This window comes from Acomys russatus, chromosome 11 (assembly GCF_903995435.1).
Source record: "Acomys russatus chromosome 11, mAcoRus1.1, whole genome shotgun sequence".
Lineage (NCBI taxonomy): Eukaryota > Metazoa > Chordata > Mammalia > Rodentia > Muridae > Acomys > Acomys russatus.
Window position 1 is genome coordinate 59,819,378 of NC_067147.1, and position 71,037 is coordinate 59,890,414.

The 71,037-nt window shown below is 53.5% G+C and overlaps 1 pseudogene; it reads left to right on the top strand.

Moving 5' to 3' along the window:
- Positions 1-7,695: 7,695 nt before the first annotated feature.
- Positions 7,696-59,086, top strand: LOC127195072 (coiled-coil domain-containing protein 150-like; annotated as a pseudogene).
- The last annotated feature ends 11,951 nt before the right edge of the window (positions 59,087-71,037 follow it).

A 71,037-nucleotide genomic window follows, 5' to 3' on the forward strand; every position in this document is an offset into this window, starting at 1 on the left:
GAAGAGCAAGGCAGACATGGCGCTGGAGGAGCCGGAGTTCCACATCCTGATCTGCAGGCAGCAGAAGGCGACCTCAGGCAGCCAGGAAGAGAATGTCTCCCACACTGGGTATAGCTCAGGCATAGGTGATCTCAAAGCCCGCCCCCACAGTGACACACTTCCTCCAACAAGGCCACACCTCCTAATAGTGCCACTCTCCATGGGCCAAGCATTCACACATGAGTCTGTGGGGGCCCAACCTATTCAAACCACACCTCGTCTCCCTGACTGTGGTAGGCTGCTCCCAAGACCTCTCAGATTAGGTTTTGCTCAGCATTGTGCGGGAACTAGGCTCAGTCAGGCAAGGCTAGAGCAGTGGGTCAGAGATTGCTGGAAGTCTCCAGGGGAGCAAATGTGTGTGTGAAGATTGAATTCAAGGGGAGACAGGCATCTTCTAGGGCATTCCTAAGCACTCCAGCCTGCGCACTTTGCCCCTCCCTCGCTCTGAGGCTCAAAGCTTCCCAGGTAGAAGGCTTGGCCCAGAGTTTTAATGCCCACCGTGTGGTGACCTCACCTGTGTCCTAGGTGGACTCATGACCCAATGGGGCCCTGCCTCTGTTCCTCTCACATTTAGGGGGGATGGTGGGAGGAGCCAACGTCAGCCCTCAGTCTTCCCCTCCACATGCAGGTGCAAGCTGAGAAACCACCGCCCCCCTTCCCACTCACCCCCTGCCAGGGAGCCGCCCTCAGGAAGCCATACTAACTGACATGTTGACTCCCGAGGAACGATGCTAGCCACAGAATGTTAAGTCGGGAAGCCTTGAGCTGCATACCTGGAATCCAGAGTGTGGGTACTGAAAAGTGGGGCCCATGGGCCTGAGACTGGCAGGAATGACCCGCAAGCCAGGGCTGGCGGCCAAGCTCTATGGGAAAGTAGGGCCGGGTCCTGTATTCACTGCCTGGAAGATAGTCAGGGGATGGCTGGAAGCGCTGTTGTGAGTGGCTCTGAGAAGGTGACAGGACCCTCTTTCTGGGCCAGCACGCAGCTCCCATCCTAAACTACAAATCCACTTTTATTATTACTCCCTACTGCTGTAGTGGGGATGGTTTCTCAGGTTTTTTGCCCACTAGACAGGTGCTCGACCACTGGGCTGCACTCAGCCACCTTCTTGTTTTTATTTTCTCTTCTGGGACAGGCTTTCTCTATATTGAACTTTCAGTTCAGCTGCCCCAGCCTTCGTGGGTAGCTGGAATAACAGGCCAGGTACCACCCCCTCCAGCCACGTGGACAGGTCTGCACCCCACCCCCTAGCTCATGAGGGACACCTGAGCTACCCAGACAGGTGCTGGAGATGCCCAGGGTTTGATATTTCAGGCTGGGATGATGGAATTGCTGTAGGGCCTGGACCATTGCCCTGGGGGCTCAGTCTGGACGAGGGTAAGTGGAGACCCGTCCCCAGCACAGCCAAGGCACTCTCCAGCCATAGATGTGCGCCAGCCCAGGGATGGCTGAGGTGCTGTGGGTTGGTCGTGGACCAGGCCTTAGGGTTGGTGAAGCCAGGGACCAGCAGTGTCCACCTTCAAGTTTGCCTGTGGTTCACAACAAGAAGACAGCTGCTCCTGCCTGCACCAGGGCCAAGAGCTGCCAGGTGAGATGGACAGACAGGTGCCACCTTCCCCTCCCTCTCCAGGGACAATTGTGCTGAATGCCTGAAGTCTGTCCTTCCAGCCTTTTCTCAGCCCTTGAAATTGGAGGTAAGAAGGCCTGGACCCAGCTCTAGGACAGAGGGGACACCAATTAGCATCGTGCCAGCTGTTTCTTAACCACCTCTGCCCACAGGCCCAAGAAAGAATCTAGGGAACACCAAGGACGCACTAGCCTGAAGGAATCTGGAGGCAGGGCCTGAGCTGCTTTGTTAGCGTCTCCGGAAGGCCCCAAGCTTCTCTGCTTCCTCTCTTAGAGGCCAGATATCCACCGGGCATCCAGGGTAGACTCAGGGCTCCCTTGGCTTCCCTCAGACCCTCTGTACTACCCTGGCCATCCCTCAAGCCTCAGCCCCAAAGCCTTGGCTCTGGCCCTCCGAGCGTCACCGGACCTTTTCCCCGACAGCACTGTGTGCTGAACAACACAGTGCCGGGATCTCACTTCAGTTGGCACCAGTAGCAATTAGCGTCTAATGAGCCTTCTTGCTTTATTTTTAGGTAACCTCTGAGGCCCTGCCTGTGGAATTCAGCCCGCCATTGCTGGCACATAATTAAAGCATGTCACCATAATTTGCCTTTTTTTTTCCTTACAAAGCCCATAATTATGTTTTTATTGCAAGTGAAGGGGGGAAAGAAGGGGAAAAGGAAACAGAGAGAGGCGGGGTTGGGGCAGGAACCAGGGCTGGGCTTCCTTAGCCAGGGTCCCTCCTGCCTTCTGGGCGCCACTTCCCCCAGAACACCCTGCGCTTTCCTGGGAACTCCCTGTAGCCCTTCCTAATGGCCTGCCCGGGGAGAGCATGCCCGCCCGGGGAGAGCATGCTCGGGGAGAGCTGTGTCCGGACTGAGGGTTCTTGAGTTGGGAGAACACATGTGGGAGTTCCTGCCACAGTTCTTCAGCAGATCTTGGAAATTTTCCATAATAAAAAAGTTAAATGAAGCTGTGCTCTCAGGGAGGAGCCAGCTGACTGAGCGCGGCTTGCTGGCTCTAACTCTGTGGTGAGGGGCTGTCTACACAGCGTTTCCATTGTTACTTAGCGCTGCCAAGTCTGGGTGGATCTCTCTTCCTAATGGGGCTGCTTGAAACCAGTTGCTCCCATCCCTCACCCCCAAACAACATCTCAGGTGCTGGCTTTGGTGACCCCGACTCTGAAGCCCATTCACCCAAGTCATTCTGATTATCCAGCAAGGAGCCAGCAGCCATGCTGGTGAGGGACAAAGGGTGTTCTGGGACATTCCTCCCTCCTAAGGGTTCCTGTACGGTGGAGGGCAGCAGCACCCCTGCCCGCTCCCCTCGGGATGATTGGCACCATGCACTGGGAATCAGGAGACCTGATTCCAGCTAAGGCTCTACACTGACTTTGCTGTGTGTCCTTGGCCAAGTTGATTTCCCTTTCTGGGTTGGCGTCTTCGTCCTTAAACTGAGGTAAGTTCCAGCTCAGCACTGAGGAGGGTATAGGAGAAAGAAAATGAAGAGGCTTTTGGGGGGCAGTTGCTATGGCAACTGTGCCCCTGCTGAGGGGCATGAGCGAAGCCTGAGTATGCAGATTAGACCACCCTCCTGCCTCCCCTCCCTGGCTTTGGTGGGCTGGCCGAGGCAGGAAGAGGCCATTTTAGTGGGAGGGAGGAAGCCGAAGAAGAGAGTGAAGAAGAAGGAGACAGATTAGCTTCATGAGGCTCCGAGGCGATGCTTCCCAGCTGTGGAAGAACCCTCACACACAGGAGTAGGACTGGGGCTCCCAGACTTTGTTTTTAAATCTTCCTTTCACACTTATCTACTATGGTTGTATGCATGCCATAGCATATGTATGGCGGTCTAAGGACAACTTGTGGGGATTGGTCCTTCCATCATGTGGGTTCTGGGGATTGAACCCAGGGCCTCAAGCTTGGCAGCAAGCTCCTTTACCTGCTGGGCCATCTTGGCAGCCCCTGTGGCAAGCCTTTACTTCACTCTGCACGGAACTCCCTAGCCGTGTATGGTAGTGTCTTCACGAAGCATCCTGCTTTCTGCTTGTCTGTATTCACCGGCCGTGTGCTTCTCACCTCTGGCGCTGTCCCTTCTAGTTTTGAAGAGTTTGGTGGGGTGCCATGGCAGCATCTTTCATGTTTGTATTTGCTGGGCTTCCTAGATGTTTTAAAAGAAATTTCATTGTGTGTGTGCGCACCACATGTGCGGAGGCCAGAGGACAACTTTATGAAGTTGGGTTTTTTTTCCCCCTCCATCTACCTTTACGTGGTCCTTGGATCAAACTCAGGTGGCTGGCCTGCGTGAGAGCTCCTTTACCCCATAAGCTGGCTTGCCAGCCCAGTCTCTGGGGTGTTATAGCTGCCGTTGTGCCTGAAAAGTCTGGGGCCATTATTTCTTCAAAAGCAGTTTTAGTTGCCTCTTTCATGTCCTCTGTTCTGGAGAGTTCTGTCACATACATACCCCAGGCTATGATTGTCCCCTAGCTCCATGGTGCTTCTTTATTCTTTTAAATTTTTTACTTTTTATTTTTTGGGGTTTCTTGTGAAGATAAAAGACAACCTGTGGTGAATCTGTCCTGTACTTCTATGTGGGTTCCAGGAAACTAATTCAGGCGCTTAAGCAAGAACTTTACCCACCAAGAGCCACCCTGATCGCCCCACCCCCACCCCGGCACAGTCTCATTTAGCCCAGGCTGGACTCCTGCTCACTATGTAGCCAAGGCTGACCTTGAACTCCTCATCCTTTGACAAGTATCGCCCTGGCTGGGTTCCTTTTGTCCTTCCTGTTGCTGCCTTGAGTTCACTAACCTTTCTAGTTTGCCTCCCAGTCTGCCACGGATCACATCTGGTGTGTTAACAGCTTCTCCACCCAGGAGCTTGGTGGGTCCTCTCAGTGTCTTGCACGGCTCTGGTTATTAATTCATCTCTCTGACCTTGAACATGTGTGTGTGACGATCAGAATGCTTGGATACTGTTGACTATCTCTGCTGTCAGGTCACTCCTGGCTGCTCTCCCAGATGATGCCCTCTCATCATGGCCAAAGCTTCCTCCCTTTGTCCCCCTGGGCCAGACTCCAGACACAGTGAATCGCCTCCTCCCGTGCCAGGTATTTCTGTCTACAAAGAAGTCACCTGACTTTATGGGAATGCGCTGTTACTTGGAAACAGCCAGATGCTTTCAAGTCTGGCTTCAGAGCTCCAGGAGATGCTGGGAGCGGCAGTTGGCCCAGGGTCCTGAGCACCCAAGAGGGAGGTCAGGTCTCTTGCATGCTGGGACAGATGTGAGGGCCCATGTGGGCTACAGGTAGTGTTGAACCCAAGATCCTCATCTTGAGGGAGCCCAGATGCTTTCCGCTTCACTGACCCCTCTCTGCACCCTGACTTTGTGTCTGCCCCAGGACTGTGGGTTCACTGGGCTCCAGCAGGGTTTCTGGGGCCTGGAGGTGCTGAGCATTCCATGGGACCACCGTACACTCTGCACCTTTGTCCCATCCTAGGCTGCCTGGTGTGTGTGGCTAGAGTCTTAGGGGCTGTGGCTTCATGTATTTCATGATCCCCACATTTAGTTATTTCAGAAAGGGAATCTGGAATCTGGTTCCTTGCTAGGCATTAAATATGTGTCTAGATCCAGGGGTTCAAGACCAGCCTCTGACAGATAGTGTGTTTGAGGCCAGCCATAGCTACATGAGACATATCTCAAAAAACTGGAACCAAGGGCCTGGAGAAATGGCTTGACAATTAAGAGCCCAGGGCCTGCGCCAGGTGGGTAACAACTGCCTGTCAATCAGCCTCAGGGATCTGAGGTCCCCTTCTGACTTACCCAGGCACCCTACACACACACAGACACACACACACGCGCGCGCGCACGCACACGCACACAAATAAAAATAAAATAAATCTTTTTTTTTTTTTTTTTTTTTTTAATTTTTAAAGAAGGAATGGGGGCTGGAGAAATGGCTCAGCAGTTAAGAGTACTTTCTGCTCTTCCAGGGAACCCAGGTTTGGTTCTCAGCACCCACATGGCAAGTCACAACCATCTGTAACTCCAGTTACCTGGGATCTGGTGCCCTCTTCTGGCCTCAGAGGGTACCAGGTACACAAGTGGTGCACAGATATATGTGCAGCTAAAACATCCATTCACATAAAATCATAAAATATATTTTTTTCATTTAAAAAAAAAGGAAGGAATCCCAGCACTCAGCAGGCAGAGGCAGATGAATCTTTGTGAATTCAAGGCCAGCCTGGACAGCCAAGGCTACACAGAGAGAGACTCTGTCTCGAAAAACAAAAACAAAACAAAACAAAACAAAACAAAAAAATAATAAAAATTAAAATTAAAAAAAAGAAGAAGGAAGGAAGATTTATTTACAGGTTCACACCATGTGCATATTTACTTAAAATGCCATGTTTAAAGCTCAAATAAGGCTGCTAAAAGGATAATTGGGTGTGTTAATTACTTTTCTTATTGCTCTGATAAAATAACCGACTGTCTTAGTTACTACTCTCTTGCTAAGAAGAGACACCATGACCGAGGCAACTCTTAAAAAGAAAGCATTTAGTTGTGGGCTTGCTTACAGTATCAGAGGGTCAGTCTGTGGTCACATGACAGGAAGCAGACAAGCATGGCACTGGAGCAGTGGCCTTGAACTTTACAACCCAGTCCCCAGGCAGCAGGCAGAGAGGGGCAGGGAGAGACTCCAAGCCAACCCTCAGCAACCTGCCTCCTCCAACAAGGCCACACCTCCTAATCCTTCCCAAACAGTTCAGCTGGGGCCAGGCATTCAAACTTGTGAGCCTATGAGGGCTGTTTCCATTCAAAGCACCACACTGACCACAGGTACTTACGGAAGGAATATTTATTTTGTTCTTGTTTTGTTTTGTTTATTTCCTGGCTCACGGTTTAGGGTGGAGGTGTCATGGCGGTGGGAGTGTAAGGCTGCTGGTCATACCACACCCCTGTCAGGAAGCAGAGACAAATGAACGTTGCTGCTCACCTCGCTTAATACTTTTCTTGCTCTGTTCAGACCCTGGCCCCTAGGGGAGCGCTGCCCACAGTCAGGGTGGGCCTTCTCAGTTAAACCTCTCTGGAGATGCTTTCACAGATAAACTCAGAGGTGGGTCTCCCACGTAATTCCAAAGCCCACCAAGGTTGGTGAAGGAAACCAAAGGGTTAGACCACATGTCAGATACAGCTGAAGAAATGGCTGCTGAACTGGAAAATAGGTCTGAAGAAGTCATTAGTCATAACAGAGCACACAGAGAGCGGAAACCAGGGGGAGGCGTGGGGCAGAGGATGGGTTCTAAAGGGCCCTCACGGGAGTCGGGAGGTAATATTAGATGATATATATTGACAAGAAATATTTTAGAAGTGATTTTTAAAAAAGAACACTGAGAAGGAGGCAGAGGGATTCCTGGAGTAAATAAAAGAAACCCAGAGCAAAGATCATCACTGTCAGCTACAGAAACCCAAGAAGATGCTTACACACTCTCTTCTTAATTCTTGATTCATTTGATCAAGTGTGTGTGTGCCTGCGTGCACACATGCCCCACAGTGTGCGTGTAGAGATGAGAGGGCAGCCAGCAGAGCCGATTTCACGCTGTGGGTCCTAGGGGCTGAACTCAGGTGGTTAGACTTAGCAGCAAGCCTCTCTACCTACCAAGCCATCTCACTGGCCCCCAAGAAGGGGGTTTTTAAAAAAAGATTTATTGATTTGTTTATTATGTATACAGTGTTCTGCCTGCTCGCCAGGATAGGGCACCAAATCACATTACAGATGGTTGTGAGCCACCATGTGGTTGCTGGGAATTGAACTCAGGACCTTTGGAAGAGCAGACAATGCTCTCAACCTCTGAGCCATCTCTCCAGACCTAGAAGAGGTTCTTTAAAGCACCTGGGTAGAAACAGAGTCAGATCAACCAGGCATGAAGCACACCTGCCATTCTGGTAGGCTGGGAGGAAAGGCAGGAAGACCAGAAATGGAAGTTCATCCGTGGCTACTGGTCTCCAATTAGTGCGCAAGGCACATCACTGTGTGCAGAGGCGGTCCCCATGCAGCAGTGCCATGCCGCTCTGGGCACACTGTGGGCTCTGGGGGACAGGGAGCCTCTGCTGTCCGGGGACTCTGAAGATGGTGGCGCTGTCCGCATGAGTCTCAAAGGCGCCAAGGAGAGGAGTGGTGAGTGGGGTGGTGGTGAGTGGGGTGGAGGCGAGTGGGGCGGGGTGGGGGTAGAAGAGAGGCCAAGAGGGGAACATAGGGACAGTCCCTTAGTTCTGGGACTCACACACACACGCACACACATACTCTCAAGCACACACTCATACACACATGTACTGACAATTTTGGAATTTCATTTTCTTTAAAAAACATAGGAATATTATAAAAATGTGTTTTTGTTTTGCTCCCAGGTGTGGGGACTAGGGGGCTGCTGTCTGCAGCAGCTGCTTTGCCTCGTGCTCTAGCAGAAGGGTGGTTTTGCCAGCTGCAGATAGTTTCTGCGATTGTGCGACATTTGGAATTCTGGGAACTTTTCAGAGGGTATATAAATGCTAGGGCCCCGCGAGGCCGGGTTGTCGGTTGCAGTTTGTTAGTAGTTGTGCTCAAAGAGGAAATAAAAGGAAAGAAATTAGATTCAGGGATCTCTCTCTCACTCTCTTCCCCCCCCCCCCCTTTTCTCTTGTTTAGTGGAAGGGGGTTGGGGGTGGGGGAGAACTCACCGCGAAGCAAAGACCAGCCACACCGAGGCATATTCCCCTCACGCACTCCACCCCCCTCTCCATCCTTGCTATGAGTTTCTCACCAAACAAGCTCCATTAATCGTCTAATAACCGGATTAATTAAGGACGCTGAAAGTAAACAGCAAGAAGGTAATTTGCTCCTGATTACTGTGTAATTGCGGGAGGATGAACTCATTTGCATATGCAAAGAAGGCTGCAGGCGGAGCGTGACAATGGAGGGAAGGAAGTGTCCATCTGACCTCACTCCCCGCGCTGCCTTGCTGCCTAGCCGGGCCTCAGCCTCCTCCTCCTGGACAGCTGAGAGGCTGTCCCCCTTGTTTCCCCATGGCCAGCTGTTAGCTCCTCCAGAAGAGGGCGGGTCTCAAAACACGGACTGGGGAGTCTGGCTTCTCCGTGTCTGGTGGACCCTGGGTAACAGGTGGCCCAAACACAGGCTGACTGCCACCAGGGCCTGACTACACATCTGCCGAGGACTGAACTCGGGGTGCCTTCCGCAGCTGCGAACAAGTAGAGAAGGGGGTCACTTCCTGAAGTCTTTCAGGCATTGCCAGCTCCGGGACGCCTTCCAGAACTGCAGCCTTAGCTTTGTCCCAGGAGCCTGCTTTCTTTTGGGTGGGGAGCTTGCTCATTTCTGCAGCAGAGCCACCCACAACTCTGCTACACTGTCCCCGAGGATTCGGGGAACAATGTGGCCTAATGGCGGCTCTCCTTGTCCCCTCACAAGGAGAGGCTCAGGCTTGCGGGCTGTTGCCCACGCTGGATGACCTGGCCCACTGGGCCTTTCGACGCCAAATTGTTTTCTGATGGCGGCGTCTGTCTTCTCTTGAACTCAATTTGCGTTTTCAAAGCAGCTAATAGACGCATTAAGAAATCCATTTTTGCTTGGGATTGAATCTGACTGAGCTAGATCAATGCGCAGACTCTCCTACCGCCCTTGCACGTAGCCATGGAGACGGCGACGCCCCTCGCCCAAGCCCACTGCAGACCTTGGGGGGCGAGGTTCAACCCAGGGAGGACCCCACTCGGCCCTCAACACAGTGCCCCTCATGCATCCATCCCCGTGGCTTGCCTCATCTACATCCCACGTGTATCTGCTTCCAGGCGTTCATGAGCCTCAAGGCTCCCAAGGTAGGTGCGTCGTCGTTGTCGTAGTGCGGCTTAAGATCGACTTGATGTGGCTCCGCGCATGCTCAGCCGATGCATATACTTGGCCATTGTATTGAGTGGGAGCATATGTCCAGGGTTCGAATCCTCGGGGCAACATCTTTGTAGCCGGGCTCTGTAACCAAATTACTGACACCTCCTCGCATGCAGGGGTGAGTGAGGCTGGGAGGTCCCCTTTGGGTTGGCAGAGACCCATACACCATCTCTGGCTTCTCTAGGAAGACGAGCTTGAAATGAGGTCCCTCCACGCATGTCAGTGGCTCCCCCATCTCTCAACCGTGGGAGCCCCCTACGCTGAGAGCTAGGTGACAGGCGGTTTGCCTGTCTCCACTGTGAGAAGGATTGCAGCCAGAGACCCCTGGGCCAGTAGTCAGGGATGAGAGAGGCCGCTGCGGGGGCCCGAACCCCTTCTATACAACTTGCTACTGTGGTTCAGGTGTGAGTGAACTCAGCAGGCAGATGGACCTGGGAGTGTCAATCATGGGGCTCTGGCCTGTGGCCTAGAGTCAGAAAGAAGCTGGGGTGACAGGGGCTGGACAGTGGGGTGTCAGAAAAGTCAGGGCTGTCCCGGAAATAGAAGATAAATACGCGGTGAAGGGTTTGTTTATTGATAGGCTCTCAGGTACCTCAGGCTGGCCCCAAACTCTCTGTATGTAGCCAAGGATGACTTAGGATTTAGGATTTTCCTGCTGCTACCCCCGAGCCTGGGATTACAGGCCTGCACCTCTGTGCTTCTCTGTGGTGCTGGGGATGGAAGCCGAGGCTCTGCTGGCCTTTCTGTGGTTGTTCTGACTCTGAGGCCCCCACTTCACGGTGTGTTTCAGGAGCCCCGCCCCGCCCGGCCCGCCCTGCTAATCGCTTCCTCTTTGCCCACACAGCCCAGTTAGACACAGGATGCTGATGGTGTTTTAGCTCAGAAGGTGCAAACTCTGCAGACATTTTAGTTTTTCTGTTTAGGTTTTTGTGGCCCCGCGTCTTATTGCTTAGCCTTGGCTGGCCTTGCCTCAGCTCCCAGAGTCCTGCGGTCCCAGGAGGGCATACCACACCTGGACCTGGCTACAGATCAGTTTGGAGAGAGCTGACACCCTATCACCAGGGACTCCTGGCCTGGGGCCAGCGCTCTGCTCTCCCTTTCCCCTTTTTCCCTCCATCCCTTCTCCCGTGTTTTGTTGGACACTGAATCTCACCTCGTCCCCCAAGCTTGCCTGCTGGAATTTTGAACGTGCACTACCATAATTAACATTAAAAAATTTTTTTTGGTTGTTTTTTTTCGAGACAGGGTCTCTCTGTGTTAGCCTTGCCTATGCTGGACTTGCTTTGTAGACCAGGCTGGCCTCAAACTCACAGTGATCTGCCTGCCTCTGCCTCCCAAGTGCTGGGATTAAAAGACATGCGCCACCACCACCTGGCTATAACTAACATTTTTTTTTTTAAGTTTTAAACCATTTGTATTTATTTTGTGTTTGTAGTGGGTGGACATAGATGTGTCCTGCAGCAGCACAAACGTGGAGGTCAGAGGGGAGCTTGCGGGAGCTGGCTCTTTCCTCCTGTCATGTGGTACCTAGGTCTAGAAATCACTTCATCAGTATCTGAGCCGGCTCACCAGGCCCCGCCTCCACCCTTTCCTTCGGATTCTTTTAGGCAGCTTCTTGCCATGTAGCCCAAGCTAGTCTAGAGTTCATTATGTAGTCCACGCCTCAAACTCCCATAATTCTCTTGCCTGTGCCTCCTGAGCTGTGGGATGACAGGTGTGAGCCCCTGTGACTTTAAACCACTCCTGCTGTCACTTACCCTTTATCCAGTGGCATCTTCTCTACCCTTTTTGCTTCCTGACCTTGGTCACTTGTGCCTGAAACTGTGTCAAGTCAGATGCCAACAGACGTCTCCCACCCCTGCCCCACCCAACTGCCTCAGCCTGAGAGGACCAGGCCTGGAGTGGGGTGCCCCCAATTAGAACCAGCTGCTCAGGCTTCTTGGCTGTGCTAATTAAACCCTTGGCCACTCCAGCTTTGTCTCCCAATCTTCAGCTTGGTGCTGACAGAAGTGGTTTCTTCTCAGTCATTCTTAAAGGGGGCAGGCCCTTTCCTCGGGAACATTTTAAATACAATTACATGGATGACAGTGATTCTAAAATACACTTTACTAAGCACTTTCCTTTTTATTTAAAAACACTGGGATGATGCTTGTCAGGGGCTAGGCACCTTGCAGATCTCATTTAATTCTCACACTAACCAGGTCACTATCACTACGGGCGCATGGGTGACGGGCCCTCAGAAGTGACTGAGCGTGGCTTCTGGGCCTCGGGGCCCAGCTGAACAGCCTGGCTCTGCTGGTGGCCTGGGCTTCCCTGAGATGCTCACGTTTCAAATTCTCTGCAGGGCCCTCACTGGCCAGATGCGGGGCAGAGCCAGAGCATCTGGAGGGGGTAGGCAAGGCCCCCTCCTCCACTCCGGCAAAGGGCAACCCCAACCTCAGATCCGGGCTCTGGCAAGTCTGGCATTGTTTGGTTTTTGAGTCAGTAGTTTGGGGACTTGGTTATGGAATGCAATGATGTTCTGGGATCCTGGTTACCTGCCAGGTCTGGCATGGGGTATGTGCATGCATGCACATGCACGTGTGTGTGTGTGTGTGTGTGTGTGTCTGAGTGTCTGAGAGAGAGAGAGAGAGAGAGAGAGAGAGATAGCGCAGTTGGCAGCCTTCAAGAAGAGGTCCTAGGTACAGTCCCTGGAACTTGATCCAACGCAGTCCCTTTTCTATGGTGCTGGGAGAGAGTTGAAAAGAGAGGAAGGGAATGGGGGACCCTCTGCTCACCCTGTCCCTCCCTTCCAGCCTAAGACTAGCCTCCTCTCCTTTGCCTCCCCCTTCCAAGACAGCACAAACTCCCCAAGCCCCTGAACTCTGGTGACCTTAGTAGGCATGTGGAAATGTCACCTACCTGCTGCCCTTTGGTTTCCTGTGGCCTGCATCCATCCCACAGAGCAGCTGTGTGCGGAGTGCTTGCCAAGGGACTGGTGAGCGAGTGGCTCCAGGCCTGTGTGCTGTCCTGTCTCCATGGCTCCCTGGGGTCAACTCTGCTGTTGCCCTCATTAGCCTGAGGGGTTCCTTTCACCACTCTGCTGAGGGGGCCTCAACTCAGGAAAAACGGGACTCATGACTTTGATGCAGAGAAGAATTCCAGGCATATCCTGTTTGACGTAGAGTTGGAGGTTTCATTAAAGATAATAAAAATGGGGACCTCTCAGTTGCCTGCCCTCCTGCTAGCTGCTACCCAGGCTCCAGGGCTGGCACCATCCCCGCCTTTCAGAATCCAGTTTATCATTCAAAACACCACCAGGACCCCAGCAGAGCCTCAGTACCCTCTTCTGTAGAGAGCGGCTCACCACAGGGCCACGTGAAAGGTGGCCTGGGAGGTCCTGAGACCAGAGAAGTCAAAGGGAACAAAGATTGTGTGTGTGTGCACGTGCGCGCACGCATGCATGTGTGTGCATGCACGCTACTCTGTGTAGTTTGTCTTCATGGTCAATGTGGCTGGATTTAGAATCACTAGATAAGTGGCGAGTCACCTCTGGGTATGTGTGTCTGTGAGAGAGCTTCCACAGGATGATCTGAGTAGAAACACCCATCCTGATTGTGGGAGCAGCATCCATGAGATCAACTTAAATAGGGGCTCAAAGTTTGGAAAGTTTCAATTCAAAGTCTGCTGGTCCATCTGTGGCCAGGCAGCAGAGCATGCTGGGAGTTTGTGGAAGAAGAAGCTGCTTACTTTATGGCTGGCAGGAAGCAGAGCAAAGGAGGAAGGGTCATGGCCCCAATCTCCTCAAAGATGTCTGCCCACTCTAACCTCTCCCCACTGCCTCTCCCAACCACAGCAGGGGCACTGGGGGTTGGGGGGTGTTTGGGAATCGAACTCTTGCACACTTGATCTTGCTCATGGGCAGCTGAGTGTAGGAGAGAGGAGGGCAGAGGGCCACTCTCCGTGAAAAGACTGGGGTAGCTCCACTGCCGCAGCTCACTTGGTGGGGGAACAAACAGTGCATGGAGCACACAGTGCTCACGCAGGACAAAGATGGCACCTGCCAACGGGACACCAAAGGCTGGGAGGAGAACAGAGAGGAGACCAGGGGACAGATCTTTTCCAAACTCATTTACCACTCGTGATTTCAAGCATCCAAGGACGTTAAGAGAGCTGGCCAGAAAAGCCATCCTCTGGCCCCCAGGTCTTTCTGCTCTGGCATTTGATGAAGTTCACAGCGAGTCCAGACATCAGCGTGCGCATTGGCCTCCAGGACTCAGCATTTGCTTACGGCTCTCTGTGTTTATTTAGAGATGTGTTCATACATAGGGAAACGCACAGAACTTACTTGGATTGTTCTGAAAGCTCTGAGGAGTGATACATTTGTATAATCCAACCTCGATCAAAATGTAGAACATTACCCTCATTCTAGAAATTTCTTTCATGCCACTTGCTAAGGAATTGTACCTGTGCATTTTGTGTGTGTTTATGTACGTGTGTGTGCACACATGTGCACAAGTGCCATGGGGCACACACAGGGGTGAGAGGACAACTTGTGGGAGTCAGTTCAGTGCTGGTGACTGAGCTCAGGGAGGTCAGGCCTGACGGCAAGCACCTCCAGCCACTGAGCCATGTCAGAAGGTCAGGCTTGGTGGCAAGCACCTCCGCCCACTGAGCCATCTCCACAGCTTTATGTTGCCTCAGAGTTGGGATCTCACTGGACCCGAGCTTGCTGATTAGGCAAGACTTGCCTGCTGTCTAGGCTGATGACGAGGAGTCCAGTCCCTCAGACTCAACACGGAGGAAGGGGAGAACCTACTTCCACAGACTGTTCTCCAGTTTCCACATTCTTGCTGCAGCACCTGAGTGCGCGAGCATACATGCTCTCTAAATATGCTTTGAAAAGATTCCACACAAACATTATGCCTTTGTGGGGGCTTGGGCTTGCCGCTCCTGTCCAGTGGCTGGTAGCGCCATGGCGTGAACTGCTGGCTAGCACAGAGGGTCTGTGCCACAGTGACTGAAACATCTGTGGGGGCGAGGCCAGCCACATCACAGCTTGATCCCTCAGCTCCCTCAGACGCCACAGTTGCTGACTTTGAAGCAGGGCCTGGGCCTCACTTGACACTGATGGGGGCGGTGACAGCTTCCGGTCCATTCTGCGGGGACCGAGCTGTGAACACTAAGGGCATGGGGTTTCTCTTGCCCAAGACAGAGCTGTCCACACATGGTGGGCTCCCAGGACAGGAGCGCTCAGGGTTGGCCTGGGTCCCAGTTGTCATCCTTGTGCCCAGACAACTTCTTGCTGGGGCCCGGGGATTAGAAGACCTGGTCTTATCTAGGGCTGCAGCAGGTGACACATGGCCCTTTACTCTGTCAGTGAAATCACAACTTGACACTCCATGTCTTAATCCTCTTAGGCTGGACTCACTTTGTCAGAGTCTGTCACCGCCACCCCTGACTTATGACGCTGATCACAGATGTCACGTTTCCAGTCCGGTTCCAGCTCCCCAGCCGACTCACAGGAGTCTGAGCCTCTGTCCGTTGCTCAGGTCCTGTCCAGGGGTATCTGAATTCGGGGCTAGAGTTGGCGTCTTCTCCGTGCAGCAATCACTGCTGCGCAGACCTGCCTTCTGGCCACTTGCTGGGCGTCTTTACACTTCTCTGCGTCTGTTGATGCAGAAAACCACCTCTCAGCTATAGGGGAGCAAATGCCAGTTTATTCTGGAAGCTAACAAGAGTGACTGTGCCCAGCAGCAGAGATTCATGTTACCGTGAACACCACGTTCCAACGCAGAATAGCTACAAAGGAGAGTGAGAGTAAGAGACAGAATAAATGGGCTTAGGCTCTGGACTTGCAACATTCCAACTCTCTACAAGCACGATCTTGTAGAATCTTAGTACAGGTGTGGCCTGAGACCCTCACAGCCCAGTTGAGGCCTGACTCCTTCAGTGTTCTGCAACCATGTCACTCACATCCCTTCAAAGGCCAGGAGTTCAGTGGCCCAGCATGGCCGTGCCTGTTAGTAGCCATTGCTTCCTCACTCATGGGGACACATGGAGTCCTTTCTCACAGTGCTGTGACCTGTCCCTTCACTGCGTCCTGAGCCCTGAGGTAGAGCACCCCTTGGGTCCTGGCCTTGCCCCCGGGCCTCCAGGACCACGGACAGCACCAGCAAAGGTCGTTCACCACTCGCTTTGGAGAGACCTGAGCAGGAAAAAAAGGTCCAGGGTAGGTGGCCAAGGGGACGGCAGGTGAGAGTGTGGAGTGGGCTCTGGTCACAGGGCTTGGGGTAGAGTTGGGGGTGTTAGAGCAGGGTGGAGAGACTGGGACAGCAGAGAGAGGACCTGCAAGGCACAGTGTGCAATAAAAGACAAGACCCAGTGTGGTATCAGGATTTGAAACTGTAGGAATCCTGACAGAAGGTCTCCAGTGCCTACGGTCCCCACTGTACACCTCACAGCAGGCCTGCTCCTCTGGGCACTGGCTGAAGGCTGCCTCCCGGGGGTCTGGGTGGAGGCTCTTCTGCTCAGCAGGCTTCCCCGCCTGCTCCAGGCTGAGATATGAGGTGGAGAGTGGGGTCCAGGGAGACCAGAAGGAGAAAAAGGAATCCCACAGGAATGTGCTGTCTTCAGCCGCAGCCTGGGGCTGGGGCCACAGCAATTTCAGACAAGCTTCGGGCTGTTTACCCATGGGCTCTGCGCCTGATGACTATTTACTTTTCTGCAATGCTGGGAGGATAATGGAGCAGGGGCCTCCGCGTATGGAGGAGAATCACTGCTGTTGACTGATTTAGCCACTGGCTTGCATGGCAGGTGTGCACAAGGCTTGCTTACAACAGGAGAAAGAGTGGGGCTCTCAAGCACCGGGTGGAGAAGTCACACCCCTACGTGCCACCCCAGTGTCCAGCCCAGGCAGAGTGAGGCCCTTCCACAAGGCCCAAGGGCCAGTACCAGGACAAAAAGAGCACAGGGAAAGGAGTGACCGGGCCTAAAAGGTCCTGGGAGCTCAGGGCCAGGCTGAGCCATGCTGCTAGAGGTACTGGCTATTCCTCAATGCTCTGGAAGTTCTGGGGTCCAAGACTCAGTGGACCCTGGTTCACCCCTACTGTGTGCTTAACCTTTTGGGGTGTCAGTCTCTCTGACCACAGTGCAAGTGTCTTAATTTCTATTGCTGTTAAGAGATCCCATAACTGGTATGAGTTTATTTAGGGTTCATGATTTCAAAGGGTTGGAGTCCATGACTATCATAGCAGGCAGCAGGCAGGCAGGCAGGAAGCAGGCAGGAGGCAGGCAAGCAGGCAGCAGGCAGGAGGCAGGCAGGAAGCAAGCAGCAGGCAGGTGGCAGGAAGCAGGCAGGTAGGCAGCAGGCAGCAGGCAGGCAGCAGGCATGTCACTGGAGCAGTAGCCGAGAGCTCACACCTGATCCACTAGCACGAGGCAGAGAGAGCTAACTGGGAATGGCATGGGATTTTGAAACCTCAATGCCAGCCTCTCAGGGACACACCTCCTCCAACAAGGCCATGCCTCCTAATCCTTCCCAAACCCCACCACCTGGGGACCTAGTGTTCAACCGCATGAGGCCGGGCGTGGTGGCGCACGCCTTTAATCCCAGCACTCGGGAGGCAGAGGCAGGCGGATCGCTGTGAGTTCGAGGCCAGCCTGGTCTACAAAGTGAGTCCAGGATGGCCAAGGCTACACAGAGAAACCCTGTCTCGAAAAACCAAACCAAACCAAACAAAAACAAAAACAAAAACAAAAAAAACTAAACGCATGAGCCCATGGGGTCCGGTCTCATTTAAGCCCCCACAGGCTCGTGTCCTGGCAAACCCCTTAAGTTGGAGGCAGCCCCATTTCCTCCCATCCCTCTGCGGGTCAGCTGGGGGTGACTTTCCTTCGCAGAGGGTAGACGCTCTGGGGCCTCACCTGTGAACTGACTGGCCATAATGTACCCAGCCCAGACACAATCATAAAGGAGAACACGCTCTCAGCAGTGTCAGTAGCAGTGACCACACTACAGGCCTGTGTAACTCTATCTCTACCCCAAAAGCTAGTGGCTTGGCACAAAGCCAGTGGCGACGCGACGCAGGCAGTGCTGATGGCTATGCTGTCTCACCACTACACACAGCAAGGGAGAAAGGAGTCAGTCCTACAAAAGACATCTCTGTTGAGCTGGGCTGGCCTAAACACAGACTTGGCTACCCTCCTTCCTCAGTCATACGGCTGAGCAGGGAAGGTCTTGGAGCGCAGAGTTTGGGATGTGGCGCTCTGAGCTGGGATTGTTTTCCCTGTGGAACACCATTTTCACAGGGTGAGTGGCACTCACCGTAGGGCCTGCAAGGTGGCTCTGTAAGTAAGGGTACCTGTTGGCAAGCTTGAGGACCAGAGTTCAAGTCCCTGGAACCCATGTGGTGAGAGGAAAGAAACAACTCTAGCAAGTTGTCCTCTGACTTCTTCATGTGGCCTGTGCTCCCACACTCACACCCACACGCATGCCCCACAGACAAACCAGAGTTGCTCCATCTTCGGTGTTTGGCATCCCTGTTCCTGAAAGAAATGAGCAAGCATGTGTCTTTGAGGAAAACATTGCTAAGACTTGCTGCCAACGATAAAGTTTGAGTTTTCAAGCTATAATTTGAATTCAGGAAACAGCCGGGCCTTTCGGCTTCCCCGCCCTTGGAAGCCTTTCTCACAAGTGGCTGGGCGTGCATGCTTGCTATGGGAAGCTCTTCAGTGGGAGCTTCATGAGGACTCTAATGTCACGGAGTGTGGAGACGGTGGTTGCGTCTGTAAGATTTCAGGCTGTAAGCAGCCCTCCAGGACCTACCATGGTAAGGTTTGGCACTGAGTGCCCCCAGCCACTGACAGGCTCCAGATGGGGGAAGGGTTAGAATTTCTCAGTCGTCTTCAACCAGGACAACATTGTGGGAGAGTTGATGCACAAGTGAGTAAGCATGCAGCTGTCTGCTCTTAAGCTAGACGCCACAGAAACCATGCACGTAAAGCAATGGGAAGCATATTGGTTGGTTACTTTTCTCACTGCTGTCACAAAACGCCTGACAAGTTAAGAGAGGAGGGTTTGCCAGCCTGGCTCACAGTATGATGGAGTATAGCCCACCACAATGGGAAGGCGTGGGCAGGCGTGGACAGGCGTGGACAGGCGTGGGCAGGTGTGGCGGCGGGAGTGTGAGGCAGCTTTTCAGACACATGCACAGTTATGAGGAAGAGGTGAATGCTGGTGCTCAACTCATTTTTTCCTTTTTATCAGTCCAGGACCCCAGACATGGGATGGTGTCCTCAACCTCCTCAGTGAAACCCTTTTGGAAACACCCTCATAGATAAACCCAGAGGTGACAGGCGTTTCCAAGGTGACTCAAACTCCACTCAAGTTGATAATGGAGGTTAATTATCTCCCCCACTTCCCTCTTGCTTTTAAAATAATTATCTTTTACAAAATACATTACTTTATTAATATGAACGTAGATGATTTTTAATCTTAAATGTGTTAATTTATTGGAGAATTTAAACTTTTATTTATCGACCTCATGTGTTTGCCTGCATGTATGTCTGGAAACCATATGTGTGCCAGTGCCTACAGAGGCTAAAATTGGGCACTGGACCCCCGGGGACCTGAGTTACAGATGGTGGTGAGCCTCCATATGGGTTCTGGGATCCCAACTTGGGTCTTCTGGAAGGGCAGTATTCTTGCCTGGTGAGTCATCTTTTCAGCACTCTTGAATCAAGTATTTAAGAGTTTCTCAGCTTTTAGTTTGCTATAACAAATTCTGTCAAAACCACACAAATCAACACATTGGGTCTTCAGTGATTTTTACTTTTGAGGTAGGGTCCCTCTGTGTAGCCCTGGCTGACCTGGAACCAGGCTGACCTCCTACTCACAGAGATCCACCTGCCTCTGCCTCCCAACTTCTTCAGTCAAAAGGATGTGCTTCTGTACCCACTGGAATAAGCTCCCTGTTTGTTTTTGGACAAGGTCTCATGTGGCCCAGGCTTGACTCAAACCTCATTTTCAATAAAAAGATTGACCTTGGACTTGCGACCCTGCTGTGATAGCGTGCGTGTGCCACCATGCCCTCTTTATGAGTTGCTGGGGATGCAGTGCAGGGCTTTGTGTGTGTCAATACAAGCACACTGCCAACCATGTTACACGCCCAGCCCAGTTTGTAGGATCACAAATGGTGCTGGCGCTCTGCAGTCAGGGGCCTGGCTGTCTAGGCATGTTGGGAAGGAAGAAAACAGGTGTTGTGCAGCCTGGTAAAGGCAGCTGAGGGCCTAAGGCCAGTCAGGTGACACTGAGAAACATGATCGACAGGAGCTTGTCCCTATCACTGGGACTGAAAGACTGTCAGGGAAACCTCCACACAGCAGGGAGACCCCCACACAGCAGAGAGACCCCCACACAGCAGGGAGACCCCCACACAGCAGGGAGACCCCCACATAGCAGGGAGACCCCCCACACAGCAGGGAGACCTCTATACATCAGGAAGGCCCCCACATAGCAGGGAGGCCCCCACATAGAGGGCAGACCCCAGGAATCATAAGAGAGGCGGAGGACATGAGCACCTGGACAACACAGTGAGCTGCTTATAGACAAACCCTGAGCTCCAGGGCCATGTCCCCACGTGTCAAGTCCAGGGGCCCCAGCATGGTTAGTGCCCACAACTCTGCCTGCCCCTGATAGAATGGTGGTGGGCGAGCAGCCCTCCAGTGCAGACACCTCTTTCATTGGCTTGAGCCACCATGCTGGAGGTGGGAATGACATAACCCGTCTGGTCCCGGCTCGCCTTCTGGCCCCAGCTCACACCTGGCCGTTTCCAAGCCACCATGCCTGGTGTCTCAGTTGCCCGAGGTGCAGACAGCCACTCCGTGCACACTCCACCCTGTGCTTCTGCTATGGCTTTGGCCCACTGCTCCCAGTCCCCTGTCTTAGGGCAAGCCTGTGGCAACATCTCTGCCTCTGGCCTTACCCGTGCTGCCTGGCCCCATACTGGGCCCCATCTGTCTAAGACCCGCATTTATCTGATTTGCCTTGATCCCTTCCTGGCCACTTAGCAGTCAGGTATCCTGATCCTCTGGTCTCTGAACATCCAAGAGGGCCTGGTGCACATCCCGCCCACCTGCTCTGCCTTAGTCCAGTTGGCCACCCAGCTCCATTCTGGGCCTGCTGTCCCCACTCAGGTCACAAGTGACTAGCAAATACCTGCCTAGGTTCCATCACCAGGACCATGGACATAAGGTTGTTGTTGTTTAAAGATTTATTTATTTATTATTTATACAGTATTCTGCTGTCATGTAGGTCTGCAGGCCAGACACAGGAACCAGATCTCATTATAGATGGCCGTGAGCCACCATGTAGTTGCTGGGGATTGAACTTAGGACCTTTGGAAGAGCAGGCAGTGCTCTTGACCACTGAGCCATCTCTCCAGCCCGACCACACTTACTTTTAAGGGGGCTGGGGCAGGCTGGGGGCTGGGGCAGGCTCTTCTAATAACCTTTGCAACAGTCCTGTCTCTCAAAGGCCCCGCTCTCCCGAGAGGCACTTCAAGTACTCCCAGGCACACTACGGGCGACCTCTACCCTCTAGAGGCCAGGATGCCGCCGCTTGGGTCCCATCACCCACACACGAGGACAGCTCACCATGGTGTGCATGTCGGGTGGAGTAGCTCTGAGGCTTGTTTCTCGGCATCTGCACAGCCCACCTGTACTGCAAACATGAGGGGACAGGTGACTATAGAGAAAGTTGGCGATCTTACGCCACCTTCCTGCATGGGTGACAGCATTCCCTCGGACAGTGGCTTCTCGTGCACCATAGTTTGGGGTGCCCTGGGGCAGAGTCTGGGTTGAGAAAGAACTTGTTCTTTCTGAGATGAACCCCAGGAACAAGGGCAGGGCTGAGTGAGCTAGAAGAAGGGAAAGCCAGTCATGAGAGCTAAGCTAGCTGCTGTGGGCACTGCAGCTCTGCCTGCTGGGAGCCTAGAACCGCCCACCGTGGTCCACCAGCTTCATCCTCTACCGGCTGTGGGCAGCCAGGGCGTGGGCTGCCCAGGACTCCCTGGCTGCCCAGTGAAGGGCTGATTAGACACAAGTGCTGAGCCAGGAAGTGGAGCACAGATGGACATCACCCTTGACTCCTGTCCAGCTTTAGTTCCCAGTGGCAGCTGTTCAGGAGTGGCCGCTGTCTCTGTCTTTGGGGGAGAGCTTGCAGAGTTGAGGGGCTCCCCCCAGCTCCTGTCTCTTCTGCATTTACCAGAGCCCCTGTGTAGCAATCACCCCTCCACTCCCCCACACACCCTAACTTCTTTCAGAGGACTCTAGGCCGTGCAACCATAGTCAGGGTCCCACAGCTGTGCATGGCAGACCCGTGCGGCCTGCTGCTGCTCCCTTCCCAACACCCTACTCAGGGATTCGCATCCAGTCCTTTTCTGCCTTAAGAGTGAGGCCTTGAGAGCTGACTCCAGGGGCTGTCCAGGCCGCTTCTCCCCTGGCAGCCAGCTCAGGACAGGATCCAGTAAATAACATGCTAGCCATTGATCGGAGGTCACCAGGGCCAGTGGCAATCGATGGCTGCAGACAGCTGGGCAGGCGGGTAATGAAGTTCCAGGTCCTCAGCGGGGGTGCTCGCCAGCCTGGACTTAATACCCTCACCTCCTCCGCAAGGCTTTGTGACAGGAGGGCAGGAGGGAAGATGGATGGGTGAGGCTCCAAAGTGCGGGAGGGATGAGAAATAGGGAGTGTGGGAGACATTGGGTCCCACTCCTCTGCCCTTAGGGCTTTGGTCCAATTCTGCCTCCTCAGCAGGTCTCTCTGAGGGACCCAAGGACACGGCTCCCCTCCGCTCTGTCCACTAAGGCACAGTACATCCGCATGTCATGTTCAAATCTGTGGGCATGAACCCCTCTAAAACCTGTGGCAGGACAGAGCAGGGACAGGAACAGGGGACAGGACTGAGAACAGAGCTAAGGATAGGGCTGGGGACAGGGCTGAGGACAGAAACAGGGCACAGGACTGGGGACAGGGCAGGGGACAGGGCAGGGGACAGGGCTGAGGACAGGAACAGGGGACAGTGCTGGGGACAGGAACAGGGCACAGGACTGGGGACAGGGCAGGGGATAGGGCTGAGGACAGAAACAGGGGACAGTGCTGGGGACAGGGCTGAGGACAGGGCAAGGGACAGGGCTGAGGACAGGAACAGGGGACAGTGCTGGGGACAGGGCTGAGGATAGGGCAAGGGACAGGGCTGAGGACAGGAACAGGGGACAGGACTGGGGACAGGGCAGGGGACAGGGCTGAGGACAGGAACAGGGGACAAGACTGGGGACAGGGCAGGGGACAGCACTGGGGACAGTAGATACAAGGTAGCACCTACAGGTCTGAACATTGTTGAACACAGAAAGAGGTGCCAACTCAGCACTTGGGGAGGTGCACAGCTTTTTTTCAACTATTTATAACTTTTTAGATTTATTCAATGTGTATGAATGTTTCATCTGCATGTATGTCTGTGCACCACATGCATGCTCAGTACCCATGGAGGCCAGAAGATGGCAGCAGGTCCCTGGAACTGGAGTTACTGATGGTTGTGAGCACCACATGGGTGCTGGGAACCAAACACCGGTCCTCTGCAAGAGCAGCCATGCTCTTAACTGCTGAGCTAATCCCCAGGCTCTTCTTTGAACTCCTACGATGTAGCAGAGGGTGATCTTGAACTCTTGATTCTCCAACTCCCCCTTCTGGGTGCTGGGATTACAGGTTTGCCCCACTAGTCTTGTGCAGGTCTGGGGATTAGTCATTCATGGTAGGAAGCACCCTGCCTCCAGCTCTGCAGCTTGCCTTGGTCAACCTTATCAAGCCATCCCATAGCCAGGGTAAGCTACTGAGAGAAGCAATGCCTGGGCGTCACTCAGCAGTGGACAGGCCAGGTGGCCTCAGATGGTGGTTAGATCCCCACCACCCTGGGTATTCGAGCAGAGCCAAAGGGCTAGCGGGCAACAGGAAATGGAAGAATTCCTGCAGGTGAGCTTCGAACAGCATGGCCACAGGTACTTCTTCTGCGTCTATTGTAGTCTCCAGGGAGGCAGAAATAAGCCCCCAAAGATGCCAGGGTCCAGTCCTTAAGAGGAAATCACCAAGTGACATGTGGCTTCCCTGGGCCCCTCTGGTTGCAGCTCAGACTCTACACATTTGGCCCCAAGTTCATCGTCGCCACTGGTGTTTGAGACCAGCACAGCCTGAGGATGGCACAGTGCCTGGCCCACTGGGAACCAGGAGAGCCAGTGGGAGGGCCCCCGGCTAGGATTATCCTGTGGGTGACTTTTTGTTCTACAGTGCTGGGGATGTGCTGCGGGGGCGTGGGGGGAAGGGGGTGCCTCGGGGATGCTGAGCCAGGCCACCAGCCCACTGGGGCCTCTAGGCCAGAGCACTGCTGTAGAACTGCAGCCCAGCTCCTCCCTGGGGGACGCTAGGCAGATGCTCTACCGCTGAGCCACGCCCCCAACCCTACCCTGGTAGATTCTAGGCAGGCCCACCACTACTGAGGCACAACCCTAGCTCTCTTGCATCTGTGTTTGATTGGAAAGCACTGTAAGAAGGGACTGACAAAAGCGACGGAAAGCCCCTCTTTTAGCTTGCAAGCAGTTATCTATGTGAATAAACAGCAGCTCACAGCACAGAAGCGCTGGAGGCCACAGCCAACGCAGAGGGCGCTGTCACCGGTGAGCCTGTGTGTCTGTTTTACATTCTCTGAAGCAGCCTGCTCCCATCTTATCTGATGTGTTGGTAATTGCTCGCTCCCATTATGAGAAGAATGCGGCACACGTGTGAACATGCCAAGGGCATCTGTCCTCGAGGAGCGTGGCTCTGATTTGTGACACGTCTTACAAGCATCTCTGTTTGGATTTTATCTGAGAAAGGGCTCAAGTTTGAGAGTGCTAGCCTCCACCGTGGTGGGTGACCCAGGTCGCCACCCCTAGGACTCTTCTAAGTAAGGGGGTAGCAATAGTGGGAGATTGGGGTTCACAGCCCTGTGTCTTCTCACACTCAGTCCCAGCTGTGGGTCATAGCTGAAGAGGCCCAACTGTTCCCAGCAGAAACACAAGAGCTACGAGCTCTCACAAGCCACTCCGCCTCTGTGAGGGTTGGGGGTGGGTAACAGCAGTGCTGACGGGAAGGCTGGTGGCTTACCAAGGCCAGCTATAGCCCAGGCCCAGAAAGCCGTGTACCATAAGAGTGGTGGAGGCCCTGACATCACAGAGCTCATTTGGTCAACGCTGGGATTAATAGGCAGAAGGGCTAGTCCCCAAGATGGGACCATGGTCTTGTTCTATGTCCTGACAAAATGACCCGGAGGCTAAGTGTGACCTGGGCCTGAACCTCCCTACATCCAAGGCTGTGCTGTAAGGGTGTCCGTTAGCTTGACACTTAAAGGACCTGTCTGCTGCCGTCCTTACCCCCACAGCAAACCCAAGAGCCCTCCTCCAACAGGCCTGGGGCTGACCCTGCCTGGACCAAAGGGCTTCTGTCCCTCGGTCCACCTCTCACAGTCCTTAGGCCAGCTGGAAAAGCTGGCCCAAGACCTTTGCACATGATGCTAAGATCTTCTTTTGAATGTCCCTTCCAGTACAGTGGTGCCATCTCAGCCTCAGGTGTCACTTACCTGGGCTACCTCATCTGAGGAGTCAGCCTTGGCCAGTGACTCCCACTCCCTCCACTAGAGTTCTCCACTGCCTCATGCTGCCCACGATCACCCTGTTTGCCTCTTACTTGGTTCTTCACGTCAGAATGCCAGCTCCAGGGAAAGGGCCGTGTCTGTAGTTCTCTTTGCTGCGTCTGCTCTCTCTAGCGCCATACCTGCACTTAGTAGGGATTTAGCAGATATTAGGGGGGTCTGGGGGTTTGTTTGGAATTGTGTATGCCTTTCCAGGGTGTTCTGCTAAGAAATGGGCTGTCAGGGACACAGTGCAAGAATGGGGTCATGGGAGGGGACTTCTGAGTGGTTGTGAGGACACTAACAAAACAAGAGTCTTGTGACCTCAGTTTCTTCAAAACCATAGAACATTTGTCTTGGAATGTGCTTTCATGCCCTCCCAGGTGTGGCAGATAGGAGTGGGTTTACTTCAGCTTGTTCATTACAGCTGGATATTATTTGTTTATAAGCCTCTATGGAAAGCATGTTTTTGCCACGTGCTGCTTGCCCACCATGTGTGTCTTATCCTTGTGATTGGATGCTTTACTCATGTGACTCTTTGTTTTTGTTTTTTGAGACAGGGTTTCTCTGTGTAGCCCTGACTGCCCTGGACTTGCTTTGTAGACCAGGGTGGCCTCAAACTCACAGAGATCTGTCTGCCTCTGCCTCTCGAGTGCTGGGATTAAAAAATGTGCGCCACCACTCACGTAACTCTTAACCGGCAGTATAAATTGTCTGCCGCTCTGACTAAAGTTAGCTGTTGGGGGAGACTTTAGTCCACTCCATCTTCTTTAGGCTCCACACTCCCCGGTTCACACCACCAACTACAGTGGCAAACTTTGGGTAGCGTTAATTTTAAGTGCAGCATGGAGCCTGACCAGGAACACAGAGCGAGGCCGGAGGGAGGGGGAGGACAGAGAATCAGGCCAAACAGCCTAAGCATGATGGTGAGAGTCCTGAAGAATGGGGAGACTGGCTCTCCTTTTTCAGAAGCCAAACTGAAGGGGGTGGTGGGCACTCATGAGTGAAAACCAGAGGTGGGGAGAAGGCATGCCTGCTTTGCCCACTGCCTGCATGGTCCTGTCAGCCCTTCCCTGAAGGCGGTGGCTCCTGCTGAACTGGAGAGATGGACTAGACACTGTGGCAGAAAGGGGAAGTCTATGCAAGTTGCCATTTTAGGGCAGGGTAGCATACACCCACAATCCAGCGCTCAAAGGCAGGAGAATGGCTGCACACACAAGACCCTGCCTCAGCACAATGAAGGAGAAGCAATCTGAGCCACACTCAACCCCGCTCTTGTCAAATCTTCTGTTCGGGGACTGCTGGCCTAGGGAGGCGGGGCTGGCCCCGGGAGGCGGGGCTGGTGGAGGGAGGATGCAGAGGTCACTGGGAGCCTGGCCAGGTGGTGCCTGCTCAGGGCCTGTGCTTTCTCTGCCTTCCCCCCAGCTGGGTGACACCACCCCTGTCCTCTCTTCTCCCAGCTCCACCTGCCCACCTCCCCACTGTAATCTTGTTTGGCAGCAATTGCATTGTAAAGTTCCATCACCACAGTGCCAGCCCTTTCCCCAGACAGTATTATTTAGCACACTGGACCCAGTCTCCAGGGCCCTGCTTGAGGCCACAGACACACTGTGGTAGGAAATTAACGAATACCACCGCTCTCTGGTGGCCTCCACCTCCCGGGTCTCCTGCAGGACCAGAGGAGCGGCTGGCAGTAAGGCTGAAGAATCCTGGGACCTTGGCAGGGATCTGAGGCCCCCAGGTCTGAGAAGGGGCACCCTGGTAGCCTCTGTCCACCGGCCACCATGATGGGGTCAGGACAGAGTCACATGTGATACATGAAGGGACATGAAGTATGCAGCGTGCCCTCCTCTTCCCCACAAATAGTGTCACTTGTGTGCAGTTGTGCATGGCCCAGTGGTGACCAGGTGTGAGACATCAGCAAGAATCCTCAGGACCCATCACCAGGGCTGGTGCCACTGCCCCCCCCCCCCCCCCCCGCCCTTCAGCGTGTCACTTCGCATCCTGGCCCTTTCCCTCACCTGTAAAATGAAGATGGGGTAGCAGCTTTGGGACCGTTGTGAGATGGTCAGGTGACTCCGCCCAGCCCATGTCCCAGAAGTAAGTGCCACACCCCACACTCACCCCTGGAAATCACAGATCCGCTCTCAATAGCCTTTCAAATGCAGCAAGAATGAAACTGTGAAGTTGGAACCCTTTGAGATTGGCTCCTGCCACTTGGCACACCATGAGAACATAGAAATTGGCGCATGCGTCAGCAGCCCCCTTCCACGGCTAAGCGGTATTCCACAGCCTGTGTGGGCCTGTTAGTTTACTTAAATGTGGGTGGTTGTGGGGAGAGCTGCTGTAGACATCTTGGTCTGTAGGGTTTATTTTTAAAATTAATTTATTTTATGTATATGAGTACATTGTTTTCATGCACACCAGAAAAGGTGTCAGATCCTATTACATATGGTTGTGAGGCACCATGTGGTTGCTGGGAATTGAACTCAGGTCCTCTGGAAGAGCAACCAGTGCTCTTAACCACTGAGCCATCTTTCCAGCCCTGTAGAGTGTATTTTTTTTTTCTTTTTTTCAACCATGCAAAACATTGATTCTCTTTTCTCCAGGGTCAATGCCAGGAGTAGGATTGCGGACGCATGTATTTTACTTTATAAGGAACTGTGGAGCTGGGTATGGTGGCAAGTCCCTGTAATCCCAGCTCAGGAAGACCAGGCAGGTAGATCTCTGTGAGTTCCAGGCCAGCAGGAGCTGCAGGGTGGGAGAGGCCCTGTCTCAATAAACAAGCAAGAAAGTAAGCAAACAAACAAATAAAAAAAGCAACAAAACGGGGTTCTATCCCCAGAGGGTCTGCACAGCTTGCTTCCTAGTAGCTGTGTATGAACATCCAGTTTTACACCAAACCTGGAACCAGGCATTAACCTTTAAAAAAATATACCATTACCAAAAAACAAAACATTCATTTATTTTAGTTAGTTTCCTATCTATACGTGAACCACAGTGAGAGTGTGGAGGCCGGAGGGTTCCCTGTGGGAGTTGGCTCTCTCCCAGGGATTGAACTCAGTCGACAGCTTGGCAGTAAGCCCCTTTACCTATGGAGCCCCTTTGCCCGCCTGAGTTGAACAGTTTCAGAGCAGCGTGTTTACTGTGAGGAGTCTGTGTAAGGTGGGGGTGCGCTGAGGTGGCTTTGCAATGCTGCTGTCTGGGAAGATGAGCCTTTCCCCGTCACCTCCTTCTGTGCTGTGTCGGAGGACAATGGGCAGCGCATGCAAGAGAGGGTCCACTGTGGGTACTTTATTCTGCTCCACTGACCACACGTGCTCCTCTCTACCAGGGGCTCAGTCAGCCTTAGAACTGGGTACCATGAATCCTTCAAATTCAATTTGTCAGGCTAAGTTTTTGAGACAGGGTTCCCCCCTTTTATATATATATATATATATAATTTGAGACAGAGTCTCTCTGTGTAGCTTTGGCTGTCCTGGATTCCCTTTGTAGACCAGGCAGGCCTTGAACTCATAGTGATCTGCCTGCCTCTGCCTCCTGAGTGCTGGGATTAAAGGCATGCGCCACCACGCCCGGCTCAGGGTCCCATTCTGTAGTTGACCTGGAACTCACAGTGCTTCTCCCGCCTCAGCATCCTAGGTGCTAGATGACAAGCCTGAGCTACGATACTCAGGTCGCCTCTCCCTTCACAAAAGTGTTTTTGGTGTTCTTATCCTGTCATTTCTCCACACAGAGCATAGAATCACTTTGCATCAACATTAAGAGCTGCTGGGTTTTAGGGTGGTGGAGTGGGTTGAGTCTGCGCTGTCCACACTAAGAGCTGCTGGATTTTAGGGTGGTGGAGTGGGTTGAGTCTGCGCTCACCTGCGTGAGGCTTCTCCACTGTGCCAGTGGTGTGCCTCTCTGTCTGTTGGGTCTTTGCAATCTAGGAACACGCTCTGTTTCTCTGTCTTCTTGATCTTTGATTTCTTACACCAGCAGCCATTGTATTTTATTGAAACAAGGTCTCTCTGGGTAGCCCTGGATGGCCTGGAACTTACTGTGTAAAGTAGGCCTTGAACTCAGACATATGCCTGCCTTTGCCCCTGAGTGCTGGAGGTAAATATGTGCACACAACACAATACTGCTGTAGAATTCTCTGTCTCCGAGCACTCGTGCCTGTCTGTGGACATGGGTGGATTTCCGTGTGTGTTCTGTGATCCAGCTTGCTAACCTCCCTCACTGCTGTGTGGAGCGCTTAGAGGTAGGTTGTAAATATGTCACATGGATAATTGTGTAAAACAGTTTTCCTGCTTTATTGCTGTGGTGAGCATCTCCTGTAGCGCGCAGCAGGAGGAAGGAGCGCAAACATCCCTGCCCTGCTCCTGCTCTCAGAGGAAAGCGTTGCGGCCACTGCCTTCCTCCGTAAAGTGGCTACAGAGAGCATTTGCCTGACCTACTCAATGTAAAGTCCTTTCACCTTCCAGACAGTATGGCCGCTGCTCTGGCTCCCTTGAAGGTGAGCACAGCCCAGGTGGGCCTGCGGCTCCCCCTTCATAGGAAGCCTGGTTCTCCTCTGACGCCTGGGGACCAGCTACTCTTGCGTCAGCCAGGGTTCTGCTCTGGCTAGCCAGGCCTTTGTCTCCCCCTCACTGTCTCTTTTCTTTGTGATTTGACTCTCCCTAGGTTCTCTGTCACATAAAGACTAGTTTTTGGATTATCTCTTTCTTCAGCAGCTTTCTGAGAATTAGGAACTCCTTCACCCAGCTCCGAAGCAACTCGCTCCAGATGCTCAGGTGCAGCAACAGCTGATGCAGGGTCATCTGCCCTGTCGTCACTGTCACTGCCTGGTGGCCTTTGCTGTGCCCTCACCACCACAGATTCTGTCCCTTCTAGTGAAGCTTCTGCCCCGCTCCACCCCACCCCACCCATGCATCAGCAGCAGGCTCTGCCCCTAGCCCCACCTTCTCTGCTTCCAACACTCTCACTCCGTGTGCATCCCCTCCCTTGCTGGCCCTGCTGGGTGTCCTTGACATCACCCTCCATTTCCTTTCCTCTGACATCATTATCACGCCACCTCAGGTCCCACGGGATGCTGCTTCATGCCTGTCCCTGCCAAGAGCCGCCCTGTTCAGGGAGCTCACTAGGCATGTGGGCTGTCTAGGAGGTGATCTGGTGTTAGCAAGGCCTTATACCACGATGTACCCCAAAACTGCTTCCAGCCTCTGACATGCTGTCAGGAGCCATTGATTTGGGAAAGTCCAGGAGGCATGAGAGATCTCTGGAGGTGATCCGATATTTGCAAGGTCTGTATTGTGATGCACCCCAGAACTGCTTCCAACCTCTGACTACCCTGTCAATTGTGCACTGCTGCATCTCTCTGAAATCTGGCATTAGAGCCGGGCATGGTGGCGCACGCCTTTAATCCCAGCACCCAGGGAGGCAGAGGCAGGTGAATCACTGTGAGTCTAAGGCCAGCTTGGTCTACAAAGCGAGTCCAGGACAGCCAAGGCTACACAGAGAAACCCTGTCTCGAAAAACCAAAAGTAAATACATCTGGCATTGGTGTGAATTGTTAGCTTCTGGGCACTGACCAGCTCTGATTGAGCAAACTTCCTAGAGGATCTTATTGAAGATGTACTTTTTGTTTTCCAGATGAATTAATCCCTGATTATGGAATTCCTGATTTGGCTCAAATAGTTTTAAAAGTTAAAGTTAGTTTATGGCTGCAATAAATACCTTTGTGGACCTCCAGATGCCTCACTAGGATAGCCTACCAGCAGATTTGTGGCTTCAGATAAGCCTCCATCGCAGATGGCACCACGAATCCTGGTATTTGACCATAAATATAGCCAAATTTGTCTAAAGTTACCTAAAGATGTCTGAATTTACTCTGTTTCTTAGAATGAAAGACAGACAAAATTATTGTCCTGAGCTCATATGAACTAAGAGATAGCTGGATAATGTATAGTCAGGTCCGTCCTAACTGATAGGTTGTATACTCTTGTAAGGTTCAGACCCTGTTAACCTTAGACCCTGGCAACCTTCGTCATTTTGAACTCACCATGAACTTACGTAATGGATACATAGATAAGAAATGTTTAGATTTAAAGCATGTAACCTGTTGTATTTTAGAATTCATCTGCTTTTGTGATTAATTGTACTCTTCTGACTATGAGGTAATTCCCTTTTCTCAGAAGTATATATATGGGCTACAATAAACGTGAGCAGGAGAAAAGGAGAAAAGGAAGGAGAACGAGAGAGAAATGAAGGGGAACAAAGGATAAAATGAGGGAGAACAAACGAGAAAATGAAGGAGAACGAGAGAGAAATGAAGGAGAACAGAGGAGAAAAGATTGAGCAGCTTAACTTAAGTTCAAGTTAAAACGCCTGACTTCATCCACCTTTTTTCCTGGTCCTCTTCTCTTGAACATATGTGTGTGAGTGGTTTATTTTCTATTTCTCTCTCTTACTTCTTATTTCTCTATAGATTAGCAAATAAGTTAGCAGACTCAGGGGCATCAGCCTTCTATGGCTAATAAGCCTAAGTTTACACCAACTTATTGGAGATCTCCGCAAAGAGGCCTATCTACAGATCAAAGAGCCTCCTTTTACGACCCCTGTGCAGTTTCTAGCCAGAAGCCGCTTTTACAGCTTCAGCCATAGGAAAAAAGGTGGTCAGTTTAAGTTCTCCTCATCCGCAGTACAGCCAGTCCCTAGAGAAGAAACCTTGGGTTCTTTTTCCCTTTCTTTCCTTTTTCTTCTTTCAATCCTGATCAGTTGCCTGAGCCATCAGCTCTGGTCGCCCAAGAGATAAAGTAAACTAGAAGGGCATCCGCGATCCAATACCAGAGAATCTACCCTGGACCCTCTCCAGAGCACCAGCCGGGCACTAACATGTCCCCACCCCCTATTCCAAGAGACTCTCCAAGGACCAGTCCTTGCCAGCACTGTCCCAAGCCTGCTTAGGCCTATCTTTCCCCCCCTAAAATTTACTTTTCACTTTGTTTTATTTATTTTCTTACATGCGGGGTATTTTACCTGCATGTTAATCTGTGCCTCACGCATGCGCACTGCCTGAGGCGGCCAGAGGGAGTGTTAGAACCCTTGAGACTGCTCATGGCGGTCAAGTGGGCGCTGGGAATCTAACTTGAGCTGCCATCTTGCCAACCCCAGCCTGTCGTCTTAGCACATGTTGTCATCTGTATGCTCTGCTGTGATTGTTGGTCCCATGTTTCATGTCCCTTTCCCTGCCTCCCTGCTACAGTCATCCCTGTCACCCGTCACAGTCATCCAGTCACCCCTGTCACAGTCAACCTGTTACCCCTGTCACAGTCATCCTTGTCACCCCCGTCATAGTCATCCAGTCACCCCTGCCACAGTCACCCCTGTCACAGTCATCCAGTCATGTCTGTCACAGTCACCCCTGTCACCCCTGTCACAGTCATCCTGTCACCCCTGCCACAGTCATCCTGTCACCCCTGCCACAGTCATCCTGTCACCCCTGCCACAGTCATCCAGTCACCCCTGTCACAGTCATCCTGTCACCCCTGCCACAGTCATCCCTGTCACCCCTGTCACAGTCATCCTGTCACCTCTGCCACAGTCACCCCTGCCACAGTCATCCAGTCACTCCTCCCACAGTCATCCAGTCACCCCTGTCACAGTCATCCAGTCACCCCTGCCACAGTCATCCCTGCCACAGTCATCCAGTCACCCCTGCCACAGTCATCCTTGTCATCCCTGCCACAGTCATCCTTGTCACCCCCGTCATAGTCATCCAGTCACCCCTGCCACAGTCACCCCTATCACCACCGTCACAGTCATCCCTGTCACCCCTGTCACAGTCATCCAGTCACCCTGTCACAGTCATCCAGTCACCCCTGTTACAGTCATCCAGTCACCCCTGTCACAGTCATCCCTGTCACCCTGTCACAGTCATCCAGTCACCCCTGCCCCTACAACAAAGAATAGCTGTGCAGACAAGGTTTATATAGCCACAAGGCTGAGGTCTGAAGAAGGGACATAATTTTGGTGTCCCTGGGGTTCAGTGCACTCCTACCACCCAGGAAGCACAGTGCTATAAAGCACAGACCTAGTGACAGTCAGGCTAGGGACCTGGGAAGGGTCCCTGGGGAGCCATCGCACGAAGTCCCGGAGGAGCTTGGCGTGAGGATGAGGAGGCTGAAGCTACAGAGACCCTCACAGAGTCCTGCCTCTTCCCAGGAAGGACTGAGCAGCCAGGAGGATAGGCACTGCAAGAAAGCCATTTGTAGATAACACAGACACTTTATGCTTGGGGCCCCAGGGGCCTGGACTTGTGACTTAAGCCTCAGGGAGCCCCTGAAGTGTGACATGCAGGCATGGTCCGGTTCGTAATTGAGAAGACTCTCAGCAGCCACCACGCAGGGAGAGCCAGGAAGGAACCTGAGCAGAGCAGGATGTGGCCCTCAGTAGTTCAAACGGGGCTATGAGGAGGATTTAGGGGACGTTCTGTTGGGGTGTGGTGTGGGGAGCTCCTGTCTGAGCAGGTGAGGGCATCCAGGAGTTTGGGTGAAAGTTGGGTAGGTTGATGTCACAGAGGAGCTCTGACTCCCTTGTTGAAATTTCTTTTTACATTTATTTACTCACTCACTCACTCACTGTGTTTGACATGGCACGGATGCGTACGAGTGGAGGCCAGAGAACACCTTGGAGAAGTTTTCTTCTGTGAATTCCAGGGATCAGCTCAGGCCATCCAGGGTGGTGGCAAGCACCTTAACCCACTGAGCCATCTTACCAACCTCTTGCAGGACACTGAAGGGTTTTAAGGTGGCTGTATCTGAGCACAGTACCAGACATCAAATCACAAGGGGAGGGGACTTTGGTTTTTGCATCCACAGTTGGCAGAAGAGCCGAGGCTGGTTCAGGAGCTTGCTCAGACCTCAGCCCAGCAGAAATGCCCCCAGGACTTGCCGTCCCATCATGGTTTCCATTTCCCTTGACTTCACACCAAGGCTCCTGCTGCAAAGCGGCCTTGGTGAGGCTGGATTAGGGCAAGGTCAGGGGCAAAGGTCAGGGGCAAAGGTCAGGGGCAAAGGGAGGGATGTGTTAGGGTACAGGCGGTGGCCTGGGAAGCAGGAAGGGAGCGAGCGGGGGAGGTGCCTCACTGCAGAGAGGGTCCCACCTGGGCTCCAGGACCTGGCTAGTCCTGGGCGTGTCTGTGGGGGCATGGTCTTGGATAAGTTAATTAGGGCGTGAAGCCCCACACAATGTCCAGCCCCAGCTTGGACAATCAACAGTGGAGACAGCTGAGCACGGGTCTGTTTGTCGTCGCTGTCCTCGGCTTGACTGTGGGTGCAATGCTGCTTCAAGTCCTGCTCTCTGGCCTCCCAGTGGCCATGGTGACTTGGAACTGGGTCCACTCTTCCCTCTCTCCTGTTATGCTGCTTTTGTCCGGCTGTTTTATTCAAGCAACAGGAAATGGGGTAAAGACGCCTTATCCAGAACCATAAAGTCTAACCCTAACCAAACTACATCACAGCCTCTCTACTTACCCTGAGTCCTAACTCTAACACTAGCACAAACCCTGACCTTAGACCCTAACCCGGCCTAGAGCCACAGCCTAGACTCTAAGTCAAAGGTAGCCCATGGTCACCTCCTAACCCTGAACTAAAACTCTAACCCTCACCCCTCATGACCAACTAGTCCTGACCTACTCCTCACCACTACGCTTAACCCTAACTGAACCCTAATCGCCACCTAGCAGATGGCACGGCCATGTCATAACGATGCCTTTTACCATGGCTGCTTGCACAGGGTCTCATATTTATTCTATTTATTGTCATTTGATCTTCCTAGTGACCTTCTAAGGCCAGGCTGCTCCTCATCCATCCATGTTCCTCAATTCTCCTTCCTAGGTGTGTGACTGGCCCCATCTCCTGGCCTGCCTTGTGGGTTAAGTGTGTGAGTGTGTGTGTGTGTGTGTGTGTGTGTAAGTGTAGCCCCCTTGTCACCTATGGAAGCTGGCCAGGGGCATGGGGACCACTTCAAGCAGGGCCTTAAGAGTGTGGGCTGTGCTTCTTTCTTACCCCTCCCCTCTGCCAGTGGTACCAGAGGGGACTCTAGTGTTGGTGACACAGTGAGAGCCATGAAGACAATGGCTAAATAAGTGGAACAACAAGACAGTAAGAACCTGGGCCCTGAGTGACCGCACAGTAGGGACACACTAGCATAGCAGGCTGTAGCTTGGGGCTGCAGTGTGAGAAAGAGCTGACACCGAACTTATGCCATGACACTTTGGCTCTTTTATAGAGGCTGTTACTCTCCTAATGCAGCTGCAGGGAAACTGAGGCAGCAGCAGCCGAGTAACTGCCTAGGTCACACAGAAAGTAGGTGGCCAGGGGGCCAGAGGTGGCCAGGCTGCCATGCCCTTTGATCTAGGCAACATCTGATGGTGGTAGAAGCTGAGAGCCAGGCTGTTGGGATTTGCAGCTGGCCTGGGGTGGGAAGTGGGGGTGGGGTGGGGGAGAAGTTCTGCAGAGAGCTGAGAAATGGAAACAGGCTAGGCCAAGCTTGGGGGGCATCCTAGAGGGCAAAAGAAGAGGGTGGTGCTTAAGTAGTTGGGGGAAAGGCAGGAGGCAGATGGAGGGTTTGAAACAGACAAGGCAGCTGCTCCTGGGGTAGGCCATATGGAGCCAGCGGGTAGCACGTGTGGGAGTCATGAAAATGTGTTGCCTGGAGGCGTACGCTTGGTGACCCTGGTGGCCCAGCACAGTCTGGTTAAGCAGCTCGCTAGAAGTCCCAGCCAGTGCCTTCCCACTGTAATAGATGCGTTGTGAGGTAGGTAGCTCAGCCTGACCCACATCTGGAGCCTGGTCATCCCCAGGGCATCCTGTTCCCACAGCTGCCTCATACTGGGACTCTGTGCCGTTACTCCAGCCCTCACTCTCAGCGAGCTCCTGCCAGTACGTTAAAGACCGTGCTCATTAATTAACCAGGCGCTTCATTGAGAGTCAACGGCATAATTGCTCGCGGTGGATAAATACTAATTGAATATTAAGAGCATATCTGTGCAGCAGGAACTGCACTGGGAGAGAGTGAGCCGTGCCCTCCGTCAGCCAGATGTTTGGCTGGTTGCGGGTGGGGTTGAGTCATGAGTGAGCACCCTGGCATTGGGCCATGCTGTTTAGCGACTCAGAAGACAGGTGGGGGCAGCCTTGGGGAGGATCGGCTGCCAGGCCGGGGAGGGGGCATCTCCTGGGACAAGCAGCTGATAAGTGTGGGACAAACTTGGCAAAGCAAGGCCTGCAAGGCTCCTCTCCCTTGGAAACATTCACAGGGCTGCTTTAGTGCTGGCCAGTACAGGAGGTGAGTGACCTGGCCTCCCGTTTTATAGCAAGGCTCACTCAGTTCCCAGAAGGCCAGGTGATGTTCGCTTAGTATCTCTAACCCTGTCTCCACCTGTCACCGCCTCATCCTCCTGTGCAGGTGGCTTAGGCTTGGCTCCTAGACTCCTGGTCAGCTCAAAGGGGCAGCCATCTTCCCGTGGTTCTCTGGAGGCCTGGCTCACCCCTTCAGTTGGCCGGGAGTCCAGGAGCTTCCCTGGGCTGCAGATGGCACAGCTCTGCCAAGGCAAGACGGCTAGCAGTGCAGCCAGCATTCTTGGCTTTTGAGCTATGTGCTGAGGGACCATGAGTCTGAGGCTAGCCCGACTGCCTGTGTGCTGAGGGACCATGGGTCTGAGGCTAGCCCGACTGCCTGTGTGCTGCGGGACCATGGGTCTGAGGCTAGCCCGACTGCCTGTGTGCTGAGGGACCATGGGTCTGAGGCTAGCCCGACTGCCTGTGTGCTGAGGGACCATGGGTCTGAGGCTAGCCCGACTGCCTGTGTGCTGAGGGACCATGGGTCTGAGGCTAGCCCGACTGCCTGTGTGCTGAGGGACCATGGGTCTGAGGCTAGCCCGACTGCCTGTGTGCTGAGGGACCATGGGTCTGAGGCTAGCCCGACTGCCTCTGTCCTGAGGCACCACAGGTCTGAGATTAGGTCACTGCTAGTGTGTTGAGTGAGTGCTTCATAAGCCACCTGTGTGCACCCAGTGGTATGTATATGGCTTGGTGTCAGGAACATAGGCTGTCCTCTTACCTAGAGACTGATCATGGCAGCCCTGTCTATAGAGTTGGTACAAAATGCCTTAGTGATACCCCATGCTTGTTAGTGACTCCTTTAGTTTTCTATGTGATGCTGATGCTGCCCATGTGCTGCTGGCTGCCTCTCCTAGAAGCTGGCCTTAGGAGGTATCACGGCGGTCTGTGCCTGTCATCGTCCCAACACACTGGAGGCAGAGACAGGAAGATGGCCAGGTTGAGGCCAGTTTTCTTTTCTTTTTGAAGTTTTTATTTCTTTTTTTTTATTATGTGTACAGTGCTTTGCATGCATGTACACCTGCACACCAGAAGAGGGCATCAGATTATATTATCGATGGTTGTGAGCCACCATGTGGTTGCTGGGAATTGAACTCAGGACCTCTGGAAGAGCAGTCAGTGCTCTTAACCTCTGAGCCATCTCTGCAGCCCGAGGCCAGTTTTCTAGTTTTCTTTTCTTTTTTCTTCTTTTAAGGTTTTTTGAGACACGGTCTCTCTGTGTAATAGACCTGGCTGTCCTGGACTTGCTTTTGTAGACGAGGCTGGCCTCGAACTCACAGCTATCCACTTGCCTCTGCCTCCTGAGAGGCCAGTTTTCTTAAACAACAACAAAAAGAACCAAGCAAACCACACTGACAAGTGGAGAAGAGGACTCTTGCCCCAGATTAGAGGCAGTGAGGGTCTGTGAGCTTGCTGACATGGTATCTTCCTAGGGTTGGGCTTGTGGCTCTGTTGGTAGAATGCCGGCTCAGCATGCACAAAGCCTGGGTGGCAACACCCAGCACCACGTAAATGTATAATCCCAACATCCAAGAAGTGGAGCCCGGAATATTAGAAATTCAAGATCATATTGAGTGAGTCCGAGGCTAGCTTGGGCTACATGAAGCTGTATCTCAAAAAAATGAAATGAAAAATGAAAAAAAAAAGTTCCCCTCCTCAATTCAGGGAGTGGCAGAGGACCCTAAGTCCACTCTTCCAGCCCTGTCCTTGGTTGCCCCCCAGAATGCTGAGTGCCCATATGTGCCTCTGGGATCCTTCTGCGGAAAGGAGACCTGACTGTTTCCACAGCTCCAGTGCTGAGGACCACAGAACCAAACTGTCTCATCCCCCAGGCTTAGGAAGGGAGCAGAGGGAGCCATCTATCTGGCTCCTGCATGCTCTCTGCTTTCTTCTCCCCCTGGGTCCCCCAGAATCTATAGGGTGTGGGAGGTTCCTTTACACCTGCCTAGACCCTGAGCACGGTGGTCGGAGTGCTGCCTGGACAGTGCAGAGCTGTGGCACATGCCAGCAGCCTTGTCCGGCTTTGCTTTCTTCCTGGGACTCATCAAGGTCTGTCTCCCCAGGAGCTCCCACAACAGAGCCCCCAAGGGACATCCCCCAGCAGTCCTCGCTGTATGTGTTGGGGTGTGGAGCCTCCCAGGACCTACCTGGCGCTGGAGGCAGCTGTGCCTTCCACTTCCAGGATGGGATACTACACCCTAACACAGCTAGAACAACACAAGGACAAATGAAGCTTGGCCCAGAGGTCTGGACGGAAGTGAGAGTGTGTGTGGAGACCCCAGGCATGTCAAGGTGACCTCTTGTACCCCAGTCCCACAGCCTCAGGAAGCCACCCGCCTCAAGGTGACAGACACACTATTTGTGTGGAAGAGCGCAGGCAGCCTTGTCACATCTACTCTGAGCTGCCTCCGCTTCACCCGCCTGGCTCCTCCTTGTGGCTGCTGCAGCCTATATTAGGAGTGAGGCAGATGGAAGCGCAGGACCCTCCCCCAAGCTCAGGCGCTGGGCACGTGCCTCCTCCTCCCAGCCTGCAGGAGCCTGGCCCACCACCCTACCGGAGCTCCAAGGAGGCAGCTGGGGGACGCACAGAGGAGCGAGCGCTTGGGTGTGGGGTGATGGAGGAAGAGAGGGAGGAAGGCAGAGAGTGAGCAAAGCCCAGAGCCCTGGGGACTTTGGACCAGGAAGGGGAGGCCAGAGTGAGAGCAAGGTGTGGAGCAGAAGGGAGGAGCCTGGGGCCCCTGCTGGGAGCCTCAACAGAAGGAGGTGAGCCTCAAGAGGTTCCCTGCGTTAAGAAAAGGCTGCTGTCCATAGTAACTGTGCAAAAAATCCACCCTTCCTCCACATGACCTGGCCCCATACCAGCCCAGGTGGCTCTGAGGAGCGGACATGGCCTACTCCCATTCGTTGGCTGTTCTTGGAGCTGACAGCAGGGCAGACCTGGCCTGAGCCCTGTATGGTGTCTGGATGCTGAAGCTGGGCTGCCTCAGGCCTGGGGTGGGGGTGGGTTGGGGGCACGGGGCACCACCCAAGCGTCCAGCGGGGGGTCCGGGTCCAACTCTGTCCCTGCTAATCCCCGCCTCCCCTCCTGCTCCTGCCCCCCACCTCCCCTCCTGCTTCTGCCGCAGGGTCTCTGCCTTCCCTGGTCACCTTTCTTCTCAAGCCCTTTGAGGGGGGACTCTCCAGGCCCTGGGTGTTCTGGATGCCTCCTGCCTCGGTTCCAGGTGGTGTTCCCTAACTTGGGTGCTCAGAAGATGCCGGAGACTGAAGCATGATTTGCATTTTAATAAAGAAAGTTGGATTTCAGTCATTTGCATTTAAATAAGGTGCTGCTTCCTCCCCTGCTGTTGGCACCTTTGGGAGAAAGCTCCCAGGCCTCTTCACTGAGCCAGCTCCCGGGAAGGAGGGGGAGCAGGCAGCAGCACCCCACAATTGCATCTCTCTACAGAGCTGTCACCCAGGCACTCACACGCACACTCATACCCACGTACTCTGGCATGTACCCACACTCAACGCACAGGAGCACCTATGCACGCATACAAGCGTGCACTAGACATGCAGACATACATGCACCATCTGCAGACTTATGTGGCTATGTGCACAAAGGTGCAAGTAAACCTGTGGGCGCCAAGATGGCGAAATCCCAGGTACTTGACACAGCAATGACACCCCTGAGCCAGAGGCATCTATGGTCCCAGCTCCTTCCTCTGAAGCCAATGGAAGGAGTCAGGAGAGCTGATGTACTCCCCAGCCAGTGTAGCCCGCTCCTGTCCAGTGTGGCTGTGTGCGCCCGGTGGCCACTTGAGTGCCAGTTGCTGGCTTCCTGCTTTCTCTGTAGCAGGGTTTGCCAGCCTGACTTCCTGAAGTTCCTAAAGTGCTTGGTAAAGGGGTGTCCTTGAGGACCCCAGGATCTGGAGGCATTTATGGCAGTGATGGTGCCAGGAGGGAGCTTGGGACAGCTGACAGCAGGGGTCTGACATGGTTGCCCCCTTGCTTGTCTCAGCTCAGTGCTGTCTTCTGTAGCCGCAGCCCAACTTGCTCTCCCTGACCCTACCACGCTGCTTCCCGTGGTGCTGTGGGGCAGCTAGGGCCCTGTAGAGCAGGCCAGGCAGGACTCAGTCCTCACACTGACCCTTGGTCCCCTCATCTATATGTGGGTATCTGGGCCTTTCACAGGTGGAGACTCACAGGTCAGCGTCATACTTGGGGTGCAGTATGACTCTCTCAGGCTCACTGAGAGTCCCTGCAGAACCCCAAATCCACACCTGGTGGTCTCAGCAGGACCTCAGAGCCCACATGAGTTAGCTCCAGCAGACACTACAGGCCAAGGCTGAGGCTGGCATGAGAAGGGCAGACAAAGCTTGAGGTGACCTGGTGCTGAGCCAGCTGGCCCCCTGGAGCCCGGGACTCTTTGTCTCTACAATGAGTGTGACAGCATCAGCTGGGACCTGATATTTGGGGATCATGTGTGGGTGGCATCTCCTGGACCCAGAGGGCCTTGGCTTGATGGACCTTTGATCTAGGACAACAGGTGTGTCTTTCCCTAGCAGTCGGGTCGCTGGCAGAGCTGAGCGGGGCCTCAGTCTCAGGTCCCTGTCAATACCACACCTTGCCTGAGACTTGGAAAGAGATGGGCAGGTACCACTGTGGAAGACCCAGCGGGACAGATCGAGGTCACTGGGGTTTTCAAAGCTGCGCTCTTACTCTCACCTACTGAGCCAGCACTCAGGAAGTCCCTCACACACTGTCATGGATGTCCTCTGTACTCACCCCCAGGAGGCTCAGAAACATCCTTAGCAACCCATGACAACAGTTGCCACCTCCAGGGACAGTTCACAGAGCTCTGCCAGACCAGGAGCTTTGGTCTCAGACACAAGCCGCAACTGGAGGACCGAGCTTGTGGACAGAAGGAGGCTGGAAGGAGCAAAGGCCCGCAGCCTCCCTGCACCTGCCCCCTGTGTTTGCTTAGCCTTCAGGGGTGTTGAAATGTTTGCCATAAAGGCACAAGAGCCTGAGGAGTTTGGTGCCCAGCACCCACCCAAGCACAAGACAAGGAGGCAGAGGTGTTGTACTGCGCCGGTGAGAGGCCCAACTTAAGAAAACAAGCTAAGGTTGGATGTGGTGGCACATGTCCTTATTTCTACTTGAGAGGCAGAGGCAGGCAGATCTCTAAATTTAAGGCCAGCTTACTCTACAGCAAGCTCCAGGATGGCCAGGTCTACACAGAGAAACCCTGTCTAGAACAATCAACCAACCAACCAACCAACCAAAAACCATAGTGAGTCCCAGGCCAGCCAGGGCTACATAGTGAGATCCTATCTCAAAACTAACAAACACTAAGGAGAAAACCTACTGAGAAATGGCATGCCTACGCACACATGCACACACAACGCACGCATGCACACGCACACATACATACGCACGCACTCACGTAGGCACCTACTAACACAGGTGCACAAAACACAAAATCTTAAAGGCAAGAAATCCCAAGCAGCAGACACAGCCACCTCCAGGGAAGGGTCAGGGCTGTCCTGGGCACTGCTATTTGGCATGGTCTGGGCCTCCCACCCGGCCTCTCAGCTGTCCCTCCATCCCCTGGGGGCCACATACGTGCCTGGCCACCTGGGCTCTCTCCAGCACAGAACTCTACGGGGAACTTTCTTGGAAACGTGTATCCTAGGAGTGGTCTCTTCCAAAGCCCTGAAGGTTCCTCAGGCGCAGATCACACAGCTCAGCCACCCCTGACTCCAGTGTGTGCAGGTCTTGAGAATGGCACTTGCGTTTTTGAACGGGGGGGACAGAGAATTCCACTGAGTGTATCTATGACATGTGAAACCATATGAAACTTGGATCCATAAATAAAGTTTTATTGGCGCATGCTGTGCTTGTTCCGTGCCAGGCGTCTGCAGTTGCTCTCATGGCTCCTCAGCAGCATGGGGTTGGAGGGTGTGCGGCCTGAGGTGAGCTAGCCTCAGACACTCCCCGGTCTTCCCCAGACTTGAGTCTCAGGACTCCTGGCCTGGGACATTGTGGCCTTTGCAGTCAAGGTTCTAGAATCAAGGGCAGGTCCACTGTCTGCCTGCTGGTTATGGAAATAGGCCCTTCCTAGCATGTGTCTGTCTTTACATCGTGCCTCCTGCTAAGCCTACCCGAGGGTTTCAGGGGAGCAGTCTTGGCAACATGTGACATGTGTAGGGACATGGTGGTGCTTTTCAGTCCCTGGAAGTTGCCCTTCACAGACACTGTTACTCCAGGCAGCTGTGGCATCCTGTCACAAGGACCACAGTGGGTGAGGACAGAAGCCAGGCAAGGAAACAGTGTCACAATGTCTATTCTAAGAGGCATGGTGCTGGTGAAGACCTCTGACTTCACATCAGTGAACACTCAGCAGGCTGGGCTGCCATCTGCCCAGGGGCTGGCTGGGGAAGGGTGCCAACCACATGGCAAAGATCTCGCCAGGGGTCTGGTGCATCCTCAGGGACATCAAGGGAGCAGGTACAGCCCTCCTCGTGCCCTGCGGGTTCAGGTCTGCACTTGGATGAACCCCAGCTCTCCCACCCAGCACCCACTACTGACCACTCCCCTGCAGGCTGTCCTAGGAGCCAGCAATGTGCCCTGTGGGAAATGGCACCCTCCCTTTACCCCCCACTGTGGCTTTATTAATTGTTTATATTGCAGTGTGTTAATTGGCAATAACCAGCATGCTGAAGTGTCTTTTAATCACCCTCTCTCAGCCCCTGAGGCTGTGAGGGATTGGTGGATTCAATAAAGTGAGAAGGAATTAGCAGCACCCCCCCTTCATTATCACAGTTAGATAAACTGCCAACACCTGTCAGCAAAGGCGGAAGGAGCCAGCCCCTCCCGAGCACCCCCACCCCACCAGACAGGAGCCTCTGAGCAGGACTCAAGGCACACTACCCTGGGAAACAAGAAAGCCAAATGCATACCTGTGTGTGTGCAAGGTGCAAGTGCACACAGCTACACAAGAGCTCTCACAGGTACACACACAGGCTCATGAACACATGTGTGCCCACATGTGCACACTCAGTACACTTAGGGCCCCTGACCCTGTGCACTCTGGGGGTGCCATGCTGCTGTTCTGGAGCATGTACCCCATGTTCTGCCTGTTTTGGAAAAACTGCAGCCCCAGAAGGGACAGAGTAGACAGGACTGCACAGTCACAGCAGGACCGCGTCAGAGACCACTACAGTGGTTGTGGACACAGCTAGCCCAGGAAGGAGTGAGGATGCTGGGACCAGAGTTGGTTCTGGGCACCTGGCTGCCTCTCCCCGCACCCCCCCCCCAATGGCCCTGTTCTGGGGGTGCACCATGCAGCTCCTCGGAAGGGGCCCCCACCTACCCTTCTTTCTGGTCATATCACTTACCCGAGCATGTCTGCCCAAGCCAGGTACTGGGGACAAAGGCACCGGAGGGTGAGGGTGCAGGTGAGTTCGTATGCATGCTCCCTCCTAGGACAGAGGCTCTGTGCCTCCCCCTCCCTACCCTCAGAGCTCCAGCTCTTTCCTGGACAGGCAGGGCTGTTCTGCCACAGTGCTCCCGCTCCTTCCAGCCTGGAGCTCTGCAGGCCCTGCGCCCCTGACAGTTCACAGCTCCTCCCCGCCGCCCCCCAAGACCCTCACAACCATGACCCTGTTTCTTCGCCCCTTTGCTCTTTCCTTCATCAAACGTGTTCCTCTCTGGGGTAGGCCCTACCTTCTGGTCTCCTGTGGGGAACACCTCCCTGGCTTTCCTCGGAGACTCCACTTTCTCCTCAGGGTATGGAATCCAGGGGCGTTGACCTTACTCTTGGCTCTACATGGCCACCTGGCTTTAACTCCCTTCATCTGTCTACATGGCCTGTGAGAGAGGTGCCTTTCGGTGGCAGCTTTCCAGCTCATAGGAAGACTGCCTGGAGCTGCCAGCCTGAGAGGGAAACCGAGGCATGCTGAGGCAGACACCTGCATCTGCCATACCTCAAGCTTGAGCCAGGAAGTGCAGTGCTGCCCTCCTGTATATTTTTACTTCAAATTTGGTTAATATAGGGTTTGCAGTGTCACCAGTCAGTATCAAACTTAAAGGGGACACTGGGATAGAGGGAGACAGATTTAATCAAGTAACACACTGGATGGAAGGTGTTAGGTAGGACGCCTGGAGATCTCCACCCACCAGCTTAGTCCACCTTGGCCTCCAGGTCTGCTTTCCCTCCCCCACATCCCCTCTCTACCCTGAGCTACTTACTCCATCTGATTGTCCACTGGCATATGGGTGTCCACCCCAACATAGCCAGGAGCCTCCTTCCTCCCCAGCATGTGCTCAGGCAGGCCCTGAGTACCTTAGGGCATTTCAGTGTCACTCAGGAAGACCCTGAGTACCCCAGTACCTCAGTACCTCTCAGGCAGGCCCTGAGTACCTTAGTACCTCTCAGTACTGCTCAGGCAGGGCCTGAGTACTTTTCACGACCTCAGTACCGCTCAGGCAGGCCCTGAGTACTTCTCATGACCTCAGTACCTCTCAGTACCGCTCAGGCAGGCCCTGAGTACCTCTCAGTACTGCTCAGGCAGGCCCTGAGTACCTCTCAGTACCACTCAGGCAGGCCCTGAGTACCTCTCTGTACCTCTCAGTACTACTCAGGCAGGCCATGAGTACCTCAGTACCTCAGTACCGCTCAGGCAGGCCCTGAGTACCTTAGTACCTCTCAGTACCGCTCAGGCAGGCCCTGAGTACCTTAGTACCGCTCAGTACCGCTCAGGCAGGCCCTGAGTACTTCTCACGACCTCAGTACCTCTCAGTACTGCTCAGACAGGCCCTGAGTCTTGCCCTTCCTTGTGAGCCAGGGTCATTTTGCTCCCTTTGGTTCCATGCCGCCACACTTCTTTCTGTTGTCTCTGAGCCTAGCTGCCAGGACTCCTCAGTCTGGCAGACTGGCCAAGCCTCTGGCTGTGGTCTAGAATCATAAGACAGTTGCTTGGGCGAGGCCCGAGGGCCCAGGGTCCTGTGGGAGGCAGGGAAATGCAGTCTGCCTGGGAGGCCCCTGAGGGTGAAACATCCTGTCCTACGTACTGCAGCTTGACTGGACCAGGCCCTGCTTACCCCTCTTTCCTGAGGGGTCCCATGGGGAGGTGACAGAGGAACATGGATCCCCTCCTGACATTAGGCGTCAGTCAGGCCTGCTGGAGACAGCTGCCTCCTGGGAGCACATGCTCAATAAAGCCTGAGTATGCCCCTATTCCTCATCTGCCATCAATCCCTGAAAGTCCTGCCTGTAAATGAAAAGCCATAAGTGAAGAAATATTTTTCATTAATTTTAATGAAAAAATTACTGAGAATATTCAATCCCTGCCATGACAGCCAATTTCCCAGACACAGGAAAAACCCTGCCCCTGAATAAGGAAAACACATTTACTTAAGTAATCAATAGCTGCCTGAAGTTAAGGCCCTGGCCTTGGCATTGACATGGAACTGAGAGGCCAAGGTCTCTGTTCCAACAGATGAGGGCAGAACCACCAGCCCTGAGAACATCAGTTTCTAGGCAGGGCCTCTGGGAGCCTACCAGGCCTTGCCCTCAAAAAATAGAATTATAGCAGAGAGCAAGACCTTTGGGGCAAAATGAAAGGAGAGATGGGGTGGGGGCGTGGGCGTGGAAATCTCACAGACCTATGATCCAGCTGAACTTGCTGTGTCTGCAGAGGACCTGGGTTCAGGTCCCAGCACCTGCATGGCGGCTCACAACTGCCTGTAACTCTAGTCCCAGGGGATCTGCTGCCGTCTTCTGGCCTCCATGGGTACCAAATGCACATGGTGTGCATACATACAAATAGGGGAAACACCCATATACAGTCTTCAAATAAATCAATACTTTTTTCAAAGAGGAGGAAGCACCTCCCTCTCTGCACCTGGCGGCAAGGCTCTGTAGTTTGGTCTGTTCAGGTCTGGCAGGATTCAGACCAAGGCACGGGGTGGGAGGTCACCACTGAGCCTGCCTGTTTTCCTCTGAAATCTATATGCAGAAACAACTCAGAATATCTTTAATAGGTGGATTAATATCAAATCCACTAATATTAATAACTAGAGAACAGGTGTGGCAGATGTGGCATGTGGCTCAGTGGGCAGACTGCTTGTCTTGGTGTATGTGACCTGCTTCTGCTCCTGCATAAAACAGGTGTGGAGGTGCAGCCTAAAAGCCCAGGACTCAGAAAGCAGGAGCAAAGTGTCAGAAGTTCAAGGTCATCCTCAGCTATATAGAGAGTACAAGGCCAGCCCAGGACACACTAGACCCTGCCTTAAAATAAAAAAGAAAATATTTCATAGGATAGACTCTGTTTCCAGTAGGTTTTAACTGAGGCGGCAAGACACATCTGAATATGGGCAGAGCCAGCCATGAGGCCTGGACCAAAGAAAGGGAGAAAGGGGTCTGCGTACCCCGTCATCTGTCTTTGCTGCCTGGGAGTGTCATGTGACCAGCTGCCCCTGGGTGTCATGTGACCAACTGCCCTTGGGTGTCATATGGTCAGCTGCCTGCAGGTGTCACGTGACCAACTGACTGGTGTCATGTGACCAGCTGCCTTCATGACTGTATCCCCTTAAGACTGTGAGACAGAATAAACCCTTTCTCCTTAAGTTGCTTCTGTCAGGTACTTCTACAAGGTCGTCACACAGACTCCTAGTGTGTGGCAGTTAATAGCCAATCCTCGGCTTCTCATGGCTTCGCTTATGATCTTTTGGCTTTCTGATGCTGTGGAAGCCACAAGAGAAACAGCCTTGAGTTTTGAATGCGGATGTTTTCCTGGGCGAGTGAGCAGTGGCAGTATCCTCTCCTGTGGTGCTGGGCAGCGGCAGCACACCTGAACACCCAGTCAGCCATGTGGTCCAGACGGACAAGACGCCCAGGCAGGGTGTGTATGTGCGGTTTCTCCCTGTGATGGGCTCATCAGACCCAGGTTAGTTGAGGAGCCTCTGCCCCAAGCGGAAGCCCCTGCTGAACTAAAGCCAGGGGTCTGGGAGTCAGCTAGGGTTGCAGGAGGGGCCCCCAGGCCAGGAGCCTACGCTTCCTCCAGCCGGTGTCAGCAAACCCACTCCTGCATGTGCTGTCACTTTCCATTTTCCAAATCGGCAAACAGACTGGGACCACAGTGGCTGCAGCTTGCAGGACCAAATCAATTGAGGGATCAGGCACTTCCAGGGGGGGTGGGGGTAGGGTTGGGGGTATGCCACCATGATGAACTCGCTGTTCTGCACTGGCCAACCCATGGGTCAGAACTGTCATAAAGACATGTCTGTGGTTTAGCGGTGACACTCAGTTTACTGGTCCCTAAGGTAGGAGGTCACTTTTTTTTATAGTACTTGTAACAGAGAGTCACACCTGGCTTCTCGGTTCTCCCTAGTGGGCCATGGCCCTGAGGTGGGAAGCCTGTGGGGTCTTTCCATGGCAGGGGCCTCTATTTCCCCTGACTGCAAGAGTAACTGTAGGGTGAGGTCATCTAGGGGCTGAGGAGCTGGGTGCCAGGCTGCCCTCCAGGGCACAGCTACAGTCCTGCCCCCTGGAGGGACAGAGATAGCACAACCATCTAGTTGCCCACTTCCCATGTGTCTGGTGGCCCAGGTGAAGGCTGGGGGAACTGACATGTCATCCTGGGTGTCACTGTGCAGGCTCAGCTCACTGTGCCACCTTTGAGAAGCCTTGGGTCTGCTACTGCCCGGGATGGGAGTACCCAGGTGAGAGCTGTGCAAGCTAGCCAGTGTGTATCAAGCCAGAGTTGCTGTGTGATTTCCTCAATCGGGGACCATACCCTCACAAGCCACTCTAGCTTTCTGTGCCCAGTGACAACCAAGTCCTGTGTGGGCTGCAGGGTCCTTCCCCAGGCCCTGTGGCTTGCTGAACTGTTTGCAAAGCCATCCAAGGCCGGAAACCGTCCTGACATGGCCTTCCATCCTTCCTTCTCCTCCTGTCTCTCCTCTGCCGTCCACGGTGTCCAGGCCTGGTGGTGACACAGAGCTCTCCCACAGCCTCTGCTGCGCCCATGTTTTCCCTCACAAACCTTGTGCTCTCCAGGGACTAGGCTAACACACCTCACGTCTTCGGTGGGGTCAGGGCCTCCCACAGGCACCGTATTTCCGTCTCATGTATCTAATGTTTAAAGGTAAGATGTATGCTCTCATCTATGCAAGGAGGAGGGGACCGCCTGGCAGAACTTCAGCAGTTCTGGCTCTGGCTATTTTGACTTTATTTATGTCACAGTGCCAAGGATTTTCTGGTCCCTTTTTGCCAATTAGCACAGATCATCATTTGGTTCTGGTTGGCATTAGAGCCTTCTGCAAAGTGTCAGAGCTTCTGCCAACTGCCCGAGAGAGTGCTGTGAACATGGAATTTCCTGTTACTACACTGTTACTGATAAACAGCCAAGCTCACAGCCATCTTCCCTCCTTGACTGAGACAGCCTTATGCCCATCCCATGCTCCTCCAAAAACTCAGCAGGGTCTCACCATGTGGCTTTGGCTGTCCTGGACCTGGCTATGTCAACCAGGCTGCCCTTCAAGTTCACAGAGGTCTGCCAGCTTCTGGTTCTGAGTGCTGAGATTAAAGTGGTGTGCTACCACACCCAGTCTCACCATTCTGAGTTTTCCTATTATACGTCCACTGCAAGTCAGCATTTTTGCATGTGGGCCATGCTCAACTGAGTCCAGATCCTGAATATTCTGAAAGAAACCAATAGAGGTTAGTGAGCCGTGAGGAACGTGAAGGTGGGGCAGGGAGGAGGCAGAGGGCTCAAGTCCCTCTGGGGTCTTGCCGTCCCAGGCAGCATTGTTGCGATAGGATGCTCGTATTCCCTGCCTCTTCTCTCCTGTCCACAAAGGGACCTGGTGAGGCTCCAAATCCAAGCAACACTGTAAGGCGGTAACTTCAAGAGCAATCTCTAGGTTCAGCCATGAGCAATTTCAACTCCATGGCAATATGCAATAAAAGATTTGCTCAGCATGGCCATATAATGGCCCTGAGTTTCATTCTGTGCCTCGAGGTGAACATTTTGATTTGAGCTCATCACTTTCTTGCTTTAAAATTATACAGTGTCCAGTGGAAACAGACTCCTCATCCTTTATAAGTTGCCCTGTGGCAACCGGCACTCACTCTCGCTTTTGGCTGTCACCTAGTCCCAAGTGGCTGGGGCCAGTGCATGATCGCCTCACAACTGTCTATCATGGTGGCCACTTGCCTGCCCAGGAGCATGAACCTGAGCCCATCATGGTGTCACAAGTGACTCCTGTTTCCCTCAGGGTTCGGCACGAATCCCACTCCTGGTACCAGCTTTCACATTAGGATTATTTGGTTACAGGCACCAAGAACTGGCTCTGAGAAACTGACCACAAACAAGGGCACATTGCGTGGAAGGAAGAGCAGGGCCATGGCTTCAGGATGCACAGGGGCCAAAGCCATGGGGGTGGCAGTGTGCACTGTCCCTTCTAGGATAGGACCGTAGGACACCTCAGCTCTAATCACCTTCAACTCTGTGTCCCCACTAGAGCCCCTGACTCTCAAGAGAAGCACCTGACAGTGAAGGGAAGGGGGTATCCCCGGGGTGGGCCACGCCCAGGACCAGGGAGGCTGCAGAGCACAAGGAAGAGATGCTAAGCACACACAACTCTAGTGTGGGCTTCACGGGGCTCCCTGCCTTCCCCAGCTCTGGCTCTTTTCCTGGAAGGCTCTGCCCTCCAACCCCAGCAGGCTCTCTTAGTCTCCAGCCTGGAATAAGTGCAGTTCTAACAGGGCCGCAGCACTGGTCTCAAAACATTCTAATTGTTTCCGGTCTCTCTGTCACTGGGGTGCAAGCTCAATGGCAAGGGAGATTGTTTCCCTGTTCATAGCTGTGGCCTCACAATGGCACACTTGGTGGAACACAATTGTCCCCAATAGAACCTGTTGCATGAACAAAGGATGGAGAGCTGGCCCTGTCACTGGCCTGATGCAGTGTTGGGAGTGGCCCCTCCCTCCAGACTTCAGTCTTATTTATTCAGCACAGGGTAGTTGTGTTCAAATATGGCTGGATGGTGAGGAATAGCTCCATCGAAGGGGTGTTATCAGTATCCTCAGAGCCCAGGGGCTGGGGGGAGCTGACGAGTAGCCAAAGAAAGCTTGGTGTTCTCCATGGATGCTAGGCCCACTGCTTACCTTCCCTGGAGTCAGCTGGCCCCCAGCATGTTCATCTTCCTACTCCACACGTCTCTGCCACTCTGCAGGCTCATGTCTCAGTATCTGGTGTCTGAGCTGGGTTCCTTCGATGACTGGCTCAGTTGGAGCCTCTTGCTCATACCTGTGCAAGAACAGGCAAGGATACAGGAATGTACAAAGCAGGTGTCATGTGTGATGTCATTCCTAAATGCCCAGATCTTACCTCAGTGCCTGGGGTAGTGATAGGGACCAGGGCTTCAAAAGCCCTCCTATTGGTTATGGGCTGTGGGCTTCCCTGGAAAGAGGACTTGGGCTAAGGGGCTAACCTCTGCTAACACAGCCCTCCAAAGAGCTGGCGGCAGGAATATCTGGAATCTGAGCGTTTCCAGAAGCCTTTCATTCCTCCTGTGGATTTGGGCAGCATGTCCCAATGTCCTGTGCATGAGATCAAATCGTTGACTTGCTTCACCCTGGAAGGAGTTGATTAGCCTGGCTCTCGGTCAGGGGTCCACTCAAGTGCCCACGTGCTGGGATAAGTGGCCTTTCATCAAGGGATGGAGGAATGGAGGAGAGTGCGCGCCCTAGTGCTGAGGAGTCTCATCCTCCGCTCTGGGAGTGCAAACGGCACAGCCACTTCAGGAGACTCTTGGATGGCGCAGCAGCCACATTCAGCCAAAGGAGCTGGCTATGCACTCAGCACAGGACCTGCAGACCACGATTACAGCAGCACCACTGAGTCACTGAATGTGAAAGCAAGCCTGTGAGGATGCCCAGACAACGGAATATAACTCTGTGCTGAAAGAGAGCCATTAAGAGGTGACAGTGTGCATACAAGATGTCCCCTATGGGCTAGTGTGTTTGACCCTGGCCCTAGGTGGGGGTGCTGCATGGAAGGCTGTGGAACCTGAAGGAAGTAGGTCACAGGCAGGCCGTGCAGCTTATGGCCCAGCGCCACTCCTGTCCTCCATTAGAGTCCTCTTTCACCTGATGTGTCAAGCTATTGCTGGTGCGGTTTCCTGCTGTGACACCTGCATCCCGCCCCCTTCCCCCCAGACCCCGTAAGACAAGCTTCTTCCTCCAACTCACTCCTTCCAGGTATTTTGTCATGGCAACAAAGAAAAGTAGCTGGTCCCCAAGGCGAGCCGGACCCCGGGGTCTGCAGGGGCTCAGTGCTGTAGGACTCCATCCCGCTGGCATTCTTGAAAAGTCAAAGTTATGAAGACAGTAGACTGTCTTTCTTGGCAGGGGCTGGGGCTGAATGGGGCCAATCAAGGAGAGTGTGGGGGTTCCAGGGCAGTAACACACCAAATGACACAAGGCATGTCTGTCCCACAGCTGTACGAGGGACCCCACAAAGGTAAAACCTAGAGCAAGCAAGGGCTTGGGTGGTGGCTCTGCATATGTAGTGTCCGATCTCCTGGCCAGGGCCTTGGGAGAGGGGGGAGGGGCAGGCAGCATGTGAGAATTGGACCTTACCCTCAATTTTGACATCTGTTCTCTCAGAGTGAAGAGAGATCATGACTAAAGCAAATCCTAAAAGAAAGCCTTTAATTGAGGGCTTGTTTACAGTTTCACAGAATTAGTCCATGGCTGCCATGGCAGGAAACATGCCAGCAGGCATGCAAGCACGGTGCTGGAGCAGTGTCTGAGAGTTTACATCCTAATCCGAACGTTGGACGCAGAGAGAGGAAGACTGGGCCTGGCGTGAGGTTTTGAACCCTTAAAGCCCACCCCCAGTGACGTACCAACAAGACCACACCTCCTAAGCCTCCCCAAACAGCTCCACTACCCAGGGGCCAGGCATTCAGACACACGAGTCAATGGGGCTGTTCCCACTCAAGCCACTGCATGGTATAAACCCAGGACCGTTCTTTTTTGGTGTGTATATCTGTGAACATGTGCACAGACATGTGGGTACATGTGGTGTGGCTCTGCTTCTTAACAATTAGACTTTAGTACACAACCCACTGTCCTACACAGGAGGGAAAAGAGGTTAAGGGGAGCAAGAGTAAACCTTCCAGGTATCAGTACCCTAGGCGGCTCCGAGCCTGCGCGCTGATCCTCTCCCGGGTAGAAGCAAAGGATATCCTTACCAATGGGCACTGCTGTTGTTCTGTGTTCGTGTGCTGTGTGCCATCACAGGCAGAGGCAGGGCCAGGCCATCAGCTTTATTCTGAAGGATTTAGGTCTTCCTTCCCAGGGGTCAGGGTGCAGTGGGTGTGTGGCCGAGAAGCTGCTGCGCCCCCTCTGGCTGGGAGGGCTCATTGCAGTGCGTGAAGTGCAGCCTGAGGAAATGCCTGTTTCACTGTCGGGCAATCAGAACCAACTGACTGTAAGCAACTTTCATATTCCAGGGAAGACTAAGCCCCACACCTTCAGACAAAAGCTCAATAGTGGAGTGGGGCAGGCTGCTGAGGGCATGTCACAGGTCTCCAAGACCCCCCAGAGAGCGTGCTGGGGCGCGGTTCTCCTAGTCTTCTAGGAGGAGAAGAATGGAAGTGGGAGGATTTAAGGTAGAAGGAAGCTGGCCCCCTGCCCCGCCCCACCCAGCCCAGCCCACCCCGCCCCCCCCGCCCGCCCCACCCCAGCCCACCTCAGCCCACCCCACCCCACCCAACCCAGCCCCACCCCACCCAACCCAACCCAGCCCCACCCCGCCCCACCCCACCCCAGCCCACCCACCCCACCCCATCCCGGCCATTCCCTCAGAATTTTGGGCTTCTGGGATGAATCCTAAAGAGTCCGCATCTCTCCAATCTGTCTGCCCTTCTGTGTGGTGCTAAGAACACAAGTGACCCGCCTGCTAGTGGCCACCTGACACGTGCAGAAGGGAGGCAGGGTCAGGAGCCTGCAGCGGCTGTGGAGACCCTGCCAGCAGGAGCCTCGGACCGGGCCAGTCCCCCAGGCGATCCTCCTTTTTGCCTGAATGGCTACGTCAGAGAAGGTGGCTGGGTCCTGAGGAGGAAAAGCCTTAGCAGCAGAGAGCTAGGGGAACCACAGAGTCTGATTTAAAGCCACAATGGGCCCTGGGGTCCAACTGAGTCCCTGCTCAAACTTCACAGGCCCCCCCTCACATGTTCACACAACACACACTCCGCACGTTGCACACCAGCACACTCAGATGCCCACAAGGGTGTCCAGAACTCACCTGTTCTTGCAGTGTGTGCAATAGTCACTAGCTCTATGGCTGGGGCACTGGCTTGCACTTGAAATTTGTGTGTGGATGAGGTGATCAGGGATCTGGGGGCCCTTGGGGGTAGTTCCCGGATGGGGACCTGTGGATTATACTTCCTGCTAGAATATCTTCTTCTCAGGTCTCTGAGGGCCGTGAAGACTAATGAGAGAAGTGACTTTTTACTAACTTTCTCTAAAGGAACCGCCATTTGTGTCTCATGATGGGAAATAATTTGATAAATAAAAACAGAATGTAAAGTTTAAGGCTTCACAATTCAGAGCAATGGAGCTCTGATCATCTACCCTGTAAACCCTCCCTCTACAGGCCCACCGCCATAGTCACAAGCTCGAGGTCTTACGCTGTTTCTCGAGCTTCCACTGTGCCACAGAGGCGCGAGCTTACTGCCTTCTCTGCGGTGTGGATTTCAGCACAGGTCACAGACAGCGACAGTGCTGGCACATGTAAAAGTTATCTCTTTTGTAACTTAAAAAGATTCTCGGAAGCTTCAGGGAATGCGCTCGAATCCACCTCTCACAGGTCAAATGGACCCCAAAGAAGTACTGTCAGTCAGCAGCCTGTTTCCCACCTGTCAATCCTGAGGGTGCCCTCCCCTTTCCCTGGTTTTGGGACAGCTCCCCAACTGCCAAGATTACTGGCCTAAAGGTTTCAAATGGACACCTGTGAAAAAAAATTTCTCCGTAAACTCCTTTGTTTTCTGCCGCTGACACATCTGTCCCAGCGTTCATGAGGTCCAGGTGTTTCATCAAAATCTGCACCCAAGGCAGCTCCAAAAGCAGCTAGCCCCTGTGGTCCCACGACCTGGACAGCAAGTAAAACGGCCTGCTTGTCCTGAGCTGGGCCATCATTCTAGCTTTTTTTAATACCACCCCCCAATAATGACACCCCAGTATCAGCAAGAAGTAGTTGTAGATGATTATGTTGTCCTTTATTCATTTATTATCAATAAAAGGCTGGAATGTTGGCTTCAGACCCAACATCTGTTGGGACAAGTGGCTGAGGTGCCTGTTTAACGTACCAAAGCAGACCTGGCCTCCAGGGTCTCCCAGCATCCCTTGTCCCTACCTGTTACAAGGCATGGCTGCCATACCCTGCCCTGTGCCCTGAACTTTCCAGCTGGCCTTCTCCCCCCACCTTCCAGAAGCTCTTCTCTATATAACCCAGACATTTTGGTGTCTCCTCTCCACATTTCTCTTTGTGTGAGCACACTTTTTCTCCGATACTTCTCTGTTTCCCAGTCTGCATGGAGACTTTCCCTGGCCTCCGTTCCTTGGGACCAGTGAACCCACCAGAGAGTGGCCCCGATAAACCTAACTCTATACTTTAATTTGGCTTGAACTGGCTCATGTTGTCGGTGGAGAAAAACCTATCCTGGGGGCCACCTGCGAAGGCATGGGACCCATGCTCCCCCACACCTGGCCCTGTGGGGCTGGCACCTGGGTTGCTGCCAGCCATGGCAGGACAAGTACTCCAAGACAATCTCTGCCAGGGCCAATGACCATGGAGACAGTCCTCGTGTGAACCCTGGCTGACTCTAAAGTCCTGTAGTGGCGTTAGCTGCCTGTTGAGTCACGAGGCAGCCCGAGCCAAGTCTAGGGGGCTTCTTGGGCCTTCTCCGCCTCATTTAGCCTTTCCCACCAGTGGATGCTGTCCTCATGCCTCTTGACACAAGAAATTGGCTCCCATTTCATAGTCCTAGGAGTTAAGAAGCACTCACCAGCATCCCTGAGGCTGACAGTCCAAGGGCAGCCTAGCCCCATTTTGAGCTGCTGCCTTGAATCGGCAGCTTGCGATTATGTCCCATGAAGTCCTCTTCCCTCACATTTACCCCACCCCGATCCCCACCCTCACCGCAGCACAGTATGGATCCTGGTGACCCTCTGGCCATGTTACTGTGAGGCCCACATGTCAGGTCCTTGCAGTGCCTCAGCAATGATCTTACCAATCTTATGGCCTTTCCTCAGGAATTCTCCAGCAACCATGCTCTCTCCTTTGCCAGACCTCAGGCAGGAGTTCACTCCTGTTTCCAGTGCATTCCAGACTTCTTCCTGTTCATTGCCTGGCTGGCTCCTTCTCACCTGTGAGGTGTCAGGTTAAACACCACTTTGCCCCAGAATGTAAAATGGGAGCGGCTTCAGGAAACTGTGTGGTTGGGTTGTTGTTTATTTGAAGAGGGTCTGACGTAGTAGCCCAGGCTGACCTTGAACTTGTGATTCCTCTGCCTTCCTTTCCCAAGTGCTGGGCGTATAGGTATGAGTCATCCTGCCCAGTTGTGTGGTCATTTAAAAAATAAACGCAGTGTATGACGACTAGCTCTGTCCTGGCCATCTGCCCCAGAGGGGTGCGGATGCGCCATCCCACGCTGCGCGCTCACTGGGCCCGAAGGCCACGCTCCGTCCATCCATCGCACACTGGGGGACTCACCTCCATGCCGTTACACCCAGGGTCATAAGGAAGTTGTGGTGACTCTGCTTTCAGTTCTTGTGGCCATCCACCAGGGGTGGGCCTACTCGGGCCTGTGGCCATCCTGACGCATCCAGACCGCTCCCAGCAGCCGTGTCACATCTTCACGTGTCACATGGAGTGAGGCTCAGATCCTTCTGCTTCTCCAACCCTTCTGGAGCTTCAGAGTCACACCATCCCGGTGTGTGGCTGCGTCTCCCTGAGGCTTTGCTTTCATCCCCCGGGAGGCTAATGATGGTTCACACCTGCTCATATCCTTACTGTCTGGCCATTTGGATGCTGGGAAGTTTTCCGCTCATATCATTTGTCTTTTGTCTTTTTTGAGTCAGAGTCCTTTGTATCAGACAGCCCAAGATTAGATGTGCAATTCAGATGGTGTCACCTCTTCTGCGTACTGTCTTCGCGTTCCTGAGTCTTTGTAGCTCGCGTGTTCCTAAGTCCCATGAAGTCGCCTTTGTCTTCTTTTGCCTATTGCTCGTGCCAATGTGCTGTCACAACTGAGACTCCATCACCAGCTTGGAGGCCGCCAGTCAGCGTCCCGCCATGAACAAGTGCCTGGTACAAACAACTTATAAAAGGTTTTAAAGTCGGATGTGGTGTAATCCCTGCACTTGGGAGGGGGAGGCAGGAGGCTAGGTGTTCAAAGCCAGCCCGAGCACATAAGAATGCCTCGGATGTTTTTATACCTATAGAGGCTTTGCTTTTAGACTTCTGTTGGGGCAGACAGCTCCTCATGGTGGAGGCATGTGGTGGTGAGAAACCATTCCCTCACGGCCCGGAAGTGAGCCTCACGCTGCCCTGGAGGGAGCACCCCAACGGCTCCTTCTAGGGTCATATCTTCATGCCTCCAGGACTAGAGGCGAGCTGGGGACCAAGCTTTTAACACAGTGACCTTTGAGGAACCTTCCAGATCTGAACAATAGCAGACAACATGGAGGCTTCCCTTTATTTTCTTCAGGGTTCCTAGTTTCAGCTCTTATGCCTGTCTTCGTTGGATCAGTTCCCCTGCCTTCCTGCCTCCATTTAGTCAGTACCGAGGATTGAACCCAGGGCCTCGCTCAGGTTTGGCAAGTGCTCTACCACTGAGCTACACCTCTGCCTGACTTAAGAGTTACTTTTTGTGGTCTATCATCACAGTTGGGGGGGGGGGGGGGCTCATCTCGGACACCTCCGCCACGGCTCTGGCTTACCCTTACAGCACAGGAGTTGGGGTGTTGTATGGTTGGTGTTTGCTCAGCAAAAAGCGGAAAAAGCCTTGGGAAAAAATTACTGAAAGTAAAAATAAACTCGCCTATGAAAAGGAGAAGCTCCAGATAAAAGTTAACCAGCTAGAAGAACAACCACGCTCTTGTACTGAAACCAGGCTGCGGAACAACCGTTTACACACACTCAATAGGGCTTTAGAGGTCAAGCATGCTCAGATGAAGTCTGTTCTTGGGGAAAATGAGGAAGAGCTGGCCCAAGCAGTGATGTGTCGGCATGCTGCCCTGAAAGAGCCAGAAGTTGAGAGGGGACCTGGAGGCTTTGGAGGACAGACAGAGAGAGCAAGAAGCTGGGAAACTTTCAGCCACAATGAGCAGAGGCTAAAGAAGACAGCTGCAAAGTTACAATCATGCTGGAGAAGAGTGCCAGCTTCTCCCGGTAAGAGGCAGGGGCTCTGGAGGAAGTCCAGGCCGAGCTCGGGCGGAGGGAGGCAGAGATGGCTCGCCTCAAGAAGGAAAGGTCTCTACATCAGCAGAGAGCTGGAGCAGAAGTGGTCCAGGGGCAGGCCAGGATGCTGGCCGTGGAGGCCCAGCATGGCAGCGAGATGGAGCTGCTACAGAAGTTTCTAGATAGAACTAGAGAAGACAACAGGAAACTGGCATGAGCCTGGGTCAAGCGCTCCAGACAAAAGGCCATCTGTAGTCTAAGGTAGATCGCATCCAAAAAAAAAAAAAAAAAAAAACTGGAAGGCCTGAGCTTGAGCGCCAGAGGCTGGGAGCCTGAGAAGAGCGAACTACTGACGAATCCAAAGAAGAAGCAGAATTGCACGTGGAGTGCACTGAAGCTCCGAGAAAGCAGAGAAAGCAGTTTCAGTCGGCGAGAAAGACTGCCAAGAAAGCAGTGCGGAGGGAAGTCTCTGAGCTAAAGAAAGTTCTTCATGAGGCCAACTTCAGATCCGTGGAAGTGTCCCGGACAAACCGAGAGCTACAGCAGAAACTTACAGAGCTGGGAAAAGTAGTGAACCGTAACAAGGAGAAACTAAAGAACTAAAAAGGCCCAAATAAAGCTGCGCCTGTCGGCCGAGGCAAGTCAGGCACAGAGTGTGGAGCAAACAGAAGCAGAACTAAAATGAGTAGAAATAACTAAGGATCAGTCTCAGAAAAAGAACAATGAACAGTCATGGAGTATGCAGAGATTTGTGTTGGAGATGAATACCTGCAGAAAAAGATGACGCAGCTGCCGAAGAGCCAGTATGAAACCTCAGCCTGAAATAAACAGCAGGAGCCAAGACTAGGGGCTGGGCGGAAACTGAGGCAGGAACTAGAAAAATTGGTGCCACATAACTGCAAATCTGGAAGAAGCTCACCGCCGGTTTAAATGCAGGGTTGATGACCTCAAGCTGAGCTGACAAAAACAAAGCAAAACCAAAACCAAAAAAAAGAAAAACAAATAAACAAAACAAAACAAACAAACAAACAACACAAAAAGCAGCTGCAGAGGCGTCCCCGGGAAGACAGGATCAAGGCGTGAGTTGAGGTGTCGCATCCCGCCAGTCTCTTCTCCACCAGTGGGAAACTAAACAGAACCTTGGGCTTGTGCCCAAGAAGAACCATTGTGACATAGGGAGGAAGAACTGCCCTTAACGTTGACTCAGTGTGTCACAGACTGACACTCCTACATGTCATCTAGACTAAGTTGTACAGTGCCAAACATTATTAAGAACAAAACAAGGCCTTACACTTTGGAAGGAAGTGTAAGCCAAGAGAAACACAATCAAAACGCTGTCTGTGCCAATAAGCCACATGTCACCAGTTAGATGGTCCATTAAATTCCTTCTCCTTTGGGACTTACTTCTATAGAGACCGTCTCTCTGTTCCATAAATAAAACTTGAAGTTGCTAGGAAGACAGTCTAGCTTCTCAGAGGACACACCACACACACACGCACGCACACACACACACACACACACACACGCACACACACACACACATGCACGCACACACACACGCACACACACGCACACACACACGCACGCACACACACACACACACACATGCACGCATCACTTTTTGCATATGGCGTGACTGGCTGACATCATTCTTTCGTTTCCGGGAGGTGAACCAGGTTCAGCTCTTCTCTGTCTGCGGCTTCCCATCTTTCTGCAGGGGCTAGGGAGACAGGCTGCCGGTGGGTGCTGGCTAGAGCCTGGACTGTCTGGTCACTGGCCGAGCCTCAGTTTCCTCAATGCTAAGACAAGACCAGCAAGTTGGATGGCATGGCCCCCGGGACTCCGCGTAACCCTCTGCACAAGTCAGTTCTCTTCGTGGGCTATGTCTCTGATGATAAGTGTCCTTATTTCACCGGTCTCCACCACACACACACAACTCACACACCCATCCGCAGGGCACACAGCTATCCAGCTATGACTCTCTCACTCAACCGCATGTCCCCGATTCAGCCACGTTAGCTTAGCAGCTCCAGACACTTGGATTTCGTTCCCTGGCAAACATCTCCAAAAGATATTCTTGGGACCAACATAGGGTTGCCAATGTTTTATTTTGTCAAATAGGACATTCAGAATAGCAAGCCTGAACACCTGTTACAAGCACCAAGTCACAGGAAGAGAGGGTGGTGGTGGACAGCTGCACAAGCTGGGCTGCCCTTGTTTTTTGGATGAGGGTGAGTGAGTGAGTGAGTGAGTGAGTGGCCAGCTTCCCTTCTTACTATGCACAGAAATGGCTGCTGCCTCTCATGGCTTAAACTCTGAGAAAATGCAAATTTCATCTAGAGCAAGCTCAACGGAGCACTCACAGAAGTGATGGCCTTTGAGGAGTCAGGGGCAGACAGCAGCAGCACAGGGGAGGGCTTGTAGCCATGCCCAGAGCACCGGATCTCTGGCAGTCTGCCTCACCTGGCAGGTGGTAGCATCTCAAGGCGCGCGCGCGCACGCGCACACACACACACCGCCCGCTACCCCTCACACTTGTGTGTTCCCCCCGCCCCCCCCCCAACAAAAGCACTGGGGATCTAACTGTCTTCCTGTGCAGCTAAGCCCTCTTCATACTGTCCAGAGGCCACCTTCTGTTTGCAATCACTTAGGAATGTTGTGTCCACTTTAAATGTGTGTGCCCTCTAGTATGAGAGATACTGGGGCACACACCATCTGTTTGGGCACGTGACAATGGTGGGTCATTCAGTCTGGACTGTCAAGAGCTGCATTTAAGGAGAGAGGCCCACCCATTCTTCTCCCAGAGTCCAAGAGTGCACTGCGCTACTGTTCCTTTAAGAAGACTTCCGGGCTACTGTGGGGGAAACCAATCAGAAACCAGAGGGAGGAGTTTCTTGGGAGTGTGACCACTAGCTGTGCCAATAAAGTAAGAGTCTGTAGGAACCTTCCCGACCAGAGCCGCCCAAGATAAGCCTATTTAAAGGGACAGTGTTGTAATTGGGCTACTGCAGTGGGGCGCTCAGAGGCCTTGAACTGGCCAGCACCCTCAAATGGCTGCTGATCTACAGAACATGGGAATTTGCTCAGAAAGATGAGTGACTTAGCTGACTAATTGGGCTTTTATTTGCATTTTAAATCATGCTCTTTTGCTAAACTAATGGACCCCCTATTTATAGATGACTCCAACACAAAGTGACTACTAATGACTACAATTAATATCACGTTAAAGGCTTGCCAGCCACCTTCACAGCAACTTGTGTCGCCTACTCATTTTCAATTAAGGCACACTGACGGGAGGGGGGCGGGGGGCGGGGCAGGGTACTGGTTATTAAGAGTAGGCCCTGGGGTGTAATTACTGCTCACAAGGTCATTAAGCTGCTCCCCTGCAGGGCTGGCCCATGGTGCCCAGAGCTTGGGGGCTGATATCTATGTCCTACCTGGAGGCCATAAAGACTTAGAACCCCAGGCTGCCCACAGATGGTGAGCCTGCCCCCCACCCCCCCAGCTTCTGGAGGAGCAGATGCAGTCAGGGTGTGCTCTGGCAGGCAGAGGCAGACCCAGGCAGGGGCTGGGCAGCTGAGGGGGGGGGTGAGGAAGATAACCCTTTCTTCAAAACGGCTATTGTGGTAAAGATCAGGGAGCTGACCGCAGGCCCACAGCAGCCTCCTCCTGGCAGGAGCAGCGTGAGGAGGCCTCCTCTGGGGACAGGCCTGACAGACAGTCACTGTAGGGACTCCTCACTGAGAACCTGAGAGGGGACAGTTGTCGGGTGCACAGCCAAGTGGCACAAAAGGCAGAGAGCCTCAACCCAGGAGCCTGGAGGGTAGAAGGGGGGATGGGGAACACCCTCTGGCCCTGGCCACATTTTCACAGTGCACCTCCTCAGCCGGCCATCATTCCATTTTCTCTTCAGTGGCTCCGGGATGCACTTCAAGGAGCACTAGGTTCTGAAAAGACAGAAGGGGGGGGGGGTTGCGGCGGGGGAGTGGGTGGGTGGCTGGGGGTGAGGGGGTGGGGATGAGGGTGGGGGGTGAGGGTGGGGTGAAGGTGGGGGTGAGGGTGGGGGGTGAGGGTGGGGTGAGAGTGGGGTGGGGGTGGGGTGGGGAGGGTGGGGGGCAGGGGTGGGCTCTTGGGTGTTCCAGGCAACAACTGGGGCCACCAGCATATGTGGGCATTAAGTGGAAACTGAGGTCATAGTTGTGGGAGGCAGACATTTGCACCAGTACAGTGCAAGCAAAAGACTGGTTCACTCTTCACAGAGAGAGGGTCGGAGACACTAAGAGCTCTTGTTAAACCTGAAAACCAAGGAGAAAACACCCATTCCACAATTGTCCAGCTGAAACACGTCATATTTTGGGGGGTACCCAGGACTGGCCAGCTGGCTGTCTCACCCTGAGTTGGGATTTGAAAGAACCCTCACTGGCCTCCTGAGGCCCCTTTTATGGGAGAGAGAAGGTGTGCGCAGGGTTGAGAGCCCCTGGTCTACACTGCTAGACCCGACAAAAGGGAAGGAGCAAGCGTGGGGATTACATCACGCAAACGGGCTCGGAAGTTGACTGTAGGTTGAAAATCATGTTTTGCGGTTTATATCAGATTAAGAAACAGGAACGTATTTAACTATAAACAGAAACCTTAACCTAGCCTGCAAGGTACATTTTCCTGTTTGGGTCTCACACCCCCTTGCTAGGGGCCGCACAGGCGCTGGGTCCAGCAGGGGAGGAGGGGCGTGGCGTGAGACTGGCAGCCAGGCAGCAAGTCATTTGTATGATGAGGGTAGACATATTTTTCAAGTTGGTCAGAGTTCTCCGAGTTCTGTACCCCACCCGTTATGATTTAAAAAATAAGAAATAAGCTGATAAGATGTGAGGCAACCGATATTATGTGAAGTTTATTGGGTGAGGATGGGGGAGAAGCCCCATTGTGCTTCATTTTTGTCCTAGGACAAAGTTTCCCTTGTTGGCTGATTATTTGTTCAGTGAACTCCCTGAGCAGGCAGTGACTGCTCTGAGGAAGCCGGGCTAGGACAGGAGGGGAGCCGGGAGGGCTCAGCAGGCACTCTGCCCTGCCCTCACACTGACCCGTGGCTTCTGCTACCATCTCTGCCCTGCCCATCCCCTCCCACCCCCACCCCGCCACTAACAGCACTCTTACTGCCCTCACCCTCTGAATCCATTGCCTGGACCCTCAGCCCCTTGCCCTTTCTAAATGGCCGCTAGTGCCTTCGGCTTCCACAGGCCTCCCCCATAGAACATCAGCATGGTGAGCAGAGGCACAGGGGCGCAGAGGGAGGGCGGGGGTGGTTAACAAGGGTCTTATCTCTGTGTCAATTTTGCCTTGTAACCTCCCCACCCCACAGGAAAACAAAACACAAGAACAAAAGTGACATTAAAAGGAGGAGGAAGATAGAAGTGCTGTCTTCCCATGAGCATGGGGAAACCCGGGGCTGGTCTTGAGGGTGCCACTGACACCTGGGGTCCCTTCACAGTTCTCAGAATGCAACTTCCGCCTCCTGGTACAAGATGGCCCACATCACGGCCTGCCTCCAGCTGGGGAGGACAAAGTGGACAAACCTGAAGGTCAGCCCCTCGCCACAGTCTAGGTAGGAGTAGGCACCGGGCTGGCAGCCCAGCCAAGAAGGACCAATGCCCTGTAGGCATGGCTATAGTCTCCTCTTATCTGACAGGCGCTGCCTTTGACTCAAAGAGTAGCTTCTTTTTCTTACAGGGCCAGCACTGGTTCCAAGAAGGCGACGTGAATTAGCAGGGCACCCTGGTGGGCCTTGGCCAGGGAAGCATGAAAAACTCCAGCAGCACCAGTAAGACCGTCTCTGTGGGAGCCACAGGGACCAACCTGAGGCTTCTTCATGCTGGCCTAAGGGTGGCGGTGGGGGCAGGGTGGGGTGAGCCCTATCCTACGGGTAGACCATAGGCTTGGTTCTCGGCACCCAGCAGACTGTGCTGGCCTGGCCTTCTCCTTCAGGAGATATTGAAACCAGGAGATAGGGGAATTCGTTATACACTCACTCTTAGAATCCCAGACTGGGGTAGGCAGAGCATCCACAGAATATATTCCTGACCACCAGGACAGGCGCTCCCCGCCCCCCACCACGAGAAGCTGGGATCTTTGTCCAACCACACAGGTGTACGTGACTAAGGACACCAAGAAGGAGTGACAGACGGCTGTACCCATGGGAGCGTTCTTGGGTGGTTAGGGAGCAGATGGGAGCAGGCCCAGGGAGTCGCGTAGCCTCAGTGGAGAAAAAGAGGGACTGAGCAGTAAGACATGTTAGATCCACAGAGTGAGGCTAAGTGTTGGGGGGAGGGAGGCATGGGTGACCCCCCAAAGGTGGGGGTGTTTGCAGAAAGGTTGGAATCAAGGTTGCAGCAGGAGCTTGGAGCTGGGCAGATAGCCCAAGCTGGAGTGACAGGTGAAAGGTTACCTCTGCCCTCTACACACTCAACCCTACAGGCACTGCTCACTTTTTATTGAGTACTTAGTATGTAGCCGGCTTGGAGTCTAAAAGGTTCTATCCATTTTTAGTGCTTCAAAGGTCCCATGGGGGGAGGGGAACGTTGCCTTGGTCTAAGTATAGACAGTGTCCCCAAAAGTCCAAGTGTTAAAGGCTAGGAGCTTAGGATGGCAAGACTGGGGAGAATGTTAGTCAGACATTTTAAGAGTTGGGCTTATGTGAGTAGCCACATAGGACTGGGGGTACATCCCAAAGGGAGAGCCAGGTCTGGTAGGACTCTGCTTTCTGCCTGGAGAAATCAACCACTCACCGTAACAAGAGGCTCCCCTAAACTGTGCTGCCCTTCAGAGAGGCCCAGGCAGCTCCCCTAAGCGGTGCTGCCTTCCAGCGAGGCCCAGGCCAAAGCGGCTGCCCTCCAGCGAGGCCCAGGCCAAAGCGGCTGCCCAATCTTGAACTTCAACTTCCAGATTCATGAGCCAAAATAAACCTCTTTGTCCCCCAAGCCGACGGTGCCAGGCCTTAGGTTACAATGCTACAGCCCCAACACAAAATGGTGCCAGTTTTCTAGCAGAGACGAGAGGCTGGGCCGATGGGAGTCTGACCCAGGCCTCGGCTGCCAGCCATGGGGATGACAGTCACCCACTAGGCTGTTACCTACCTATTCAGGTGGCCTGCTCAGGGTTCAGGAACCCCCCAGTAGAGCTCATGTGGGAAGTGCCACAGAAGGCAAACGGGGGGCAGGGAGGGCCTAGAAAGTTGGGGAGCTAAATAAGCTCAGAAAGGGGGGACATTTCAGCTCTTAAAGCCAGGAACAGCCACACCCCTGGGAATGTTCCAGACTTCCCAGGGCCCTCTCCACCTTCCAGACTATCACCCGGGCTGCAGTGCACCGGGATAGTGATCCCAGGGGAGGACACTTGGACTGGGGGTGACTGTGTCCTCAGGCACCCATGGTCCTGCTGTCCTTTCTCCTCCCTACAGATGCCATACTGGGCTGTGCCCCTGCTTTGGCTCAGCTGGAGCAGCAGGGGACACCAGAGTCACATACTCATCTACTTCTGTACCCGGCTAGTGTCAATGTTATTTCTGAACAAGCTGTATTTTCCATGGTGGCTCATCCTCCTTGAACAGGTTCACTCAATGGCGCAGAAATAACGGGCAGGGAAAAGAACGTCAGTGCCCACCAGTGGAAAGAGTGTACACAGTAGGCACTAAATAAATGCTGCTTATCCTTCCCATCATTCTCTTCCCCAGCAACACAAGTGTCTTGTGGGAACTCGTAGCTGCGCCTAGAAGCTACAGTGAATATATCTCACTTCATGTCTGTTCAAGCAAACACAAACATTTCCTGTCTCCCAGGTTCCTTTTGGGATACCTAATGGACATTAAACAAGGTGTCAGTGCCCACAAGGGTGCAGCACGTGCGTCCGGGGCTTAGGGAACTGGAGGGTAGTGAGGCACATGGTTAATTTCTTCTGGCCACCACCAGGACAGACCTGGCAAATGTCACCTCGGCCAGCTCTCCTGGGGTCTCCTCTCTCTCTCTCTGGATCAGGCTCCCAAGCTTCTCCTCATCCGGGCCTTGGGCTACTAGGCCTGCCTCCTCCTCTTCCACACTCTTGGCCATCCCCACATCTACCCAATCAATAGTCAGGGCCCACCTTTCAGCCTCCCCCCCCCCCCCCCCGAAGAGACGCCTTGATGGTCCTGTCCCTGAGCTCCTAGCTACTGCCGTGAAATTCAGCAGGGACCATAGCAGCCCATAGTCAGTCCCCGGGGAGACGCTATCCTCAGAATCCTACTATTCCACAGAGAAGAGATCATTTCCCAGGCCCGGCTCTACCCTTGCTACATCCCCTCACCAGCAACATGTACCCCGAGTCTCTGCCTTCTGCTTGGGAGACTGAGCCCTCTGAGGGTCTGGCTGAATCAGAGGCTGGCTAGAAGTCTAATTTCACCGTCTTCCCTGCCTTTAATACACCCCTCAATAACCAGGCAGCTTGGCTGAGGCTTGCTATCCCCTCGGCCAGACTGCTTCTCTCACACTCACATGGCTGCCCCTCTTCCTCCTGGTCCAGTCCAGCTTGGAGGAGGCCAGCTCATGCTACAAGGCAGCAGCTGCCTCCCCCCCCACCGCGACCATGTCACATTTATGCCTTTTTCCTGTGCCACGCCCAAGCTCTTGGATGTCATATTAATTAGCTGTGCATTAGTTTTGTCCCCTGCCTTCTCAGCTGGACAGCTGCTACCGGAACATGGCTTCTCAGTTCTTGCTCAGCGGGGGGTAGGGGGTGTTCCCAAGGCCGTAGGTATGCAATCCTACTTCACAAGATGCATATTCCATGAGTGACCATGTGAACAAACGACTGGTCACCCTGATTTTACAGGCGAGGAAACTAAAACGGACGCTGCCTGGCTGGGCCCTCAGGCCTTCCGTTTCTGTCCAGTACCCCACAGAGGGCTCTGCTCTGGCCTCCTGTCTGCTCCCAGTTCCAGAAGGCATTACCTGCTGTAGGCTAGAGCTAATTGAGCCATTCATGGGGCCGACTGGAAGCCTCCTTCCTTCCATAGCCCTACCACACATGCGCCAGAATGAAAGCACTTGGATTAGTTTATGAGAAGGGAAACATGGCAGGCAAGTGCTCACTGTGGACAGGCCACGTGCAGCAGCAGCTACCCTGAACCAGCAGCTTAGAGGTGGCCCCTTCCTCTTGGCATCTGGGACAGCGGCAAGGCTAAATTTCTAAAGCTCTGTCTGATCCACACACTCCCAACACTGCCTGAGAGACCCTGTTTTGGGCACCAAGGCTACAGTAGCATCTTAAAGAAGCCTAGTGGGTTTGCCCCAGGCCTCCCTATCTCCTGTGGTAACTGTTTGCCTCTGCCAGAGTGGGCTGCTTGTGAAGGTGGGAGCAGTCAGCAAAGCTGTCCCAAATGGAGACTGCTGTGACCTGTGAGGTTCTTGGGAGAAATTGTACCTGCCTCCCCTAGCAACCCTGGAAAGCTCATATCTGGAAACTGCCCACAGGGCCTTGCCATTGCCAGGGCTGGACTACAAGGCACAGGGGTGAAGGGGCACAGCAGAGGGAGCAGGGCAGGGAGAAAGCTCCCTCCAGGGCCTGGAGGGCGGCCCAAAGGAAAGCAGAGACTTCTCTTTCCCTTGTCCAGTCCCAGGGAGGTGTCTGGATCTTCACGGCAGACAGACCCTCTCTCTCCTCAGGCCACACTGCCTCTGCAGCAGCAGGGTGGCCTCTTCTGCCGCCTCCTCACCTCTCCCAGGGTTCCCCAGCTGCACCCTTTTCTGAGCTCAGGCCTAGACTTCCGTGCTGGCTGGTCTTGGTTTTGTCAACCTGACTTGAAATGATAGACACCTGGAACCAGTACAACAAACGTGCCTCGAGTGTGCCTGTGGAGGCATTTCACAACAGAGTGACCGAGTGGAAAGACCCATCCTGAATGTGAGCGGCACTGTCCAAGGGACAGCAGTCCAGATGGAAAAAAAAGTTGAAAGAAAAGGAAACAGCCTGAGCACACACATAGCTCTGTGTGAGAGCCCCATCCTGCTGCCGTCGATGACCCGCCCACAGGCTCAGACTCCTGCTTAGCTTCCTTTGGAAGCAGGAGCTCCAGGCCTCGGTGCTGGAGACATGACTGAGGCATCCGGCTTCTTGGACTAAGAAGCTTCTAGGTTCTCTGTCCCTCCATCACGAATCGGGCATTGCTGGGCTCCCCGGCTTTATAATACACATATGCTATTGGCTCTGCCCCCCTAGAGGCCGGCAGCGACTGGGGTAGGGTCCTCCCTCCTGCCTTGGTCACGGCTGGACTTTTCTCCCTGCTCCTTTGCTTTCTACCTATGCAGTGCCGCAGCCTCGCTGAAGCCCACTCAAGAGGCTGCTGTGCGGCCTGCTTTAGCCCACTTCCTCCGCAGCCTCCGGTTCCAGCTCACCCCTCACTCTGCAGCACTCCTCTGTCCATCCGCTGCCACCCTGACTCTTCTCTGGTTTGATCTAGTGGGTTCTTTTGGTCTAGACTCTTGACTGCTTGGGCTCCCTCACCCGAAGCCTTCCACCTGCCACTCCTCCTCACTGCTATTTCCTCCTCTGTGTCCTCCCCAACATCTGTGCTGTCCTGCTCCCTAATTCCTAATAAACATGACCTCAGTGAAGGCAGACACTAGCCCGCCCTTCTGACGGCCAACCTCCCCGCTCCCGCCCCTGCGGTGCTGTCGGAACAGCTACTCGTTACCTTGTTGTGCCTCAGAAAGGCATAGAGAACAGACCCAGGCCTCAGCATGAAGGGCCTACACAGGAGGGAAGTGCTGTGAGGTGGGTTCTGCTTCCTGCTCCTGTGGCGACCACCTTCAGTGTCTGCACATGGAACTGGTCTGGTCAGTTCTGGCTGGTGAGATGGGAGCAGAGGGTTCTAGGTCTACAAGAGGCCTTTCTACCAGGCGCCTGTCCCTTTCCTCTGCAAGGTGCCTAGAGACACGTTAGGACACTGTGAGCATGAGGTGGCATGCTAAGAATGGCAGAAAGATATGGGGGGAGGGGAGGCCGAGGCCCTGAAGACCTGCACCTGGCCTCAACCAACTCTCTCCACATAGCAGGATCACAGGCTGCTGGGCCTGACTCACAACTTGAGGCCCTGACAAGACTTCCTTCTACCTCCACTGGGGACTAGAACACCCTGCTGGGCCAGGAGCCCCACACAATCTTCCTAGGCTTTGTCTTTTCTGTGAGTCGGGACACTCCCTCAAGCCTCTCGATCCCTGAAGATGCCTGTGCCTGCCTGGCTCCTGCTCAGGAGTCTCCCCACCCCCAGCGAGGGACTCCCTTGGTCACACCTTCAAGGGTCATCTAGGACCTTAGGGTTGAGAGAGCACGGAGGGCAGTTAGGCCCACCTGACCCCTTGAAGGCAGAGCCCTGCCTGGCCAATCTTACACCATTATATAGCACATAAACTCTTCAGGACCAGGCATGACAGGGGCCTGGCCACATGCCGGTACCAGCACTTTGCTCCTGTTGCTCGGTACAAATATCTCTGGCAAACTAAAGACCAGGAACTATAGAGTGGCCAGACTGCTTCTTAAAGCCAGAAAGCTGTGTCTCCTGACACTCAGGGCAGCTGCTAGGACAGGCAGGGTCCCAGCATTTAACCAGCACAGTGGCTGGGCAGAGAAAATGACATAACTTTGACCTACAGCTTAACAAATTAGGCCCCCAAGCCTGATTAGGATCAAAGTTTAGCCTCACGCAATAAGAGGGGGCTCTCTCACCAGGGGTCATGGCGTTTTGAGTTTAGGAGTGGCCCTTTTGTCCTGAGCTGCCTGTTATCTCCTCTGGTCTAGCCTGGCCTCCACCCTGGAGTGATACTTCATTTCCAGGCACACCCCCACCCACCATCCCCCCAACTGCCAGAGGGCAGCCACTTCTGTGTCCTGTCTCCTCCAGCAAGCCATCATCGATCGAGGATGGTTCCAGCTTTGCTGACGCGGTGTATCTTGGGAGGACAGGTGAAAGGAGCAAAGACTTATTTTGGCTCAAGCTTCAGAGGCTTCAGCTTGTCCCCGCCCCCACAGGCCTGTGGTGATCCAAATCATGATGGCAAGGGGAGCACAACGTTTTGTGGAAGCCAAGAAGCCCCGAGGACTTGTTTTTTATACGGCAAGCCCTTCCCAGAGCCCACCAGACAACCAGTCTGCCATGGGATCAATTCTCGGCAACCAGTGGCCCTACCTCTGAAAATTGGGTTTGTGGGACAAAACCTCCGACACATGTGACATTTAGGGACATTTAAGATCCAAACCAAGACAGTTAGGGAAACAAGAGACCTCTTGCCTCACCCTGCCTGTGCAGGGGGCCATGTCCAGGTGGCCAAACCTAAGTGGTTGTAGGGACCAGCAGGCTTCGCGTTGATGGCCCCTGATGCAGTCCTCCCTGACCTCAGGCTGCACTCTGGAGCAGGTTTGCTTTCTGCCCCATCTCCCCCCAGGGCCTCAGCTGGGGCCTGGTTTTCACCACACTTCTGACAGGGGTCAGCTCTCCTTGAGAATCCGATTTGCCCCTCAGAGATGTAGCTAGCACATTTGAGGTCTGATTTTTCTCCATGGCCACTTTCAGTTTCCAGAACAACTAGAAAGGCTTCTTTTGTATTTCTTCCTTCACCTCTCACATCTTCATCTGAAATTGACTTCTGGACTTTCTCTCGGGTGGCATTTTGATGTGGACACTGACTAGTTGCTGATCCCCATAGTACCAGTCCCAGCACATGAAAATTTCACAGCATGCCTGGCCCCCAACAGCCTGTCACCCCCACTCTTGTACAATTTCTCTTCACAAGGAGAAGAGCCTATGAAAAGGAGAAGCTCCAGATAAAAGTTAACCAGCTAGAAGAACAACCACACTCTTGTACTGAAACCAGGCTGCGGAACAACCGTTTA